Consider the following 69,110-nt stretch of genomic DNA (forward strand, 5'->3'; position numbering starts at 1 on the left):
TTGCAGTGCTAAATTCACAATCCGAACATTTTCAATCAGAATTCGGCTAAAGAAGTGTTTGTGTTATAATCCAGCTAAGTTTAATGATAAATACAGGTACATTGTTCTGTGTTCTCATGTGAATTTTATAGTTAGTACTGTTCTCATTCAGCCTCACAGTGTCGCTGTTGACTAATCATACGAGGAAAATGAAGCTTGCATTTATTTTTACCGAGAACAAAAACAAGGATAGCTGTATTAAAATTCTGTCGATTTTGCTTCTCTGGAAGGATATTCAGCTGTAAGATCTGTCGTACTTGATATTTTACAGACTTTCTTGAGATGCTGAGGTTAGTGAATCTTTTCTTAATATTCTGTAAAATGGGAATAATTTTTTGCTTGAAACTCCGCTATTCTGTTCCCGAAGAAATGAAGGAAGGAACAGTAATAGGAAATATAGCTTCCGATATTAATGTAGATACAAGGAATCTTTCGAAACGTGATCTTCAGATTGCTTTGGGGAGTGGAAAGCATTATCTGGATGTTAACAAAATAAACGGAAATTTATTTATTAAGAAAATAATCGACCGAGAAAAAATTTGCGAATTTAAAGATGAATGTGTTCTTAATCTGGAGGCTTTAGTTGAAAATCCGCTGCAGATGTTTAGCGTTGAGGTACAAATCTTGGATGTGAATGACAATGCTCCGAGATTTCCTTTCTCCATCAGCCGCATAAACATTTCAGAATCGAAGCTAAAAGACGAAAGGTTTTTGTTGGTGAAGGCCTTGGACCCTGATGATGGCAATAACTCAGTATGCAATTATAAACTGAGCGAAAATATGTATTTTGATATCTCCGTTCAGACTTGGAATGACGGCTCAGTGTCCGCTGATTTACTAATAAAGGAGGCGCTGGACAGAGAACAGCAAGCGGTGCACAATTTAATTCTGACGGCAGTGGATTGTGGAAAACCAGCATTGTCTGGATCAATTAATATCACAGTTACCATACTTGATGAAAACGATAATGCTCCAAAATTTGAAAGACAGATTTACCAAGTAGAGGTTTCAGAAAATACATTAATAGGAACCACTTTTATTACACTAAACGCTACTGATGCTGATCAAGGCACAAATGCTGAATTATTGTATTCGTTTAATCCTCACACCTCCGAGAAGGCCCAAATGAAGTTCCATTTGAATTCGCGGACCGGTGACCTCAGTGTTAATGAACTCCTCGATTTCGAACAGTCTCGTCAATATGAATTATTTGTGCAAGCAAAGGATAACGGGCCAAATCCTATGACTGGACACTGTAAAGTAATAATAAAAGTACTTGACAGCAACGACAATCAGCCTGAAATTATTGTTGCCTCATTAAAAAGTTCATTACTGGAAGATGTGCCAATAGGAACAGTCATCGCACTGTTTAGTGTCACAGATATGGACTCTGGAAAAAATGGTAGGGTGAACTGCCGTATATCACACAATGGTGAGTTTAAACTTCAGCAAACTATGGATAATGTTTATGCGTTGGTGACTGCAACACTTTTGGATCGAGAAAGACGATCTAGCTTTAATGTCACTATCGTCGTGAAGGATGAAGGATCTCCTCCCCTCACAAACAATAGAACAATTCCTTTAAATCTTTTGGATGTGAATGATAACGCACCATCGTTTTCGCGTGCTTCGTACGAAATTCCCATTCCAGAGAATAATATCCCTGGAAGTCTGCTGTGTTCCATTACTGCAAATGATCCTGATGCAGCTCTTAACGGCGCTTTAAAATATTCCATAGAAGAAAAAAATGACTTGAATAAAACCTTCACGAAATATTTTTCCATTAATTCGGAAAATGGAAACATTTACTCAATGCAGTCCTTCGACTATGAAAAACAGACATTATATACGTTTGAGGTGGTAGCTAAAGACTCTGGCACTCCTCAGCTAAGCAGTAGTGTGACTATCAAAATAACTGTTCTTGATGAAAACGATAACACACCGGTTATTGTGTCACCCTGGCGCCCTCATGGATCAATAGTTAGTGATACAATTCCGAGTTCAGCTGAAGAAGGATATTTAGTGACAAAAGTTATAGCAATTGATGAAGACTCTGTTCAAAATTCACGAATTACTTATCAGTTGCTTCAAGTTACTGACCAGACATTATTTACATTAAACCAGTACAGTGGGGAACTTCGAACCAGAAGACGCTTCAGCCTCAGAGACGCTTCCAAACAAAGACTTGTGATTCAAGCCCGGGACAATGGCAATCCTTCGCTGTCATCGACAGTTACGATTCTCATATCAAGATTTGACCCAGAAGTCGAAGGTCTTCTGACAATAAATGATGAGGTAGAGACAGAGTATGTATCATCTTTAAACATGTATTTGATGATCGGTCTTGCCTCCGCTTCACTGTTGCTTATTTTAACAATAGTGATCTGTGCTTCACTGAAATGTCACCATAATCCAGCTGAAGACGAAAAATCAGCACATCGGATAAGCTGCTACAGCCAAAGGGATTCAATGATTTCTGAGTTACCGGCACACTCGACTTTATATTCAAGCGACGCCTACTGGCACAGTGTGCTTTTGGCGGAATCACGAAAAGGAAAAATGCTGGTGAGGCAGTCAATGCCCAATGGAACTGGCTTTATTGTGTCAAGTTTGGAGAGGAATTCAGAGCAAGGAACAATAAGCGAATTAGCCGACACACCGATTCAGGTAAGATTGTAACAGAATTTTTAAGATTTTTCTTTTTTTAAATAAATGTAATAATTTATATTCTACAGAAAATACACTCAAGTCTATGCACCAGTAAAGAGAAACATGTGATGTGGAAATGGCTTTATGGTAATAATGTGGTATGATGTTCATTTTCGAAATGAAGACTTCTAGAATGGTGTAGCAAAGTATTAAATACGCATTTAAAGTTCACTACCAAGACTGAAGACTTGTCGGCATATCGCCTTAAAATGCTCAATCACTTTTCATTTGTATATTTAATGATCATTTAAGTTCTCACTTTAATTCATAGGTCATACACTTCAGTCCATTATTTGTCCTAAAACATTAAGACAATTAAAGTGAATATAGGATAGAACAGTATAAGTAATCTTGAAGATTAAATATAACTAAACACACAGAAATTACACAATGATTAAATGTACATTTTAGAAAATACATTCGTCTTTTTTGGCACTGGTAGGTGGTATGCTAAGTATGCGCTGCATAGGTGATGCCGACCACTAGGGGGCCCCAGAAACGTCCGTACATATAGGTCACGTCTCTGGACAGCTAAAGAGACAACTGCTTTCTCAATTCATGAGTAATAAACATGAGTTGAAAATCCATATTTACTGCGTTTGACTGTATGTGTTGCTATTCTATTATGGCTATATTCAGGATGTAGTTAATAGAGACTCAGTTCCGATTTGTCTCATATATCCAATTTTTTCTTTGGCTCTTCATATTAATTTTGCAAGTGACACAGATCCTGTAGTATCCATATCTACCATGAATAATAAAAATGAATTCCTCCGACAGAAGCAATCTAGAAATCAGCTATGACCTTAAACTGTTTCCAGGATAGCACGTCTGTGAATTCTTCAGCTTTCAAAAAATGCCTTGAGTGGAATCATCACAGTTACATATATACAAATAAACCTGAGGACATGAGGCAGGAGCCAGAACTGGTGTAAACAAGATGTTGAATAGTACAAAATATTGGCTTGACAATAGGAGAAAGTTGAGGGGCACAATTGATTAAGGCAATTGTCTACTGCAAAACGCCTGAGGTGTGACATTTCAGAAAGTATGTAACAATTGTGATCTATTAACAGGCCTTCTTTTAATTGTTTTGTTTTGCAATTCATGCTTCTCTAAAAGAATCAAGTCTATGTCACATGATTAAAAAAAAAATACCACTTATCAGTTGTAAAGAAAAGCAGAAAATGGATGGTTCTCAAATTTAACTACAGTTAGAGTCTGAAAGGTAGTCTATGGTGATGGTGATAGCATAATCATAACCTTATACTACCTTTTACATCATGAAGAAATAAGTTAGATTAAGGTCTCTGAAGTAAACTGACCGTCCTGCTATAATCTCAACATTCCATGAATTCATAATTATTTATTAACATTTTACCATCATTTTTGTTTGCCTGTCCTAACCATCGTATTCAAATAATGCAATATCACCATCCCACCAGTGCTCATGAATGGTGAAAAAAGAATGGAGGATAATATTGTGTGCAGTTATAATGCAATTTTTACTGTAGGGCCATTAAATAGATGCATATGCTTTAAATTAAATCAGCATTTAGCAATGCATGTAAAGAGAGTTACAGTCATTTTGAATTTGTTGACCATTTAAGTATATTTTGCAGCGTCTGCGTTTGCACACCATTTTGATATACTTTTTTGTCCCCCCCACCCTCCCCATATGTATGAAAACTCAGTGCACATGTCTGTTTTAGACATCTATGAATATTATGCTTTACATGCAGAATGGATACACACACACACACACACACACAATCTTGAAAACCCTTTTGAAACTGTTTGTTGGAGAATGTTGTTGTTGACAGTTTAATTGTGGTTTTTAAACAATGGTCCTAAGGTGGTAAGTTCCTTTTGTAGATTTACTAAGCTAACAGTATGTATAATGAACAACAGATAAACTTTATTGATAGCATGGCAAATGTACCCATAGTCTGCAAAATGATGAAAAATTAAACCTGAAGGTGTGTTTTCTTAGTTTCACTCAAACTGTTAAGGATGGTGCAGTGATCTTGTCTTCTCACCCTTTTTTACTCTCTTAAAATGCATAATCAAAGAATTAGTCTGTCTGTTCTGAATACTCGACATGGCATTTTGTGCTCTCATAGATATTAAGTGTAATTTGTCAAAAGTACCTACTGTCACGATATATATTGTATGTATTTCTGTGTAACTGTGACAGCAAAGTCAGAACATTTCTTTCTTTTAATTTTCTCACTTTATACTCATTCTAATGTGTGTTCAGAAAAGGGTGTTTGTATACTTATTTACATATCTATCTATTTATGTGTATATTTATTTTATAAAATTCTGTTAAAAGTCACATATCCCTCAGGGAAGCATTTATTCAAGTTTAGCCAACTCCTATCCTTTTACATTACTTATTAGAGTTTCCGTAGTTCATTCAAAACAGCTAGGTGGTACCTGAACAATGGTTAAAGCTGAGGACCTTGCCCACCTTAAATCCATCCTTGTAACTTATATGATCATTGAGAACTGCCCCTATCCTGGTGGCTGAGGCCAGATAAGCAGCCCCACTGGGCCCTGGGTGCCAAAGTTCAAAAGTGCCCCTCACTTTACCTCAATATGCCACTTGGCACATGCATGTACTCACATCTTAAGAACATCATATATGTAAGAAATCAGGTATTGGTAATGAAGAAACAAAAATTCCAAACTTGATATTAGGTCAACTACACTTTCCTGTTTTTTTCATTAGTATATGTCTAATAATTTAATAAGTTAGATGATGTGTGTATTCTTAAAAATGATAGATAGAAATGAAAGGCACTATATAACAGATAGATAGATAGATAGATAGATAGATAGATAGATAGATAGATAGATAGATAGATAGATAGATAATGTTCTTTTATTGCACTTTACTGGATTGTGTGGTTTCTCATAGAACAATTGCAAGAACCATTTTTTTCTTGAAAATGTTCTTTGGAAATGAAATTAGTCCTTTGGGCTTTGAAAAGATCCAAATAGGTGAACAATGCAGAAATCTTTCATTTATAGAAGGCTACCTTTAAGACAAAGAGACCAAGAAAGCCTGAACTTAGCCTGCATTATTGTACGCAGGTAATTCCTTTTACACTCAATGCTATTTCATAAATGTGTGTCATGTTTTCATGGCTAATTACAAAACCTGTTGCAAGTCAAAACAAAAAAGGTACTTTTTTGAATCTGCATGTAGAGGATTGTTTTGGGATCCAAACACAATTCCCCTAGGGCACTGCTCTGAAGAAACACTTTGGCACTTTTATTTTCAAATGTGTGCAATGTCACATTTATGGGATATCTGGTAACTTCTGATAGAGCAAGTAAAGAACATCTATTAAACATTTTCAAAAAGCTTAAATGCCGCCACAAAAAGGTGATGTATAACTGAATGTTTTTGAGTTGTATATTTGAAATAAATGAAAGGGGATCCTTTGCTTGGATTTGGAGTTGTTTGCTGCATCTTATCTCCTACATTGTTTTCCCTGCCTTCCACATTATTGTTCACCTCTGTGACAGTACAGTGATGCTAGAACTGTAGTGAAGCCCCCCTAACGATCTGTAAGATCTGACTCATTAGTCTCGAATGCAGTATTTATAGTTTGTGGAAATCATCATTTTGCTTATTTTGTTAAAGTGACATAGTGTTTTGCTTCTTTGTTTAATAATATTTCCTTTTGCAACACCACAGGGTTCTCATTTAGAAATACCACTCTTGTTCTCTTTTTCCAGTGCATTATGTATGAGCTCATAAAAGTGACCCATTAGACATCTGCTCTAATAATGCCCCACCCATATCATCCAAACAGGATACATTTTCTTTAAGAAGACGTAATTTTAGATCTGGTTGGATAGGATTATAATAATGAGGATCCAAGTGGAGTAGGGCTCTGTGTTGAAGAGCAGAGTGCTTTAAATGCCTGTGCTTCCTTGAAAAAAGCTGGACTTTTTCTGTTATTACACATTCATCGCTTTCCTATACTAAGCCCCCTTTCCAAGCAGGGCCCTATGGTAACCCTAATGGTAGATTTAGTCATGCTGGAGGACCTGAGACAAATGTAAAAACCAACCTCAAATGAAATATTAGTCAATGACAGGTGAATCTTCAAAACCTTGACACTTGTGTAAAGTGGATCAATTTAAAATCCTTCATTTTTTTTCAGCAATACAGGTAAAAATAAATCATGACCTGTGGGCTTTTCTGCTATTTGAAGCCTTAAAATGTTTTTTTTTTTCTACATATGCAATTTAAAAAAAAAAATGTCCAGTTTTTCTCTTTTAACATTTCTGGTAGATTTTATAGTCCAGATTGCAGTTTCTGGTATACCTCTTTTTAATTTTCTGATTAATTAAGTCTTTTTAAAAATCATTATCTTTAGACATTTACTAAGGCCATTGTGCAGTTTGGTTAGGCCAGTTTCCTAAAGAGACAGAATCCATTACTGATTCTGAAAATAATTTTGTTATCGCTTTCTACATTTTCCTTGATTTTTTTTTCACCTGAAAATTAAATAAATTAAAAACATATAAGAGGAAGCATTTAAAAATGCCATACTGAAAAATAAAGGTTCCCATTCAAGACTGCCATCAGCTATAACAATCGCTACACTGTCAATTAGATATTATGAGGATTGGGAAAGTTCAGCATACAGAAGAGGTCAACCAAACAGAGATATTCCCCCCAATTAGTTTAAGAAATTGATGGAAAAAAGTAAAAATCAACAAAATGAGACCAGCATTTAACCTCATTGTTTGGCATCTTTGGTTGGTAGTGGAGAACACCATAATAGATTTACAGGAGTCAAATTATGATTACTTCCTTCATCCATCTATTCCTGAAACTGCTTCTGTATTGTGTGTAAGGCAAAAAAGTCAGTGATGGGCATGGTGCCAGTCTGGCTAATGTCCACACTAATATTCACTCACTCTGGGGCATTAATTACTAATTAACCAAAAATTCATATTTTTGGAGTATTCTCAAAACTGTAGGAACTGGAGTATATCCACATCAAAGAATAAGGTAGTGCACAGACTTTTTTTTAAACAGGGAGTCCATTAAAGAATGGTTCCCACTACATTTTATAGTGACATATTATAAATTTGAGTCATATTTTCCATTTTAATTAATCCACAGTAGATCTTTTGACAATAATTTTCCAAAATCATCACTGTTTTGTCTTCAGCTTAGGTATCTGTTAATCGTGTCATGGCTCTGAGGCTAGGGATCTGCACTGGCAATCGGAAGGTTGCCGGTTCAAATCCTGTAAATGCCAAAAGGGACTCTGCTCTGTTGGACCCTTGAGCAAGGCCCTTAACCTGCAATTGCTGAGCGCTTTGAGTAGTGGGAAAAGTGCTATATAAATGCAAAGATTTTTTTTTTTTTATGTTACTCAGAGTCAGTGTTGATGATATGTGACTTGTATTTCATGGCTACCTATGTCAATTACACTCAAATCCCAAGAGATGAAATGTAGAATATCTCTGACAGGAAATCTCTTATTAAGAAATACAAAGCAAAATCACAACACCACAGTGAGAAAACATTTCAATCATGTATTCATTATTCAACTAAAACACCGCTATCAGGTATTTTTAGTAAATCTGCACATTATTTCTGGAACCACAAGAATCTTCTCTAATGTTATATAGCAATCATACACATCAACAAACGCTGATATACAGCACTTGCATAATCGCTGAGTAAAGACTGGCCTAGTTTGTAAGAATTAGCCCTGTGGTGGTGTGATGCACAGTACTATCTAGGAATATGTTCTTCCTTGCATTCAGTTCTTCCTGGAGAGGCTTCAGATTCCTGTAATCCTGTAAATAAAAAAGCAGTTTGAAAAAAAAAAAAAAATGGATGAAGAAATAAAAATTCTTGCACAAGACCCGATGATTCTAATGAGATGTTAACTGCTGATGAGTAATGTATGCCGTCCATGAAAGCCTCAAATAAAAAGAAATAGAAAGAAGACATTGCTTTTATCTTAGTTTGCTTTTACTTTTTGTTACATGCTCCAAATATATCACAAGGCTGATTAAATTGCTACATTTTTAGTAAGGGAAAATAATTAAGTTTATCATACAAATAAATTCTGCCTCCAACTTCCTACTGTTAATTTTCTTTTCAAATTTTGTCGAAATAAAGCAAATGTACAGTATATTGTTCAAAGGTAAGAGCATAAGATCAAAATTAGGTTGTGTGCTTTGAAGCGAATAGTTTACAGTCATATAATTCTGATCAGATTTAAAATAAAACATGGAAATTGCCGTCTTGCTTTGTTGTTATTCCTTATTAAAGTTCATCCACATTTAATCCTCAGCTTTAAATTTAAACTTAACACAAATATACAGCATATTTTTGCATTTACAAAATATTTATAGCATTACGTACTTAACAATAATCTTCTAAGGTGTTAAGACATGACACAAAAACGTAACAAAGATAAGTTGTGAGAAATTTAAACCATAAATAAATTAAAATATATGAAACGTTATACACTAAATTTCCATTTTGCTTAAAGCCACATTAAAAAAGTAACAAAATAAACTGAGAAGAGGGCAAAAACTATTTTCATGTTATTACATTATTTCAAAAATGTTTTTAAATTGTGAAAATATGTCAATTCAGATTTAACCATTTCATTTTAATTTGTTTATAAGTGTCTATCGTGTTATCTTAACTAATACTATCATATACAATTGATATTTTTCCAGTGTGACTGTAGTATTAAGTCCGCAATTCAAAAACATTTTAAAGCAGAAATAGGTTAAAAACGTTTTGTGTTATATTTTAATCATATGAAATGAAATGACACTGCAAGGTACGATGTGACTTTAACAGGGAAGTACCCTTTTCAGCCTCAAAGTGTCGCTGTTGACTAACCTTACAGGGAAAACAAGGCTTGAATTTATCTGAAGCAGACGGAGAACAAAGAAAAGCACAGATACTAGTATTCTGTCTAAATTGCTACCCTGAAAAGATATTCAGCTGAAAGATCATTCATATTTGATATTTTATAGATGTATGTTATTTCGGTCCAGGAGATGCTGAGGTTAGTGAATCTTTTTTTAATAATCACTAAAATTGGAATTATTTTTTGCTTAAAAACCCGTTATTCTATTCCGGAGGAATTGCAAGAAGGAACAGTAATTGGAAACATAGCGTCTGATATCGGTCTAGATACCAGCAATCTCTCTAAACGAGGGCTACGGATTGCTTTGGGTAGTGGGAAGCATTATTTGGATGTCAACAAAATAAACGGACATTTATTTATAAAGAAAAAAATCGACAGAGAAAACATTTGTGAATTTAAAGATGAATGCGTACTTAATCTTGAGGCCTTACTTGAAAATCCACTGCAGATGTTTAGCGTTGAGGTTGAAATCTTGGATGTGAATGACAATGCTCCGAGATTTCCTTTCACCGTAAGTCAAATCAACATTTCAGAGTCGAAACAAAAAGACGAAAGGTTCTTGTTGGTGAAGGCAGTGGACATCGATGTTGGAAATAACACAGTGTGTAATTATAAACTGAGCGAAAATGTACATTTTGAGATCGCTGTACAGACTTGGAAAGATGGGTCAGTGTATGCTGATTTAGTAATTAAGGAGGCACTGGACAGAGAAGAGCAAGCGGTGTACAATTTAATACTGACTGCACTGGATTGTGGAAAACCTGCACTGTCTGGCTCAATTAATATTACGGTTAACATAATTGATGAAAATGACAATGCTCCAAAATTTGAAAGAGAGATGTACCAAGTAGAGGTTTCAGAAACTACCTTAATAGGAACCACTTTTATCACACTAAATGCGACAGATGCTGACGAAGGCTCCAACGGCGAGCTATTATACTCATTTATTCCTCACACCTCTGAGAAGGCCCAAATGAAATTCAGTTTGAATTCCAGGACAGGTGAACTTAGCGTTAAAGAACTATTGGATTTCGAACAATCACCTCTATATGAGTTATTTGTGCAAGCAAAAGATAAAGGATTTAATCCTATGACAGGTCACTGCAAAGTAATGATAAAAATAACTGACAGCAATGACAACAAACCAGAAATTATTGTTGCGTCATCACAGAGTTCAGTATCAGAAGATGTACCAATAGGCACAGTAATCGCACTGTTCAGTGTCACAGATCTGGACTCTGGAAACAACGGCAGGGTAAACTGTCATATATCAGACAATGATGAGTTTGAACTTAAGCAAAGTATGGATAATGTTTATGCTCTGGTAACTGCAGAGCTTTTGGATAGAGAAAGAAAATCTATCTTTAATATTACTATCATCGTCAAGGATAAAGGCACTCCTCCCCTCACAAACAATAAAACAATTTCTTTAAATATTTTGGATGTAAATGACAACGCGCCAACGTTTTCTCGTGTCTTATATGAAATTCCAGTTCCAGAAAACAACATCCCTGGCACACTGCTGTGTTCCATTACGGCAATGGATCCTGATGCAAATCTGAACGGCGCTATGAAATACTCCATTAAAGAAACAAATTACTCCAATAACACTTTCACAAAATATTTTTCCATCAATCGGGACAATGGAAACATTTACTCACTGCAGTCTTTCGACTATGAGAAACAGACATTTTATACGTTTGATGTGGTAGCTAAAGACTCTGGCACTCCTCAGCTAAGCAGTAGTGTGACTGTGAAGATAAATGTTCTTGATGAAAACGATAACACACCGGTTATTGTGTCACCCTGGCGCCCTCATGGATCCATAGTAAGCGATGCAATTCCAAGTTCGGCTGAAGAAGGATATTTAGTGACCAAAGTTATAGCAATTGATGACGACTCGGTTCAAAATTCACGAATTACTTACCATTTACTTCAAGTTACTGACCAGACATTGTTTACATTAAACCAGTACAATGGAGAGCTTCGAACAAGAAGACGTCTTGGTGTTAGGGACTCTTCGAAACAAAGACTTGTGATTCAAGCCCGGGACAATGGCAATCCTTCACTGTCCTCGACAGTTACAATCCTCATATCAAGATCTAACCCAGAAGTTGAAGGTCTTCTGACACTAAACGATGAGGTGGAGACGAAGTATTTATCTTCTTTAAACATTTATTTGATGATCGGTCTCGCAATTGCTTCATTTCTTTTCCTTTTAACTATAGTGATCTGTACCGCACTTAAATGTAATCGTAATCCACCTGAGGACAGCACAAAATCGAGCCATCGGATTAGCTGCTATAGCCAAAGGGATTCAATGATTTCTGACCTGCCGGCACACTCGACTTTATATTCAAGCGACGCTTACTGGCACAGCGTGCTTTTAGCGGAGTCACGAAAAGGAAAAATGCTGGTGAGGCAGTCAATGCCCAATGGAACTGGCTTCATCGTGTCAAGTTTGGAGAGGAATCCGGAGCAGGGAACGATAAGCGAATTAGCCGACACTCCAATTCAGGTAAGGGTGTAACAGAATATTTATTGAGGATTAAAAAAAAAAAAAAAAAAAGTATTTATTTACTTGCCATATACAATAGCGTCGAGTTTGTTCATCAGTTATTTCTTTTGGAAAGTGTTTTTGGTAGTTGCTTTCATTTCCGTAATGAAGACTTAGCAAAGAATTAAAATGAGTATGTTGAATTCTTTATAAAGACTGCTTATTTGTATAAAATTGCATTAAAAACACAGTTAAATTTCATTCGCCTTATAATGGAGAATTTTTGTTATGTATAGTCACATCACTTTCATTACGGGGCAGGTCATACTGCACTTCAGTAAGTTATTTAACTAAAATAAGTTAAGACTATTAAAATGAAAAAGTATCGAACAATAAAGAGTTTTTAAGATCAAATATAACCAAACACACAGATATTACACGAAGATTATATGTACAGTACATTTTTGAAACGCAATCCTCCCTTTGAGTCACTGATAGATTCTGTATATCCATGAGCAGGGGCACAAATAGGGCATGTAGAGTTTGTGTTGTATAATGGACCGTACCACTAGGACCACTTATGTTTGTCACATGACTAAAAAAGAAATATTACCATTTAAGAGCTGTGTATAGGCAAACACACACTGAATGTGTCGTGGAGAATGCTGTGCTCTCACACATATCAAGTGTAATGTGTCAAAAGTACCTAGTGTCTGCAAACTGGGAAAAAAATTTAACCTGCTGATGTATTTGTACTCTAACGTTAGCTTTTTTAATTAAATTGAGTTATTTATTATTATTATTATTATTATTATTATTATTATTATTATTATAAGCTGAGTATCCCTAATCCACAATTCCAAAATCGAAAATGCTCTAAAATCCAAAATTTGTTGTGCACTGACATAAATTTCACACCAGGAAAAATTTTATACAACTTTATTTAGATTCAAGTGTGAACATATGCATATGCTGAAAAGTGGATATGTGCAGATTCAAAACAAATTGAATCATTCAGAGTGGGATGGGGTGAGGTGTGCCGTCCTACAAAGCATCAAGTGTTGTGAGGAAATAATAAGCAATTGGTTAGTGATGGTTTGAGCACCCCCATGAAACATAGTGTCTAAACAATGAAACACAAGAAGCTTTTTCCCCGAGTGATAAGATAATACCTTGATAGAAGGTCAAAAATGCTGCACGACACCTTTAAAACTGAGGATGACATGTGTGTTAATAAAATGTCATTGATTATGGTAACAAAAGCTGCTTCACTCTCATTAGGTGCCCTTATTTCAATATGAATGTAGTGAAGTTCTTCCATAACGTTAGGAAATCCATATGCTGCTAAAAATTGCCTTTAATGTTGGCAGTAGCTTAGTGTTTTATGTGTATACAACCACACCATTTAGAAACTGAATGTATTGCCTCATCAGATTGGTAATGACTTCCAGAGCAGCTGGCAGGACAGGATGAAATACTCCTAACCTGTCGACCAGTTCTCTGATAAGTGACTACAGGTAGACTGTCCAATATATGCTGACAAACAAAATGAAAAACGTTTTAAAGTGTTAATGCACAGCACTGGCCTTCTTAAAAAGGTTTGTACATCATTTTCAGCACTTTGAGCTTTAATATGTTTGTCATGTCAATGAACATCATAATAATGGCTCAGTGATAAGAACCTCTTTACATGTGAGTCGTCATTTAGCTAACTGGCAGAATTTCCCTATAGGGCATCCCAGAGATCTCTAATTTTGTAAATGCATATATTTGAAAATACATCCATCCATCCATTTTCTAACCCGCTGAATCTGAATACAGGGTCACGGGGGTCTGCTGGAGCCAAACCCAGCCAACACAGGGCATAAGGCAGGAACCAATCCTGGGCAGGGTGCCAACCCACCGCAGGACACACACAAACACACCCACACACCAAGCACACACTAGGGCCAATTTAGAATCTGAAATGAAAATACAAAAATATCCAAAATCTAAAATGTTTCTGGTCCTGGACATTTTGTATTAGGGATACCTGACATGGATTATCTTAACAACTAAATATATCTAATGTTGGGAAAATAATCTGGTGCCACAAAAATATTTTTAGAATATTTTACACTACATCTCTTCTTTTCTCTCTCTTTCAGAAAACTGATAATTAAAGGGTTAGACTCTCTATTTTAATGCTTCACATGGCATATTGTACTGTGATGGCTAACTAGTATCATTTTAAGCTTTGACTTTGCATACTCAATGTATGTGAATGTATATATCATAGACTTAGATGCTGTGTTTATTTTTTGTGTGCATTTCCATATACAAATTGCATACTCTTGCAATATATTCTGTTCCTGTGTAGTGTGTTTTTAAGTTTAGCCAACTCTTAAGCTTTAACATTATTTATTAGATCTTTGGTTCCCTCAAAACACTAAGTTAGTTACTAAATAATGTTTCCATCCCCATGGCTATTATTTGATTCATGGAAAGTGTGCTATCCTCATAATGAAAGCCATATTATTGTAAGACCCACATGTCCAGGGTGTCAAAGTTCAAAAGGCCGCCCCTTTCCTTACCTCACCTCACTACCCCACTACGCACACGCATATTCTCACATATTATGAACATCACATATATCAATGAAAAAATCAAGTACTTGGATTGAAAAAAAAAAAAAAATCCCTAAGTTGATATTGAGTTGGATTCGTCTTTCTGTTAAGTTTGTAAGAATGTAACAAGCTAATTAAAAAGCATTTTCTTAAAACTAATGGTTCTTTAGTTATACTTGACTTAATTTTGTTATTTTTGTACAACCATTATTTAACAAAGAATTTTTTTAATTATGAGATCTGTTCTTGGCATATGATTTTTTAAAAACTGGGCTTTCAAAAGATTCCTAATATGTGGACAAAGGATAAACCTTTACTCACTTTAGGTTGAAGGTACAGTAAATTTATTGATGCTACTCACAGTCCGGGTTGATGAAGAGTGGATTCAAAAAATGTTTCTATCATGAAAAACACTGAAAATGTAACATCCTAGAGCAGTGATTATCATAGCTTACTCACAATGTAAAACTACATGAATTTTTGTGGAACATTTTCACATTACTCTTGGCTTCATGCAGATTTTCACTACAGGCAGGTGCTTAAGTGATCTCCCACATTCACAAACTCTGAGAAGTATGTATGGGTAATTGATAAATAAAGACCTTTTCTTGTTTTTGAGAGTAAGTATGCCAGGAGATTGTATGGAATACCATCTAGGAATGTTTTCTTCCCTGAACTCAGTGCTGCCAGGAGAGGATTTGAGTTCCTGAAATTCTAATAGGAAGATTTGTATGCAAGACCTGACTATCATGAGATGTTCATTGCTGATTCCATAACATTAATAACTTACTGCAGTTTCCTAGTTATTTATACAGTCAATGAACACCTCAAATAAAAGGAAATAGAATATGGAAACATGTTATTCTAATTTTGCTTTTATATATTACTTGTTCAAAATATATTTCATTAAGTATTGAAGTATGAATTACTAACTTTTGGTGAAAAAAAAAAATCAATTAATCAATCAAATAAATTCTGCTTTCAACTCCCAACTGTTAGTTTCCTGTTGTTAATTGTGCTTAAGTTATGCAGGTGTTTATTGAACAAAGGGAAGAGCATGTGAAAATCAAAATTAGTTGGTGTAATTTTTGGTAATCACTTCCATTTTGAATAATTCAGCTGAGAATATGCATGGAAAAAGTTTTTCTTTGTTTTTTGTCCTTAGTAAGCTCCCAAGTTTTAATTTCCAAAAATGCAATCATGTCACACATTTTTGCACAAACTTCTAGAATTCTTGTTAAAAGCACATAACAATTCAACTTCTAAGGATTGAAAACATGACACAATAAACAAATCATAGAATCCGAACACAGGGGTCTTCTGGAGCCAATCCCAGCCAATAAAGCAGGAACCAATCCCGGGCAAGGTGCCAACTCACCGCAGGACACACACAAACACACACTAGGGCCAATTTAGAATCACCAATCCATCATGTCTTTGGACTGTGGGAGGAAAGCAGAGCGCCCGGAGGAAACCCACGCAGACACGGGGAGAACATGCAAAATCCACGCACGGAGGACCCGGGAAACGAACCTGGGTCTCCTAACTGCGAGACAGCAGCGCTACCACTGCGCCACCATGCCACCCTAGATAAAATATGAGAATTTCAAATCATAAAAAATTTAAATGTATTAAATATAATAGTCAATTTTCTTATGGGAACATAAAATATAAACTAACGTAAGGCCCAAAGTACGTTAATTTTAGTACATGTGTTCAATAAAGTTTTAAAATTGTGAAAATACATGAATTCAGATTTAAAATTGTTATTGCAGTTTGTTAACAGATGCCTGTCATATGGCATAAAATTGTACAATCAGATTTAATATTGTTTCTTTGTATCAGTATACTGCTGCTGGATTATGTGAATTTCCCCTTGGGATTAATAAAGTATCTATCTATCTATCTATCTATCTATCTATCTATCTATCTATCTATCTATCTATCTATCTATCTAATTCTCACACTAGCGTATATTTACACTCCAATCAATTTTAAAGAGAAATTGGGCAAAGAAGTCCTTGTTTCAAATTGTAGCCAAATCCAATCAAATTCGACTGAAAGTCAAATGAATTTCTCAGGGAAGTACCCCTTTTAGCCTCACAGTGTCGCTGTTGACTAATCATAGAGGGGAAATAAGGTTTGAATTCATTAGAAGCAAGCGGAGAACAAAGACAGCCATACATATTAATATTTTGTCGAAACTGCTTCTCTGAAAGGATTTTAATCTGAAAGATCAGCCATATATGATATTTTATAGGTATATTTCACTGTGCTTCTGGAGATGATGAGGTTAGTGAATCACTTTTTGATGTTGTGTAATATAGCAAATATTTTTTGCCTGAAAATCCGTTATTCTATTCCCGAGGAAATGCAGGAAGGAACAGTAATTGGAAATGTGGCGTCCGATATCGGTCTAGATACTGGCAATATTTATAAACGGGAGCTGCAGATTGCTTTGGGAAGTGGGAAGCATTATCTGGATGTTAGCAAAATTAACGGACATTTATTTATTAAGAAAAATATTGACCGAGAAATTATCTGCGAATTCAAAGGTGAATGCGTACTTATTCTGGAGGCCTTGCTTCAAAATCCACTACAAATGTTTACCATCGAGGTAGAAATATTGGACGTGAATGACAATGCTCCGAGATTCCCCGTCAGTGTACATTTAATAAATATTTCCGAAGCAAAGGTAAAAGGTGAAAGTTTTGTGTTGGTGATGGCCATCGACCCCGATGTTGGTAATAACTCAGTGTGTAATTATAAATTGAGCGAAAATTTGTACTTCCAGATCAACGTGCATACTTGGAAAGATGGCTTCGTGTCCGCAGAATTGTTAGTCCTGCGGACATTGGACAGAGAGAAACAAGCAGTGCACAACTTAATTCTAACGGCACTGGATTGTGGAAAACCTGCATTGTCTGGCTCGATTAATATCACGGTTAATATACTTGATGACAACGACAATGCTCCAACATTTGAAAGACAGATTTACGAAGTAGAGGTTCTTGAAAACATATTAATAGGGACGACATTTATTACACTAAACGCGACAGATGCTGACGAAGGCTCCAACGCCGAGTTACTATATTCATTTTGCCCCCCCACCTTTGAGAAGGCAAAAATGAAATTCCGTTTAAATTCGTGGACTGGTGAGCTCAGTGTAAGTGAATTACTGGACTTCGAAAAGTCTCATCAATTTGAATTATTTGTGCAAGCAAAAGATAACGGGCCAAATCCATTGACTGGACGCTGTAAAGTAGTAATAAAAATCATTGACTGCAATGACAACCAGCCAGAAATTATTGTTGCCTCTCTGCAGAGTTCTGTGTCTGAAGATGTACCCATAGGCACAGTCATCGCACTCTTTAGTGTTTCAGATCAGGACTCTGGAAACAATGGAAAGATAAAATGTCACATATCAGACAATGATGCGTTTGAACTTCAGAAAACTGCGGATAATGTTTATGCTCTGGTGAATGCAGAGCTTTTGGATCGAGAAAGACAATCTAGCTTTAATATCACTGTCGTTGTAAAGGATGAAGGAACACCTCCTCTGTCAAACAATAAAACAATTTCTTTAAATCTTTTGGATGTAAATGACAACGCGCCATCATTTTCGCGTGCTTCATACGAAATTCCAATTCCAGAAAACAACATTTCTGGGACTCTGCTGTGTTCCATCACTGCAATAGATTCTGATGCAAATTTGAACGGCGCTCTGAAATACTTCATTAAAGAAACAAATTACTCCAATAACACATTCACAAAATATTTCTCCATCAATCGGGACAATGGAAACATTTACACACTACAGTCTTTCGACTATGAGAAACAGACATTTTATACGTTTAATGTGGTAGCTAAAGACTCTGGCACTCCTCAGCTAAGCAGTAGTGTGACTGTGAAGATAAATGTTCTTGATGAAAACGATAACACACCGGTTATTGTGTCACCCTGGCGCCCTCATGGATCAATAGTTAGCGATACAATTCCTAGTTCGGCTGAAGAAGGATATTTAGTGACTAAAGTTATAGCAATTGATGAGGACTCGGTTCAGAATTCACGAATTACTTACCATTTACTTCAAGTTACTGACCAGACTTTGTTTACATTAAACCAGTACAATGGAGAGCTTCGAACAAGAAGACGTCTTGGTGTTAGGGACTCTTCGAAACAAAGACTTGTGATTCAAGCCCGGGACAATGGCAATCCTTCACTGTCATCAACAGTTACAATCCTCATATCAAGATCTAACCCAGAAGTTGAAGGTCTTCTTACACCAAATGATGAGGTAGAGACGGAGTATTTATCATCTTTAAATATTTATTTGATGATCGGTCTCGCAACTGCTTCATTTCTTTTTCTTTTAACTATAGTGATCTGTACCGCACTTAAATGTAATCATAATCCACCTGAGGACAGCACAAAATCGAGCCATCGGATTAGCTGCTATAGCCAAAGGGATTCAATGATTTCGGATCTGCCGGCTCACTCGACTTTATATTCGAGTGACGCTTATTGGCACAGCGTGCTTTTAGCGGAGTCACGAAAAGGAAAAATGCTGGTGAGGCAGTCAATGCCCAATGGAACTGGCTTCATCGTGTCAAGTTTGGAGAGGAATCCGGAGCAGGGAACGATAAGCGAATTAGCCGACACTCCAATTCAGGTAAGGGTGTAACAGAATATTTATTGAGGATTTTTTGTTAGTTTGTTTAATATATGTACTTATTTATTTACGAGTTTGTTCACCAGTTATGTCTTATGGAAATGGTTTCGTGTAGTTGCTTTCATTTCCGTAGTGAAGACTTTAAAATGAGCATATTGAATTCTTTATAAGCACTGATTATTTGTGTAAAATTGCATTAAAAACACAGTTAAATTTCATTCGCCTTATAATGGAGAATTTTTGTTGTGTATAGTCACATCACTTTCATTACGGGGCAGGTCATACTGCACTTCAGTAAGTTATTTAACTAAAATAAGTTAAGACTATTAAAATGAAAAGGTATCGAACAATAATGAGTTTTTAAGATCAAATATAACCAAACACACAGATATTACACGAAGATTATATGTACAGTACATTTTTGAAACGCAATCCTCCCTTTGAGTCACTGATAGATTCTGTATATCCATGAGCAGGGGCACAAATAGGGCATGTAGAGTTTGTGTTGTATAATGGACCGTACCACTAGGACCACTTATGTTTGTCACATGACTAAAAAAGAAATATTACCATTTAAGAGCTGTGTATAGGCAAACACACACTGAATGTGTCGTGGAGAATGGACTCGCTGTGTTTTCAAAGTAAACAGTTGGTGTCTCAAGACTGGCAAGCAGAATAGACTTTACTGCAAACGTGCACACAGCCACCTCGGTTCAAAGAGGTTTGCGCCCTTACTTGGACGAATCTTTACTCCAATTCTTACCAGTATGTCTGTTGATCAGTTCTCTGATAAGTGACTACAGGTAGACTGTCCAATATATGCTGACAAACAAAATGAAAAAAGTTTTAAAGTGTTAATGCACAGCACTGGCCTTCTTAAAAAGGTTTGTGCATCATATTCAGCACTTTGAGCTTTAATATGTTTGTCATGTCAATGAACATCATAATAATGGCTCAGTGATAAAAACCTCTATACATGTGAGTCATCATTTAGCTAACTGGCAGAATTTCCCTAAAAGGCATCCCACAGATCTCTCATTTTGTAAATGCATATATTTGAAAATACAAAAATTTTCAAAATGCAAAATGCTTCTGGTTCTAGGCATTTTGTATTAGGGATACTCGACATGGATTATCTTAACAACTAAATATATCTAATGTTGGGAAAATAATCTGGTGCCACAATATATATTTTTTAGAATATTTTACACTACATCTCCTCTTCTCTCTCTCTTTCTGAAAACTGATAATTAAAGGATTAGACTCTTATTTTTTAATGCTTCACATGGCACATTGTACTGTGATGGCTATCTTGTATCATTTTAAGCTTTGACTTTGCATGCTCTGTGCGTGTGCATGTATATATCATAATCTTAGATGCTGTTTTTATTTTTTTTTTGTGGCTATCCATATACAAATTGCATACTCTTGCAATATTTGCTGTTCCTGTGTAGTGTATTTTTAAGTTTAGCTAACTCTTAAGCTTTAACATTATTTATTAGATCTTTGGTTCCCTCAAAACACAAAGTTAGTTACTAAATAATGTCTCCATCCCCATGGCTATTATTTGATCCATGGAAAGTGTGCTTATCCTCATAATGAAAGCCATATTATTGTAAGACCCACATGTCCTGGGTGTCAAAGATCAGAAGGCCACCCCTTACTTTACCTCACCTCACTACAACAACAACAACAACAACATTTATTTATATAGCACATTTTCACACTAAAAAATGTAGCTCAAAGTGCTTTAAATAATGAAGAATAGAAAAATAAGAGACACAGTAAGAAAATAAAATAAGTCAACATTAATTAACTGCGGTAGGTTGGCACCCTGCCCAGGATTGGTTCCTGCTTTGTGCCCTGTGTTGGCTGGGATTGGCTCTGGCAGATCCCCGTGACCCTGTATTCGGATTCAGCGGGTTAGAAAATGGATGGATGGACATTAATTAACATAGAATAAGAGTAAGGTCCAATGGCCAGGGGGGACAGAAAAAAAAAAAAACAAAAACTTCCAGACGGCCGGAGAAAAAAAAATAAAATCTGCAGGGATTCCAGGCCATGAGACCACCCAGTCCCCTCTGGGCAATCTACCTAACATAAATGAAACAGTCCTCTTTGTATTTATGGTTTTCACGGAAGGACTAGATGATGATGATGATGATCACGTGGACTTCTGGCTTTTAGTCCATCAATGCTGGGGCATCATGGTGCTTTGAGTAGGTTGGTGGTGGTGCACTACTCCACTATGCACACGCATATCCTCACATATTATGAACATCACATATATCAATAAAAAAAAAAATCAAATACTTGGATTGAAAAAAAAGTCCCTAAGTTGATTTTGAGTTGGATTTGTCTTCCTTTAAAGTTCAATAGTATATTGCAATGATTGTATCAAGCTAAATAAAGAGCATATTCTTAAAACTAATGGTTCTTGAATGATACTTTATTTGATTTTGTTGCTTTTGTACAACCATTACTTGACAAAGAACTATTTAATTATGAGATTATGAGTTCTTTGTATATGATTTTTTAAAAACTGGGCTTTGAAAAGATACCTAATATGTGGAGAAGGGAAAAACTTTTACTCTCTTTAGGTTGCAGGTACAGTAAATCTTTTTATACTATACTCACAATCCTGGTTGATGAAGTGTGGCTTTTATTTCATGGCTAATCATACATATTATGGTCAAAACTGAAGAGTTATCATGTAGAACTTTTGTAAATGTCTAAAAGGTGATGTATTGTTAAGAAATAAAGTGCAAAATCAAACCAAAATGTAAAACAAAAAATGTTTCTATCACGAAAAACACTGCAAATGTGACATCCTAGAGCAGTGGTTATCATAGCCTTCTCACAATTTAAAACAACATGAATGTTTGTGGAACATTTTTACAATTATCTTGGCTTCATGAATATTTTCACTACAGGCAGGTGCTTTAGTGATCTCCCGCATTCACAAACTCTGAGAAGTACAATGTATGGGTAATTGATGAGTAAAGACCGTTTCTTGTTTTTGAGAGTAAGTATGCCAGGTGATGGTATGGCACAACATTTAGGAATGTTTCATTCTCTGTACTCAGTGCTGCCAGGAGAGGCTTTGAGTTCCTGAAATTCTAAAAGAAAGATTTGTATGCAAGATCTGAGAATCATGAGATTTTTATTGATGATTCCCTAACATTAATAACTTACTGCAGTTTATTAGTTATTTATACAGTCAATGAACACATCAAATAAAAGGAAATAGAAAATGGAAACATGTTATTCAAATTTTGCTTTTATATATTACATGTTCTAAATATATTTTATTAAGTATTATTTAGTATGAAGTATAAATTACTAACTGTTGGTGAGAAAAAAAAATATAATTCTATTGATCAATCAAATAAATTCTGATTTCATCTCCCAAGTGCTAGTTTCCTGTTGTTAATTGTGCTGAAGTTATGCAAGTGTTTATTGGGCCAATGAAAGAGCATATAAAAATCTAAATTAGTTGGTGTGATTTTTGGTAATTACTTCACATAAGAATAATTCAGATCAGAAAATGCATGGAAAAAGTTTTGCTTTGTTGTTTGTCCTTAATCTCCAAGTTTTAATTTCCAATAAAAGCAATCATGTCATACATTTTTTCACAAACCTCTACAGTTATTGTTAAAAGTTCATAACAATTCAACTTCTTAGGATTCAAAACATGACACAAAACACAAATCATAGATAAAATGTGAGAATTTCAAATCATAAAAAAATAAAATGTATTTAATTCATATTTTAGCCAAATCCAATCAAATTCGACTGCAAGTTCTATCAAATAAATTTCTCAGGGAAGTACCCCTTTTAGCCTCACAGTGTCGCTGTTGACTAATCATAGAGGGGAAATAAGGTTTGAATTCATTAGAAGCAAGCGGAGAACAAAGACAGCCATACATATTGAAATTTTGTCGAAACTGCTTCTCCGAAAGGATTTTCATCTGAAAGATCAGCCATATATGATATTTTATAGGTATATTTCACTGTGCTTCTGGAGATGATGAGGTTAGTGAATCACTTTTTGATGTTGTGTAATATAGCAAATGTTTTTTGCCTGAAAATCCGTTATTCTATTCCCGAGGAAATGCAGGAAGGAACAGTAATTGGAAATGTGGCGTCCGATATCGGTCTAGATACTGGCAATATTTATAAACGGGAGCTGCAGATTGCTTTGGGAAGTGGGAAGCATTATCTGGATGTTAGCAAAATTAACGGACATTTATTTATTAAGGAAAAAATTGACCGAGAAATTATCTGCGAATTCAAAGGTGAATGCGTACTTAATCTGGAGGCCTTGCTTCAAAATCCACTACAAATGTTTACCATCGAGGTAGAAATATTGGACGTGAATGACAATGCTCCGAGATTCCCTGTCAGTGTACATTTAATAAATATTTCCGAAGCAAAGGTAAAAGGTGAAAGTTTTGTGTTGGTGATGGCCATCGATCCCGATGTTGGTAATAACTCAGTGTGTAATTATAAACTGAGCGAAAATTTGTACTTTGAGATTAACGTGCATACTTGGAAAGATGGCTCAGTGTCCGCAGATTTATTAATAATGCGGACATTGGACAGAGAGAAACAAGCAGTGCACAATTTAATTCTAACGGCACTGGATTGTGGAAAACCTGCATTGTCTGGCTCGATTAATATCACGGTTAATATACTTGATGACAACGACAATGCTCCAACATTTGAAAGACAGATTTACGAAGTCGAGGTACCAGAAAATACATTAATAGGGACGACATTTATTACACTAAACGCGACAGATGCTGACGAAGGCTCCAACGCCGAGTTATTATATTCATTTAGCCCCCCCACCTCTGAGAAGGCAAAAATAAAATTCCGTTTAAATTCGAGGACTGGTGAGCTCAGTGTTAGTGAATTACTGGACTTCGAAAAATCTCATGAATTTGAATTATTTGTGCAAGCAAAAGATAACGGGCCAAATCCTTTGACTGGACGCTGCAAAGTAATAATACAAATCATTGACAAGAATGACAACCATCCGGAAATTATTGTTGCCTCCCTGCAGAGTTCGGTGTCTGAAGATGTACCCATAGGCACAGTCATCGCACTCTTTAGTGTTTCAGATCAGGACTCTGGAAACAATGGAAAGATAAACTGTCACATATCAGACAATGATGCATTTGATCTTCAGAAAACTGCGGATAATGTTTATGCTCTGGTGACTGCACAGTCTTTGGATCGAGAAAGACAATCTAGCTTTAATATTATTGTCGTCGTAAAGGATGAAGGAACACCTCCTCTGTCAAACAATAAAACAATTTCTTTAAATCTTTTGGATGTAAATGATAACGCGCCATCATTTTCGCGTGCTTCATACGAAATTCCAGTTTCAGAAAACAACATCCCTGGCACTCTGCTGTGTTCTATCACGGCAATGGATCCTGATGCAAATCTGAACGGCGCTATAAAATATTCCATAAAAGAAACAAATGATTCCAATAACACATTCATGAAATATTTTTCCATCAATCGGGACAATGGAAACATTTTCTCGCTACAGTCTTTCGACTATGAAGAACAGACATTTTATACTTTTTATGTTGTAGCTAAAGACTCTGGCACTCCTCAGCTAAGCAGTAGCGTGGCTATCAAGATAACTGTTCTTGATGAAAACGATAACACCCCGGTTATTGTGTCACCCTGGCGCCTTCATGGATCAATAGTTAGCGATTCAATTCCGATTTCGGCTGAAGAAGGATATTTAGTGACTAAAGTTATAGCAATTGATGACGACTCGGTTCAGAACTCACGAATTACTTATCACTTGCTTCAAGTAACTGACCAGACATTATTTACATTAAACCAGTACAGTGGGGAACTTCGAACCAGAAGACGATTCAGCCTCAGAGATTCTTCCAAACAAAGACTCGTGATTCAAGCCCGGGACAATGGAAATCCATCACTGTCCTCTACAGTTACAATCCTCATATCAAGATCTAACCCAGAAGTTGAAGGTCTTCTGACACAAAATAATGACCTAGAGACGGAGTATTTATCTTCATTGAACTTGTATTTGTTGATCGGCCTAGCGTCGGTTTCATTTCTCTTTCTTTTAACTATTGTGATCTGTGCTGCAGTCAAATGTCAACACAATCCATCTAAAGACAATGAAAAATCAGCACATCGTATTAGCTGCTACAGCCAAAGAGATTCAATGATTTCTGACCTTCCGGCACATTCGACTTTGTATTCGAGCGACGCTTACTGGCACAGCGTGCTTTTAGCGGAATCACGAAAAGGAAAAATGCTGGTGAGGCAATCGATGCCCAATGGAACTGGTTTCATTGTGTCAAGTTTGGATAGGAATTCGGAGCAGGGAACGATAAGCGAATTAACCGACACACCAATTCAGGTAAGGCAATAGTGGACGGGTTTATTTATTTAGTATTATTGTTTTTTGTGAATGTCACTAAGAAAATTGCAATCGAATAGTTATATTTTTAATTAAGACTTCTAAAATGGTGAATGACACCTATATATTTTATTTTATTTTTAAAGTCTGCTTCTTTATCACATTGTATTAAACTTCATACCCAATTTTCATTTGTAGTATAACGCAGCATTGTGTTACTCATTTCAGTTACTTTTATTATGGAAAAAGTTGCACACTTTAACCTATTAGTTTTGCACACCACAATAATAAAATAACAAGAAACCTCTAAGATTAAAATAACCAAAAGTACTCACTTTGACTTTGCTTCCAGGGCCATCTTCACATGTCCTTGAATAGAATGACAATAATTAGGTATTGAATAATGCAACTGTGACCTTTAATCACAGTTTACCTTCACATATTCTCATTCATCATTTCCCCAAAATTTATTGTCTTTAGTTTGTTTTGTTGAACAGCAGCCTTTCCTGTCAGTTGTGTCTTATGATTTATTATTTTCAGAAAATTCTAAACCGGTACAGGGTCTTTGGGAATTGTCTTTACCTGATGTCAAAAAATGTAGCATAGGAACCATCTGTGTGAGACAGAAGCCAATGGGATCTCACACAATCCCACCCTCACTCATATTTGGTCAAAGTATTATGTCTTTTCAAACCAGTCTCATTGCAAACGACCAATAAACTATATAAGAGTTTTCTTTTTATCCATACTTTTAATCAAGTTTATGGAACATCGTTTAATGACAGGTTTGGAGAACTTTGCTTGAAAGGGGAGTGGGTGTATCAATGCCAAAGCGATAAATTACTTTTTAGCAGTCATAGGGAAGTAGCTGGGTATAGCTACAGCATTCTTTCATATTTTCAGTTTTAGTTAATTTTTTTACCATTTCCCCATAGCTTATTTTCTGAATTTTTTTAATGCATTATTTATTGCCAAAGATTATGTGTATTAAAAATGTATTCAGTGTCAAAGTCAAATTTCAATATGTATACGCTGTTTATTCAAATGTACTAACAAAGCACCATTTTAAAATGCATTAATCCATAAGCAACACTTACTTACCCACCATGACCAGGTTTGGAATACTGGGCCAATAAAAGACTAATTGAAAATGTAATTCTTACATACATAAAAAAATCTAAAAAGAAACTATCTATCTATCTATCTATCTATCTATCTATCTATCTATCTATCTATCTATCTATCTATCTATCATATCTATATCTATCTGCTATTTCATCTATCTATCTATCTATCTATCTATCTATCTATCTATCTATCTATCTATCTATCTATCTATCTATCTATCTATCTATCTATCTATCTATCTATCTATCTAATATATAGTGCCTTTCACATCTATATGTCTAAATTCTTGGTAAATTATTTTGATAACAGTATAACACATTTCTATCCCTTTCAATCGTATAGGGTTTATAGGATTGCTCTATTTAAACAAATTAAGTGAAAATGCAAGTAATACAGTATTGGAAATGACCAATAATTTAACTTAACTAATTTTGTCCAGAGGGTGGCGCAGTGGGTAGCGCTGCTGCCTCGCAGTTAGGAGACCCGGGTTCGCTTCCCGGGTCCTCCGTGCGTGGAGTTTGCATGTTCTCCCCGTGTCTGCGTGGGTTTCCTCCCACAGTCCAAAGACATGCAGTTAGGTGGATTGGTGATTCTAAATTGCCCCTAGTGTCTGTGTGTCCTGCGGGGGGTTGGCACCCTGCCTGGGATTGGTTCCTGCCCTGTGTTGGCTGGGATTGGCTCCAGCAGACCCCCGTGACCCTGTGTTTGGATTCAGCAGATTGGAAGATGGATGGATGGATAATTTTGTCCGGTGTTACTGACCATAGGTGTAATTCTGAATGTCTAGTAATACATTGTGCAAATTGAACCCATTCAGTTAGTGCTCTAAAGAGAAGGTTGTTATGTTATTTGTTCCAGTATATTGTCAATTTTACATTCTGCATCTTGAAAATGTTTATGGGAGGTTATGATTCTAAATGTACAAAGACATGGCTCTTATTAGTATATACATATCACAGTTTGAAATTAGAAAAATAGAAAAATTAACAGTGTTGTGTGTTTTTCCAAAGATTTACTCTTTGTAAATATGTAATAATTTAAAGAAGAACTGTCAGCAGTTTGCTTAAGTGGTAAATTATATAATCTGCCCTTAATGGATTCAAGAAGAGCTTGGCACAAATGTTCAACATGAATGTGATGAAAATAATACACAAGTAATTATAAAATAAATATTTTAATATAAAAGATCTCTCTCTCTGTCTCTGTGAGATGTGAAGTGGCTGGAGCGTAGCGTGCCCAATGGGAGATGGGAGGGGGTTTGGTGTCAACTGGGTGACAATCAACTCGGCGAAAGACAACATGACAAAAAAACAACTTGCTGAAAGACAATTCGACAAAGAAACAACTCGGAAAAATTCAACTCGGCTACATCCTTTACCAGTTTGGTAATAGTTAGGTTCAAAGAGATTTTTTAATTATATTTAAATGACAACATGATTTAAAATGTTGAAAATAAATTTATAATTGATGAACAAACTTTATTCTGGAGATGGAACAAACTCTATCTTACATTATCTTCTGAAACCAAAATTGCTAATCCTGTCTATAAATTGTATTGATTGTAATCGTATGATAATGTTATTTAGAATACAAAAGGTGACTTGTGAGTACGGCTTAAGGAATATCTTTACTCTCAATGTATTGGGACTCTCATAAATGGGGCAGAGTGGTTACTCTGAGGCTAAGGATCTGCGCTGGTATCCCAAAGGTTGTCAGTCTGAATCCCTGTCACTGCCAAAAAAGATCTTACTCAGTTTCTCCAGGGGTGCTGTACAATGGCTGACCCTGTGCTCTGACCCCAAGGGGTATGCGAAAAACCAAGTAACTTCCTTCGGTATTAACAAAATAAATAAATAAATAAATAAATAAATAAATAAATAAATAAAAAAATAAATAAAGCAGGTGATTCTGTAGATGTTACGGTGCCCTACATTGTTATTTAAATATCATTAAAAAATCTCTTTGAACCTAACTATTACCTAACTGGTAAAGAACGTCACTGTGTTGTCTTTTCGCCGAATTGTCTTTCGCCGAGTTGTCTGTCGCCAAGTTGTATTTTTGCCGAGTTGTCTGTCGCCCAGTTTCCCCTGAACGAGGGGGTTGGGGGGATTGCAAGCAAAGCAGCAGGGGGCATATATATAGTAGGGGGCGCTAGTGCTCCCTTGAACCCTCAGGTACCACGCAAGACACTGGATAAAAGTCCAATATTCTTTATTATTCTTTAGCACAGTGCACCAAGCACCCTCCACACTACTCATATATTTAATTAACAACCAAATAAACACAACATAATAATCTCTCCTCCTCGCCCAGACACTTCGCCCTCCTACCTCCCAGCTCAGCTCACTGTCTGGGCCTTCCCACAATCCTTTTATACACCCTGACCCGGAGGTGTTCCTGTCCAATCAGTCCACAATTCCTTATTCCTTCCGGGTCATATATATATACCATTCAGGTGCATTTAACAGTCCTGATTGCAATTTCTATTTAACTTTCCTGCATTGTAATTAAATAAGTCTTTTTTCAGTAACATCTTCTAATATTATTTGGCCATTGTGCATTTTGGTTAGGCTAGTGTTAAAATCAGTTAATTATAGTCTAAATCTTTTTGATTTCCCTTTCTACATGTTCCAGATGCTTTCTCATCCCAAAATGAAATGCATTGAAACAATTACATTAAATATTAAAATGATACTCATAGAAATAAAGGTTAGGGTCATCTACTGTAACAAATCAATAAAAATAACATCATTACAGCCTAAATTAGATGTTATCAGAGCACCACAAGTTCCACATACTGCAAGAGTCAACCATGCAGAGATGTTGCAAAATTAAGTTCAAAAATCTATGAAAATATAACTAAAATGGAGACCAGTATTAACCTCATTAAATCACTTCCTGGTTTCTGGTGGAGAGTACCATAATAGATCTAAGGGAATCAGAATGTGATCGATTCTATGATCCATCTATTTTCTAAACCTACTTCTGTATTAGGTGTAAGACCGAAGCCAATTGTGGATGTGTTGACAGTGTGACACACTCTATATATAGTTTTTATCATGAACAAAATTGAACGTGAGAAATACTGGAGCTGTGATTAAAACAGCTTCCTCACAGTTAAAAACAACTTGAGTTAATGTTGGGGTGAAATCTACACATTTTCTCTTACTCCCAACATCCACAAACTCAGGCATACAGTATTTAAGTAATTGGCGGGTAACACCTGATCTGGTTAGTGAGAGCATACCCTGTGATTGTGTGGTTTACCCTCTAGGGACGTTTCTTTCTTTGTATTCTGTACGGCCAGGTGAGGTACTGGATTCCTGTAATCATGTAATGAAAAAAGCACTTTGAAAAAATCAATGAAGGTCCTCATGGAAGACGTGACCACCCTGAGATGTTTATTGTTGATCCCGTAGCATTATTAGCTCACTGCAGTGTATATTATTTAAACAGTCCATGAAATCCTTGTGTAAACATAATAGAGTTGAAAAAGGACAGGTATAAATCTAAAGTCTAGTTTTGCTTTAATTTATTGTTACATGTTCCTAAAATATTTTAAGGATTATGATTGAATTACTAAATTGTTAGAGATAGAAATTAATTTAGTTCATCAGTCAGATCAAATTAAACCTAAACTTCCAAATGTTAGTTTCCTGCTGTTAATTTTGCTGAAGTAATGCAAGAAGGGAAGAGCATATACAGTACATATCAAAAGTATCTTTCCAGAAAATAGTTTACACTTCAAATAATCCAGCTCAGGTACTACAAAAACACATAAATTAAACATGTTGTTTTTAGGATAGTTTTTATTAAAGTTATGTACCCTCTACCATTACATTTGTAATAAAGGAAATTTTGTAGTACAGTTTGCCTACAGATCTAGAAATTATTGTTTAAGGTAAATAATAATACATCTACTAAGGTTTCAAAACATGGCACAAAAAGTTATCAAAGATAAGATGTAAAACTTTCAAATCATATCAAAGAGAAATTTATTACATTTAATGAAGTCATTCATTTTGCTTAAGGAAACATGGAAAACGGAGGAATATAAATTAAACTGAGGGCAAAAAATGTTGATTGTAGTTATTTTATTTAATAATTTTGTAACAATGTGAAAATGTGTAAATTCAGATTGAAACTTTTCATTGCGATTTGTTCACAGATGACTGCAGTATGCCCTAAATAATAAAACAGAAAAAGATTAATATTTTAAAACTGCAGTTGCTAGAATATGTCCACACTCCGAACCCTTTTGAAAAAAAAATCCGCTAAAACGTCATTGTGTAATTTAGCAAAGTATAACTTGGCAAAGTACAATTTTAACTGCCACAGCAGGTGAATTTCTCAAAGAAATATCGCATTCAGCCTCATAGTGTCGCTGTTGACTAACGAAACAGGGAAAATAAGGCTTGAATACATGCCATGCAGGCGGAGAACAAAGAAGACAATAGATATTAATATTTTGTCCAAATTGCTTCTCTGAAAGGATATTCGGCCGAAAGAGCATTTTAACTTGATATTTTACTGACATATTTATCGTGCTCCTGGATATGTTGAGGTTAGTGAATATTCTTTTAATATTAAGTAAGATAGCAAATATTTTCTGTCTGAAAATCCGGTATTCTGTTCCCGAGGAAATGCAAGAAGGAACAGTAGTTGGAAATATGGCTTCCGATATCGGTTTAGATACTGGCAGTCTTTATAAACGGAGTTTGCAGGTTGCGTTGGGGAGTGGGAAGAATTATCTGGATGTTAATAAAATAAACGGGAATTTATTTATTAAGAAAAAAATCGACCGAGAAAATATTTGCGAATTCAAAGATGAATGCATAGTTAATCTGGAGGCCTTGCTTCAAAACCCACTACAAATGTTTAGCATCGAGGTAGAAATCTTGGATGTGAATGACAATGCTCCGAGATTTCCTGTCAGTGTAAGTTTCATGAACATTTCCGAATCCAAGGTAAAAGATGAAAGTTTTTTGTTGGTGAAGGCCCTGGACCCTGATGTCGGTAATAACACAATATGTGATTATAAACTGAGCAAAAATGTATATTTCGATATCAACGTGCAGACTTGGAAAGATGGCTCAGTGTCCGCAGATTTATTAATTATGCAGACACTGGACAGAGAGAAACAAGCAGTACATAATTTAATTCTGACGGCACTGGATTGTGGAAAACCTGCATTGTCTGGCTCGATCAATATCACGGTTACCATACTGGATGAAAACGACAATGCTCCAAAATTCGAAAGACAGATTTACCAAATAGATGTTTCAGAAAATACATTAATAGGAACCACGTTTATTACATTAAACGCGACCGATGCTGATGAAGGTACCAACGCTGAATTATTATATTCATTTAATCCACTCACCTCTGAGAAGGCCCAAATGAAGTTCCGTTTGAATTCGAGAACTGGTGAGCTCAGTGTTAATGAAGAACTGGACTTCGAAGCGACCCGTCAATTTGAATTATTTGTTCAAGCAAAAGATAACGGGCCAAATCCCTTGAGTGGACGTTGCAAAGTAATAATAAAAATCATTGACTGCAATGATAATCACCCAGAAATCATTGTTGCCTCATCCCAGAGTTCAGTGTCTGAAGATGTAACCATAGGAACAGTTATCGCACTGTTCAGAGTCACAGATCTGGACTCTGGAAATAATGGCAGGGTAAACTGTCACATCTCAGGAAATGATGAGTTTCATCTTCAGCAAACTATGGAAAACGTTTATGCTCTGGTGACTGCACAGCCTTTGGACCGAGAAAGAAAATCTAGCTTTAATATTACTGTCGTCGTGAAAGATGAAGGAACGCCTCCTCTGTCAAACAATAAAAGCATTTATTTAATTCTTTCGGATGTAAATGATAACTCGCCATCGTTTTCCCGTGATTTATACGAAATTCCTATTCCAGAAAATAACATCCCTGGCACACTGCTGTGGTCCATCACGGCAAAGGATCCTGATGCAGATCTGAACGGCGCTATGAAATATTATATGAAAGAAACAGATGACTCCAATAACACATTTACGAAATATTTTTCCATCAATCGGGACAATGGAAACATTTACTCGCTACAGTCTTTCGACTATGAAACACAGACATTTTATACGTTTGCTGTGGTTGCTAAAGACTCTGGCACTCCTCAGCTAAGCAGTAGTGTGACTGTCAAGATAACTGTCCTTGATGAAAACGATAACACACCGGTTATTGTGTCACCCTGGCGCCCTCATGGATCAATTGTTAGCGACACAATTCCGAGTTCGGCTGAAGAAGGATATTTTGTGACCAAAGTTATAGCAATTGATGACGACTCTGTTCAGAATTCACGAATTACTTACCATTTACTTCAAGTTACTGACCAGACGTTATTTACATTAAACCAGTACAGTGGTGAGCTTCGAACCAGAAGACGTTTTGGCCTCAGAGATTCTTCCAAACAAAGACTTGTGATTCAAGCCCGAGACAATGGGAATCCTTCACTGTCATCCACGGTTACAATCCTCATATCAAGATCTGACCCAGAAGTTGATGGTCTTCTAAAAATAAATGATGAGCTAGAGCCGGAGTATTTATCTTCATTGAACATATATTTGATGATCGGAATGGCGACGATTTCATTTCTCTTTCTTTTAGTTATAGTAACCTGTTGTGCACTTAAATGTCATCACACTCCATCTGAAAACAGTGAAAAGTCAGCAAACCGAATCAGTTGCTACAGCCAAAGGGATTCAATGATTTCGGACCTGCCGGCAAACTCAACTTTATATTCAAGCGACGCTTACTGGCACAGCGTGCTTTTAGCGGAATCAAGAAAAGGCAAAATGCTGGTGAGACAGTCAATGCCCAATGGAACTGGCTTCATCGTGTCAAGTTTGGAGAGGCACCCAGAGCAGGGAACGATAAGCGAATTAGCTGACACGCCTATTCAGGTAAGGCAGTAACGGAGCATTTATTTTTTTATAAAAATAATACTTTTTGTGAATAACACTAAGTAGAACATAGTAATTGTAATGATTTTAATAGTGAAGTTTTTAACGGTTATATGTTTAATAAAGAGTTTCAAAATGGTGAAGGACTCAGTTTAAATAAATATTTTAATGTATTTTTAAAGACTGCATGTTTTTCGATATTGCATTAATAGTATTAAACAGCATTGTAATTTCAGTCAGTTTGACCATGGAAATAATTGCACACGCTAATCTATTATTTACTTAAAGTAATGATAATATCACTATGAAGATAATGAAATTAAAACACATCTCAAAGATGAAAATAATCAAAAGTACAGTTACAATTAAGTAACTTTGGTTACAGAGCCACTTCCACTTTTCCTTGAGAAAAAGGACAATAATTATATATTAAATAATATATCTGCATTTCACCTTTAATCACAGTTTGTCTTAATGTCTTCTCATTTATCAATTTTCCAAATTTTATTTCCATTTGCATGTTTTGTGGAGCAACAGCTTTTCCCGACAGTTTGGTTGAATGATGTATACTTTTCGGAAAACTATATGAACCATTACAGGATCTTTGAGAAATGCCCCTTTCCTGATGACACAGGAGCCAACTCTGTGAGACAGCCACCAAAGGAATCTCACAAAATCCCACACTCACTCATATCTTATCAATTAGAAATTCACATCAGACTAGTATGCCTTTTGAAATCATACTCACTGAAAACAACCCATAAACTTAGAAGAGCTTTCTTCTTCTCCATGCTTTCAGCCCAGTGTATGCAATGTTATTAAATGACTGGCTTGAATGGGGAATAGGTGTATCAATGCCAAAGCAATTAAACTGCATTTTTAGCAGTGACAAGGAGGTAGCTGGGTATATATCTACACACTTCTTTCATATTTTCAGTTTTAATCAATTTTTCATCTTTAGCTGTAAATTATTTTCTGAAGCTTCTTTTAATGCCAACAATTATACGTCTGCATAATGCCTCACAAATAAAGTTATCTATCTATCTATCTATCTATCTATCTATCTATCTATCTATCTATCTATCTATCTATCTATCTATCTATCTATCTATCTATCTATCTATCTATCTATCTATCTATCTATCTATCTATCTATCTATCTATCTATCTATCTATCTATCTATCTATCTATCTATCTAAATACTTGCCAAAACCTTTTTTGTTTGTTTTTCTTTTACTAGTTGAAGATAGTGTACATTTTTATTTGTTTGAATTGTATAGGGTATGATAGGACTGTTCTATTTAAACAAATTAAGTCAAAGTACAAGTAATATAGTGCTGGAAATGACTGATCCTTTAATTTCCCTATTCTTCTACTATCTCATGTTACTGACCAGGTGTAATTCTGAATATCTAGTAATATATTCTACAAAAAGAACCAATTAAGTTAACACTCTAAACATAATGTTATGTTATTTGCTCTAGTATACGTTCAGTTTTACATTTTGCTTCTTGCTAATGTTTATGTAAGGATATAATTCTCGAAGGAGAAAGGCATGGCTCTTATCAATTTATGCAGACCACAGTTTGAAATTACAAAAGGAAATAGTGTGGTGTGTTTAGGTTAGGTGTGTTTTTGGTAAGCTTTAATTTCTGTAAAAGTGTAATTTTAGCAATTTGTGTTAGTGGGGAATTATGTCATCTATCCTTATTGGATATATGAAGAGTATTGCGCAAATTACTTATATGAATGTGTTAAAAATAACACACAAGTAATCATGAAATAAATATTCTAATGTTAAACATCACTCATCTCTCTCATCTCTATCTTTCTCTTTATCTGACCCGGAGGTATTTCTGTCCCATCAGTCCATAGTTCCTAATTCCTTCCGGGTCAGGGCAATCAGTCCTTTACTTCAACTAGGGAGCACGACATTTCTTCCCGTCACGTGATCGTGACGTACTCCCGGGTCATACGGCATCACAGAGCCCATAAGTCCCCCCACAGCGACTCCTGGTGGTCCCCAAGGTATCCAGCAGGGCTGTGTATGAACACTACAAAGTCCATAAGGCCCTGCTGGACCTCGGGACACGATCCTGCTGTCGGGAGAGCTCCTCCTGGCAGCCTGGGGGTGAGGACCGGCATGGGAAGCCATCAATCCTCCACTATATATATATATATATATATATATATATATATATATATATATATATATATATATATATATATATATATATATATATATATTTAAATAATTTTGGATGCTGTTTTTTGTTATTTGTGGCTATTCATTCACCAGCTATATACTCTTACAATACTTGTTGGTCTTCTATAGAACCAATTCAAGTTTAAAGAACTCCTAAGCTTTAACGTTACTTACTAGTTTTTCTGTGGTTTCCTTACTTCATCCAAAAGGTTCCTGATAGTTTAAGCTGAGGCCCATCAGATCTATTCCTGTAGCCTGAATAAGATCATTGGGAGCTGTGCCTAAACCTGGTGACACTGGGTACACTGCAGGAACCAACCTCAAATGAAACATTAGTCAATGATAGGTGAATCTCCAACACGTTGGCACTTATGCATATTGGATCCATTTAAAATGTTTCATATTTCTCAGCACTACAGGTAAAATTTCATTCTGACTTATAGTTTAGTTAGTCTTCATCACTCTGGGTGCCTCAACCAGCTCTTAAACGGGGTGCTCAGTTTTGCTTTTTTGTAATGCATTCTACTAAATTTTCTTTGTTTTCATTCATTTGCTATTGGCAAAGATAAATTCACAAAGCCATTTAAGAATGGGTGAGAAGACTTTTTTAAAATGTATGGAGACAAGCAGAACAGAGGAGGCAGTGAATGAATTACAGCTATTGAATACACTTCTTAAATACACAGTTAAAATTGAAATATATGGAAAGCAAACAGGTCTCATGTCCTTGTAAGTTACTGATAACTAGAATCCTGGAGTTTGGATGCTTTCTGCTATTAGTAAACCAGTCAGTAAGCAGTCCTGATGTCCAATCAGGTGTAAAATCTGGAACAACTGCACTTTCAACTGAGTATTTTATAGGCCAGTTAGGAAAAATTATGATACGTATCCTATCTGGAATGTAGGAGGAATATTTCTGTTCTGCCACTTTGCAGGTACCATGCTGGGCTGTCAAGAGCATATCTGGGGCCATATATTTTGAAAAATCACAGTTGTATTTGCAAGTGCCAGACCTGAAAGTTCTTGAATGGTTTTAGAGGTGAGAGTAGCCACAGAGTTCATTGTGTCCCACAGTTTAATTATACTACTCAATCTGTAGGCCCAAACATGTATAGCAAAACGTTTGCTCCATACTGCAGGCTATCACTGATAGGAGTCATCTGAAGAACTGGAATGAAGTCACCTCTTCCAATTTCTATCTATCAGCAGCTCTTTTACAAGTGACTCTGCCCCCCTCGTTCTTTGATCGAATGAGTATAATGCGTTTGATTTGCTTCCATTGAAACCACTGGTCATGTCTCACCCTAGCATGTGGTGAAGCAGGGCCTGAATGATCAGTCACCTCAGGTAGAACATTGGCTAAGTAAAACACAGACCAGTCTGAAGTCGCCACATATAAGCACAGTATCCACAGGGAAAGTTATTGGGCGGAATCCTTTGACTGGACAAGGCAAAGTAAACATATAAGGAATTGACAGCAATGGCAACCACCCAGAAATCTGAAGATGTATTCATTGGCACAGTTATCACAGTCTTTAGTGTCACAGATCTGGACTCTGGAAACAATGGCTCGGTAAAATGTTATACATCAGACAATGATGAGATTGAATTCAGCAAACTGTGAATAATGTTTATGCTCTGGTGGCTGCAGAGCTTTTGGATTGAGAAAAATAGTTCTACCTTCAATATTACTATAGCCATAAAGGATTGAAACAACAACAACAAGAACAACAACATTTATTTATATAGCACACTTACATACAAAAAATGTAGCTCAAAGTGCTTTACATAATGAAGAATAGAAGAATAAAAGACACAGTAAGAAAAGAAAATAAGTCAACATTAATTAACATAGAATAACAGTAAGGTCCGATGGCCAGGGAAGACAGAAAAAAAAAAAAAAAAACTCCAGAAAAAAATAAAATCTGTAGGGATTGCAGACCATGAGACCTCCCAGTCCTCTGCTCATGAACAAAAAAAAAAAAAACACAAAACACTTTCTTTAAATCTTTAGGATGACTTAGAAATGAATTGCAGTTAACCTACATGTTTTTGCTTGTTTGCTATTTTTTCATTGAATTAATTATATAATAGGTCTCGATTTATAATAACTGATTAATATTTTTCTCTACTGTGTATGTATTTGTTGATTCTATGTACGTATGTATGTGTATATCATAATATTAGATGATGGCTCTTTGATTTTTGTGACTATCCATACACTGATTGTATACTCTTGTAATATTTGCTCTCCTTGTGTAGTGCCTATTCACTTCTAATCTTTAACATCACTTATTACATTTTCTGTGGTGTCCTCAGATATGATTGGTATGGCTGAAACAATGGTCTAAGCTGAGGTCCTTGCCCAACCAGGTCCATCCCTTTTCTTAGTATATGATCAATGGGAACAGTGCCTATCCCAGTGTCCAAAGTCAAATTAAGACCCCTAACAGCCCCTGGGTGTCAAATGTCTAAAGGATCCACTCACTTTAACTTGTCACCCCACTAGACACACTCATATACTCATACATTATGAGCATCACAAAATCGAGTATTTGGATTGAAGAAAAGAAATCCCAACTTAATACTGGACCAATTTCATCTTTCTTTTTTGGTCATTCAGCTGTTTCAATGCAGGCAATACAGTAATTAATGAATGCATGTTTGAAAATATTGGTTCCTTAATAGTAGTTTACTTGATTGTATGATTTCTAATAGAATCATTTAATTCATAGAAGGATTCTTTGCATATAAAAATGTTTTTCTGGGGTTTGAAAAACTTCCTAATATGTGGAGAAAATAGAAATCTTTAATTCATATTAGGCTATGTAGAAGAATACCAACAGATCAAGAAATCCTGAACATGGTCTTGGTTATGGAATGCAGCAGGAGTCGCTTTAAATTCACTGGCAACATATCAGATGCATGATTTAATAAAAGTGACTTATTAGACATTTGCTCTGATTGTGCCCCATGAATATGCCAAACAGGACTTGTTTTCTTTTAAATGCTTTTTATTTAGACCTGATTAAATAGGTTTATAATCATGAGGATCTAAGTAGGACTGAAGGATGTGTTGGATAGCAGATTGCAGTAATTGTCTATACTGTTGATAAAAACCCGGGACTTTTTCTACAATTAAGAATTTGTGTCTCATTTAAAGTGCCCCCTTTGTGAGCTGAGCACCAAGGTGTCCACTCCAGTGACTTTGGTGCTGTTTCCAGCCATGCTTGTGGCAGTAGGTATAATGTATGAACTAACCCTAAGTGAGACCTTAGTTAATGAGAGGTGAAGCCTCAAACACTTTCACAAATGCACAAAGTGGATCAATTTAATATGTCTCATATTGTTCAGTTGTACAGGTTAGATTGTACCATGAACCTGTGCTTTAGTTAGTCTTCCATATACATGTGGTGCTCAAATCAGTTTTTAAACATGGAGCTTAGCATTCCTGCAAAGTGAAACATTTTATTATTTTCTCTTTCTTTTCATTCATTTACCTTTTTTTTTTGCTCTCTGTGGCTTTGAAATTATTACTGTTTTTTTTAATGAAATAGTACCTAAAGAATTTTCTGCTTTGTGGTTTAGCTTTGTCTATCCTTTCTCCTGCCTTTCTCTCTTAATGTTCCAGATGTATTTCTTAATTGCAATTTTTGGTGTATCTCCTTTTAATTTTCCTGCGGAGTGACTCATTAAAACTCTTTAAAAGTAATATTTAACACAGCTATCAAGGCAATTATGTATTTTTGTTAGGATATAAAGACAGAATCTGTTATGTTTTGTACAGATTTTGTGTTATTCCCTTCTACATGTTCCTGATGTTTTCTCATCCCAAAATTAAACACTTTAAAACAATTAAATGAATGGTTTAAAAATGGCATTCTCAGAAATAAAGGTTTGCATACATAATCGTTATGTACTCTTTCAACATTACTACAGCCTTAATTGACGTTGTCAGGCCAGCATAAGTTCCATATACAGCAAGAGTCAACCACAGAGAGATATGCCACAATTAGGTCCTGAAATGTATGGAAACAGAACCAGTATTTACCTCTTTAAGTAACTTCATTTTTGCTGTGGAAAGCACCATAATAGATCCACTAGAGTCAAAATGAGGTTGCTTCCTTGACTGATCAATTTTCTGAAGCTGTTTCTATATTGGGTAAGGTGCTATTTAAATACAATATATCATTAGTATTATTATTATTGGGCAGAATCCAAGCATAGATGTGGTGCGAATCTGACTTATTACCCTCCAATATCTAAGTCTGTATTCACTCACCCTGGGGCAATTAAGAAACACTAACACAAAATTATTTAAAAAGTATCATTTGGATGAAATAATCAAAGATAATACTTGAGTATTAAATTCTTGACTGAAAGCTGCTTAGTGAGGAGGTTGAAGTCTTTGAAGCTGATCTTGACACAAAAGTCACCATACTTCATAAGTTTCAGATCGTGAACAGATCTTGAGAGAAAGATTGAAAATAAAACCCTTTTAGTTAAAACGTTCAGATCTTTCAGCTGATCTTGATAAGAATAATAATTTCAAAATTATTTTTTTCCCTCATGTTTACTGCTTCATTTTCAAATGTTCCAAGCTAACAGATATATTTTCACAAGCAGATTTGAATATGGGTGGCATGGTGGCGCAGTGGTAGCGCTGCTGCCTTGCAGTTAGGAGACCAGGGTTCACTTCCCGGGTCTTCCCTGCGTGGAGTTTGCATGTTCTCCCCGTGTCTGTGTGGGTTTCCTCCAGGTGCTCCAGTTTCCTTCCACAGTCCAAAGACATGAAGGTTAGGTGGATTGGCAATTCTTAATTGGCCCAGGTGTGTTTGTGTGTGTCCTGCGGTGGGTTGGCACCCTGCCTGGGATTGGTTCCTGCCTTGTGTGCTGGGATTGGCTTCAGCAGACCCCTGTGTTTGGTTTCAGCAGGTTGGAAAATGGATGGGTTTGAATATTTTCCTCTGCAGTCTCTCCAGTCCATATATGTCCCAATTCAGTTTTTTAGGCTTAAATTTCACTAGTGGGCCAGGGTTGTCTATTTTCTTGACAGGTCTAAGGGAGTCACAATGTAATTGCTTCTTTGATTTATTTCTTTTATGAATCTGCTTTTCGGGTAAAAGGCAAAATCCATTTGAGGCAGTGGTGTCAGTGTTACTTATGACACATCAATATCCAAACCCTTGTTCACTCACCCTGGGGCAATCAGAATTATTGTTTAACACAAAATGTACATTTTTTGGGATGTTTGTCAGAAATTGCCAGACATGGACAAACCCCACAGCAACAAAGGTAGTGCACATAGCCAAGGTTTTGTAATAAGGAGTCTGGAGATTCAGAGCAGTCGCCATGAGCTTACAAAAGTACAAATTATATATATGACCTATATTTTCCATATAAATAAATCAACAGTTGATCATTTCAAAGTGATGCAAAAATCTTTATTTCCTGATCTCACATTAGGTAAATCAATCTTTTGAATGTTATTGACAGTGTTGATGAAGTGTCACTTGTATTTACTGGTTACTCATACCCATTATACTCAAAACCCAAGACATGTAATGTAGAATATCTCTAACTGAAAATCTGTTGTTAAGAAATATAGAGCAAAACCAAACCAAGTGTGACACACCAGAACAGTAATTCTCACAGCTTCCTCGCAGATAAAAACAAGATGATTTGATGTTAGCATGACATTTTCATATAATGCCTGGCTTCATGAGAATTTTGAATAGGTGTTCCAGTGATCTCCCACATCCACAAAATCAGAAATATGGTTTTTGAGTAATTGGTGAGTGAGAAGGATGAAATACCATCTAGGAATGTTTTTTTCTTTGCATTCAATGTTGCAAGGAGAGCAAATGGATTCCTGTGATCCTGCAATGAAAATAGGATGTTTGGATAACAAAAAAAAACAACAAAAAAAAAAAAAACAAAAACGAGTGAAATACTTACACAGGACCTGACTTTAATGATCAGGTTTTCAATGATGATCCCTTAAAATTATTAGGTTACTGCAGTGTATTAGTTATTCATGCAGCCCACGTAAGCCTCAAATAAATATAATACAAAATAACATGTATTCGTCTAACTTTGGTTTATTGCTATATGTTCCTAATATATTTTATTAAGGTTCATGATTAAATTACTACATTTCTGGTGAAAGAAATTAATTCAGTTTTAATAGTCAAGTACGTTCTGCCTTCAACACCCAGTCCTGTTGTTAATTTTACTTAAGAAATGCAAATGTATATTGACAAAAGAGAAGAGCATACCACATTCAAAATTAATGTGTTTACTTTTAGATGATTATTTCACAGATACTTCATCTTAAATTCTGCAAAATCATGTAACGTAACGTTCTTGCCTTGTTGTTAGTTTAATACTAAAGTTCATCTTAATGTAATTTCCACCTTAAAATTTGCAATAAATATAAACATGGTACAACATTTTGCAAAGACGTCAACATAACTCCATAAGAATACAACTTTTAAGATTTCCAAAAATGTCACTAAAACCTATCAAAGATAAACTTTTTGATAAGGAAATTTGTTCACAAATGCTTTTGTATGCCCTAAAATTATCCAGTTAAATACAACTGATATTTTCACGTTATTATTGCATTGCTAAGTTCACATTTCCAATATTTTAAACCAGAAATCGGCAAAAAGACGCCGCTGTATTCCAAATCAGGCAGATACAATCAAATTACATTATTTGGTATAGCAGGTGAATTTATGAAGGAAGTACCTCTTTTAGGCTCATAGTGTCGCTGTTGACTAATCATAAAGGGAAAATAAGGCTTGCATTAATTTGAAGCAGACGGAGAACAAAGACAACCACAGATACAAATATTGTGTCGAAATTTCTCCTCTGAAAGGATATTCAGCTGAAAGGCAGACATACTTGATATTTCACGGATATATTTAATTGTGCACCTGAAGATGCTGAGGTTAGTGAATCTTTTTTTAATTTTCTGCAAGATGCCAAATATTTTTTGTTTGAAAATCCGTTATTCTATTCCAGAGGAAATGCAGAAAGGAACAGTAATTGGAAATATAGCTTCCGATATCGGTATTGATGCTGGCAATCTCTTTCAAAGGGGTCTACAGATTGCATTGGGGAGTGGAAAACAGTATCTGGATGTTAACAAAATTAACGGACATTTGTTCATTAAGGAAAAAATCGACCGAGAAAATATTTGCGAATATAAAGATGAATGCGTACTTAATCTAGAGGCCATGATTCAAAACCCACTACAAATTTTTAGTGTCGAGGTAGAAATATTGGACGTGAATGACAATGCACCGAGATTTCCTGTCAGTGTAAGTTACATTAATATTTCCGAATCCAAGGTAAAAGATGAAAGCTTTTTATTGGTGAAGGCAGTCGACCCCGATGTTGGTAATAATTCAGTATGTAATTATAAGCTAAGCAAAAATGTGCCTTTCGAGATCAACGTCCAAAATTGGAAAGATGGCTCAGTGTCCGCAGATTTATTAATTATGGAGACATTGGACAGAGAAGAACAAGCAGTGCACAATTTAATTCTGACGGCACTGGATTGTGGAAAACCTGCATTGTCTGGCTCGATTAATATCACGGTTAATATACTTGATGAAAACGACAATGCTCCAAAATTTGAAAGACAGATTTACGAAGTAGAGGTTTCAGAAAATACATTAAAAGGAACCACATTTATTACACTAAACGCGACAGACGCTGATGAAGGCCCCAATGCAGACTTATTATATTCCTTTAATCCTCACACTTCTGAGAAGGCCCAGATAAAATTCCATTTGAATTCGAGGACAGGTGAACTCAGCGTTAATGACCTACTGGACTTTGAACAATCTCAGCAATATGAATTATTTGTGCAAGCAAGAGATAAAGGGCCAAATCCTTTGACTGGACGCTGCAAAGTAATAATAAAAATCATTGACAACAATGACAATCATCCTGAAATCATTGTTGGCTCAGTGGAGAGTTCAGTGTCTGAAGATGTACCCATAGGCAAAGTCATCGCACTCTTTAGTGTCACGGACTTGGACTCTGGAAATAATGGCAGGGTAAACTGTCGCATATCAAACAATGATGAGTTTGAACTTCAGCAAACTGCGGACAATGTTTATGCTCTAGTCACCTCAGAGCTTTTGGATAGAGAAAAAAAGTCTAATTTCAATATTACTATCGTCGTCCAGGATGAAGGAACTCCTTCGCTCACCAACAAAAAAACGATTTCTTTAAATCTTTTGGATGTTAATGACAACGCGCCCTCGTTTTCGCGTGCTTCATATGAAATTCCCGTTCCAGAAAACAACATCCCTGGGTCTCTGCTGTGTTCCATTACTGCAAGGGATCCTGATGCAAATCTGAACGGCACTGTGAAATATTCCATAAAGGAAAAACACGACTTCAATAGCACCTTCACAAAATACTTTTCCATTAATCGGGACAACGGAAACATTTACTCTCTGCAGTCTTTTGATTATGAAAAACAGACAGTTTATACGTTTGATATTATAGCTAAAGACTCTGGCATTCCTCAACTAAGCAGTAGCGTGACTGTCAACATAACTGTTCTTGATGAAAACGATAACACTCCAGTTATTGTGTCACCCTGGCGCCCCCATGGGTCAATAGTTAGCGACATGATTCCTAGTTCGGCTGAAGAGGGATATTTAGTAACTAAAGTTATAGCAATTGATGATGACTCGGTTCAGAATTCACGAATTACATACCATTTACTTCAAGTTACTGACCAGACGTTATTTACATTAAACCAATACAGTGGTGAACTTCGAACCAGAAGACGGTTTAGCCAGAGAGATTCTTCCAAACAAAGACTTGTGATTCAAGCCAGGGACAATGGCAATCCGTCACTATCATCCACAGTTACGATCCTGATATCAAGATCTGACCCAGAAGTTGAAGGTCTTATGACGTTTAATGATGAGCTGGAAACGGAGTTTTCTTCGTCTTTAAACATATATTTGATGATCGGCCTAGCGTCACTTTCATTTCTCTTTCTTTTAACTATAGCGATCTGTTGTGCACTTAAATGTCAACACAAAAAACCTGAAGAAAGTGAAAAAACAGCACATCGGATTAGCTGCTACAGCCAAAGAGATTCAATGATTTCGGATCTGCCGGCTCATTCGACTTTATATTCGAGTGACGCTTATTGGCACAGCGTGCTTTTAGCGGAATCACGAAAAGGCAAAATGCTGGTGAGGCAGTCAATGCCCAATGGAACTGGCTTTATTGTGTCAAGTTTGGAGAGGAATCCGGAGCAGGGAACGATAAGCGAATTAGCTGACACACCAATCCAGGTAAGGTTTCAACGTGATATATATCATTTATTTATTTGTTTGTTTCTTTGTTTTTGAGCGACGCTATGGGGGGATATTGTAACGGATTTGTCAAGTTTATAATACTAGGGTGTGGTACCGTGTTAGCCATTATGAATGTAGTGAAAAGTCAAGCAAAATGACACCTTTTATTGGCTAACTAAAATGATTACGATTACATTTTGCCTGAAGAAGGGGCCTTAGTTGCTTGGAAAGCTTGCATATTGTAATCTTTTTAGTTAGCCAATAAAAGGTGTCATTTTGCTCAAGTTTATAATAAAGACACAATTTTAAATGTGTATAAAACTGATTATATTATTATGCAGCGCAGCAGTCTTTCCCTTTAATTTGACTTTATGATAAATAACAAAAATCTAAGCTTGGTTAGGACCAATGTGCCATTTAGCAGGAACAGGAAGACAGCTGGATATGTCTATGCCGTTATCTGAAATTGTCATTTTTAATTATACAACCTAATTTATTCTGTTAATCTTTCATTGGTGAAATTGTTTTTCAACGTTTATTTTAATGCCTTATCTAAAATCAAAGATTATGAGTATATATATTACATTTTATTGAGCTTAAAAATCAAATTACAATATCTGAAACACCATCCGTTCAACTTTACATTTAATAAAATACTTAAAGATACAGTAAACCATCATCAACACTTATAGCCCCACCATTTTGGATTGTAGATGAATAAAAGGCTAATAGTAAAATGCTTTTCAAAAAAAAAAATGAAAGAAAGAAAACGGCAACAGAACAGAAACAGAACTCCATTCTTGTGAAATTCTAAAATACTTAGGAAAGGATTGTTCTGTTTTAACAAGATAAGTAAAAATTCAGTGGTGTATAGGAAATAACAATGTATTGTACATGTTCCTGTATGATCAGGTGTTAATGATTAAGTGTAGTACTGCATTTCTGGCAAAGAATTCCTGAAAAAGACTGTGCTGAGTTAGGACTCTACAGATGAGCTTGTTATGTTCTTTTAGGCAGCATATCTTCAATTTTGAGGTTTGCATGCTGCAAATGTTTAGTAGATATGATTCTAAAAGTGCAAAGATATGGCTCTTAACCAAATATAATCAATGATTTAAAGTTAGATAAATAAATAATGCTGTGTGTTCCGGTATGTTTTTGGTAAGCTTTAATTTCTAAAAATGTATGTTCATATAATAAAGAACTTTCAGCAATTTATTTCAGTGGTAAATTACATAACCTGTCCTTAATAGAAAAGTAGGCTGTGGCACAAATGGTCAATTTCATAGATAGATAGATAGATAGATAGATAGATAGATAGATAGATAGATAGATAGATAGATAGATAGATAGATAGATAGATAGATAGATAGATAGATAGATAGATAGATAGATAGATAGATAGATAGATAGATAGATACTTTATTAATCCCAAGGGGGGAATTCACATACCCCGGCAGCAGCATACTGTTAAAAAACAATATTAAATTAAAGAGTGATAAAAATGCAGGTAAAACAGACAATAACTTTGTATAATGTTAACTTTTACCCGACCCCCCCCGGATAGAATTGAAGAGTCGCATAGTGTGAGGGAGGAACGATCTCCTCAGTCTGTCGGTGGAGCAGGACGGTGACAGCAGTCTGTCACTGAAGCTGCTCCTCTGTCTGGAGATGATCCTGTTCAGTGGATGCAGTGGATTCTCCATGATTGACAGAAGCCTGCTCAGCGCCCGTTGCTCTGCCACGGATGTCAAACTGTCCAGCTTCATTCCTACAATAGAGCCTGCCTTCCTCACAAGTTTGTCCAGGCGTGAGGTGTCCTTTTTCTTTATGCTTCCTCCCCAGCCCACCACAGCGTAGAAGAGGGCGCTAGCCACAACTGTCTGGTAGAACATCTGCAGCATCTTATTGTTATTCTAAGGAAGTATAGTCGGCTCTGTCCTCTCTTGCATATATTGTGCAGTTTGTAGTGTATGGAATTCCAATTATGCAAAATTTAAACCCAAATGGCAATTATGAAAGAGATAATCTAATGAAAACTACAGGAATATATAGCATGTATATACAGTATATTGCTCGTAGTCTTAGATGCTGTGTCTAGTTTTATACAGTCATTTTCTTGTGACTTTTCATACAACAATTCCATACTAGAATGTTAGAACATTAGAACAATCTAGATGTGAAGAGTCCATTCAGCCGAACAAAACTCGCCAGTCCCATCCAATTAATTCCTTTAAAAAAACATAAAGTTAAATTTTGAAAGTCCCTGAAGTCCTACTGTCTACTGCACTACTTGATAGCTACTTTCTAATACTTTCTAATATCTGTGCTAAATTTACCCTCAACAAGTTTCCAACTGTGTCCCTCGTGTTCTTCATGAACTCATTTTAAAGTCACAGTCTTGATCCACTGGACTAATTCCTTTCATAATTTTAAACACTTCAATCAGGTCTCCTCTTAATCATCCTTTGCTTAAACTGAAAAGGCTCATCTCTTTTAATCTTTCTTCATAACTCATCCCCTGTAGCCCTGGAATCAGCCTAATTGCTCTTCTCTGGATGTTTTTTAGTCTTGTTGTCCAGAGACCAAAACTTCACACAGAACTCCCAATGAGGTCTCACCAGTGCATTATAAAGCTTTAACACAGCGTTTCTCAACCTTTAAGTATTTGCGACCTGAGTTTTCATAACAGTTTTAATCGTGCCCCCCGTAACATTTTTTTTAAATGTAGATGCATATTTTATTATACCTACTTAACTTTTATCGACATTTATCTAACTCTATATTTATTGTTCTAGTATCAGAATGTAGTTTAAGTTAATTTGTTTGGGTTTCAACAGATGTTTTTTTTCATATTTTTGATTCTTGTTTTCTTTTTTTCACATCTTCGCACCGCCCTAGGGGGGCCCGCCCCACAGGTTGAGAACCACTGCTTTAACACAGCCATGTACTACTCATCAGTGTGCTATATAATGTAACATTATATTAACCTTAATGGCTTCTGAACACTGTCTTGCAGTTGATAGTATTGAGTCCACTATGATTCCTAAATCTTTCTCTTAAAGTGAACCTTCAATTTGCAGACCTCCCATTATGTATTCAAACCTATTCTTGCAATATTTGGTATTCTACTTTAGTATACATTGAAATTTAGCCAACTCTTGGCTTTATTATTACTTGCCAGTTTTTCTATGGTTCCCTTTGTTGATCCAGATGGGACCTGATGGGGCAAGCTGAGGCCTCCAAGGCTATTCTTCTAACTTGTAAAGGATAATTGGCATCTCTGTCTATCTTGGTGATACTGGGTACAATGTAAGAACCAACTTCATGGGAGACTAGTCAATGACAGGTAAATGTCCCAATACCATGACACGTATGCAAAGTGGATCATTTTAAAATGTTTTCTATCTTTCAACACTGCAGGTATAAAAAGAAAAAAAAAACACAAAGAAAACAAAAACAAAACAAGAGTTTAACTCTTCACGTGATATAAAAACAAGAGAGACCAGCCAAAAACAGAAAACAAAAATAAATACAATTAAAATTAAAATGTTCCCCCTGTGTAAGTGCTTAATTCAGCGGTTCTAAACCTGTGTGTATGTGTGTGTGTGTGTGTGTGTGTTGGGGTGTCGGGGGCACACGAAGTAACAAAAAAGGGGGCGCGAAGATGTGAAAAAAGAAAACACTAATCGAAAATATGAAAAATACATCTATTGAAACCAAAACAAATTAACTTAAACTACATTCTGATACTCGAAAAATAAATATAGAGTTAGATAAATGTCGATAAAAGTTAAGTAGATATAATAAAACTTGTAGCGGTGTAATGGCAGCAAAAATATATGAATACATTTTATTAGGGTATCAAATAAACGTTAGGGGGGTGTGATTAAAACTGCTATGGAAACTCGAGTCGCAAATACTTAAAAGTTGAGAAATGCTGGCTTAATCTATTTTGTTTTAGTTGAATTGCCATGCTTAAAAAAAAAAAAAATTTGGACAGATCACCTATTTGGAAATTTGACATTTTCTCATTTAAAGTAATATAGAACATCTGTTACAAACTGAGTTGCAAAAGGTGGATTAGGATTCATCCTCTTAAGCAAAATGAGTCTGAGTGCTAGTAGTGTAGTGTAGGCTATTATAACCAGCTTGTCTCTATCCACTTTAAGACCATCCAAGTGCACACCTAATAGAGCTTTTAGGATTCGGTGTGATTGTGACACCAAGGCTGCCTGTGATATTTGCTGAAGATGATGTGAATCTGGAGCATTCCCAAAACAAATGGCCTAGTGATGCTGTGCTCGATGGTAATGCTCACAAGTTGAATCTTGCCTTGGATACATTTTTGACCATTTTAACCAAGAAACGTGTGACTGACTAAATAATTTAGTGCTTTGCACATATAGAGCAAGAGTGTATCCTATGTATAGTTGACTTTCACTGCTTTTCTGAAATATGAATTGAAAAGTCCTTTTCTCACCATGCAGGATAGTTGAAAGGACGATTCTTGGAAATGTTTTTATGTATTTTTGAGATGCTGTCTGAGTATTCAAAACTGACCAGTATTGCCTCAGTAATAAAAACGTTTGGAAGGTGTGTTAAATTGTGGTTTAAAAAAAAATCTAATTTGGAAATAGTGGAAAAAATATTTTCCTAGAAAAGGAACGTAAAATTTAACATAAGATGATCTATATGTAAATCAGGGTACAGAACCAATACAACATCAATTGTCTAAAATGAAAAAGTTAGTGCTTCTCAGATTCTTTTAAGAAAGGTAATGCAGCGTTTCTCAACCTTTAAGTATTTGCGACCCGAGTTTTCATAACAATTTTAATTGCGCCCCCCAAAGGTTTTTTTGAAAGGAGCCCACTAATACAAATTTGTTCTTTTTTAATTAATGATATATCATAGATGCATTTTACCTACTTAACTTTTATCAACATTTATCTAACTCTATATTTATTTTTCTAGTATCAGAATGTAGTTTAAGTTATTTTGTTTTGGTTTTAATAGATGTATTTTTTATATTTTCGATTCTTGCTTTCTTTTTTCACATCTTCGCGCGCCGCTTTTTGTTACTTGCCAAGACCCCAGGGAGGCCCACCCGACAGTTTGAGAACCACTGAGGTAATGCACATGTTCCACATATGGCATAAGTCAGGCATTAAGAAATATTTTTTAATTAGTTTCTAATTGAATTGAAAGCCAGCATACCCCATTTAAAAATACAGTAAATATAAAACAACAAATTCTGCTTTTAGCCAAACCTGGTAAAAAGAAACACGATTAGGAAACCAGTCTGCCTTTAATTCTGATGTCCAAACAGGAATTAAAAACTGTATCAACTACATGGAGTATTTCAAAGGTCAGGTCAGATATAATTTTAGAAGTATCTGGAATATAGAAGCAACATTTTTGCCCAATCATCTTGCAGGTACCTCCCTGGCCTGCAAGGGCCTATCTAGGGCCATACAATTCTGAAAAGTCAAAGTCTTCATATTAAGAGCTTTATAACTTTTTTTGTCTCAGGGGTTTGGCATTTTTATAGAAGCTCTTCAACAAACATACAAATAAACAAATATATGTATATAAATTTACACACACGCACACTATAATCTGAATGCACACTAGTATGGCGAAAAAGAAAGAACATTAAAAAGAAAAACTTCTGACTTGCCAGTCCCATTCTCATTGAGGCATTATGCAAACATATTGCTGTTGATATAAAGGAGCACCAAGTGCTGAATAATTCATTGGCTGAAAGTCCTCAGTGTAAGTGTGTTAGAAAGAGGATGTGCAGCATTGCTCATAATGGCACTCTAGTTTGCTTTAATTCTCACCATTGCTACTACATCCAGTGGGTTCAGAGTGTCTTCCATAAATGAGCTTTCCTTTTTTAATTAGTTTGTTAATTCAGATGGCCCCTCTTGGCTTGATGTTACTAGCCCAGAACACCACAGCTTAGAAAATCACAATGGCCATCATAGAGTTGTAGGAGCCATGAGGGAGGTCATTACCCACATTAGAGGAATACAGTTTCCTAAGAGAAAAGATCATACTCTACCCTTTCTTATATACAGTAGATCCTCCGTATTCGGAGACCCATCTAACCTGTCACTGTTGTGCACCCCTAAGTACTTGTGCACCAACTCTATTTCCTTTCCTTGAATAGTGAGCAAGCGTAGAGGCCCTTTGGTGCGGCTCCTTGGTTTTGCTGATGTTTAGTTGCAGACAATTCTTTGTACACCAAGAGACAAAGTTCTCCACCAGACTCCTATGTATCACCCCCTGTATCAGCACACCCCATAAATGCAAAGTAATCTGAGAATTTCAAACATTCAAACATCACAGGTGGCTGCAGAGGACTTGGATTGGGTGGTGGTGGTGGGGCAGAACACCACCACAAAAGAACCAAAAACAGTAATGATTAATTAAGACTGCTGAATGGTTCATTGAAGAGTTTGATAATTCTATGCATAGTCCGTTTATTAAGGGTAGAAATATGATGTAGTTACAAAACGGCCAAATTTAAAAAGTGGATGTTTAGAAGATTTTTCAAATGTTCTACAGTGTTAGCCTGGTGTAACTCTATTGGTAAAGTAATCCAGATTTTTGGTACATGACAGCAAAAGGCTTCCTCACCACTTCTTTTATACTTGGCTCTTTGAATAAAAAGCAGATGGGTGTTAGAAGAGCTAAGGTTATGACTTGGAATATAGTGAGATAGGCACTGCAAAATATCGGAAAGGGCAAGATTATTTAAAGCTTTATATATCATTAAGAATATTTTAAAATAAATTTTTAATGACAATGCAACAATGCTGAGAAGATGTGCTCTAACTGGTAGACACTTTTCAGTGACTTTAAGTTCCTCTTTTTCGTCTACTGCTCCTCTTAAATGTGGTGTTCCTCAGGGATCCATTTTGGGTCCTATCTTATTCTCTATATACCTTCACCCTATTGGAGCTATTTTTAGGAAATTTAACATTTCTTTTCACTGCTATGCTAATGATATACAGGGTTATATTCCCGTCTGCAATAAATCAACTCCACAACTGTCTGTCTGAACTAAGATCCTGGATGGCTAATAATTTTCTTGATCTAAATCAAAATAAAACGGAGGTGCTTATAGTGGGTCCATCAGCTAAAGCCCAAATTGGTCTTGGACTTCTTGGCTGTTTCTCTGTCTTTTGCAAACCTCAAATCCACAACCTAGGTGTTATCGTTGACAGTAACCTCTCTTTTGAGAAACAAGTAAATTCTGTAGTCAACAGTTGCATTTTACAGCTTCATCTATTAGGTAAGATCGAGCCTTTTTTTATCTTCTAAGGATCTTGAGAAAACTAGATAGATAGATAGATAGATAGATAGATAGATAGATAGATAGATAGATAGATAGATAGATAGATAGATAGATAGATAGATAGATACTTTATTAATCCCAAGGGGAAATTCACATAATCCAACAGCAGTATACTGATACAAAGAAACAATATTAAATTAAATAGTAATAAAAATGAAAAAAAATGAAAAAAGTAAAAAAGCAGACAAAAACTGAGTAATGTTAGCATTTACTCCCCAGGGTGGAACTGAAGAGTCGCATAGTGTGGGGGAGGAACGATCTCCTCAGTCTGTCAGTGGAGCAGGACAGTGACAAAAGTCTGTCACTGAAGCTACTCCTCTGTCTGGAGATGACACTGTTCAGTGGATGCAGTGGATTATTCATGATTGACAGGAGTTTGCTTAGTGCCCGTTGCTCTACCACAGATGTTAAACTGTCCAACTTTACTCCTACAATAGACTACTCATGTTTTTATCTTTTCCTGCCTTGATTACTGCAACTCGCTGTATTCTGGGATTAGCAGATCTCTGATACACAGGTTACAGTTGGTCCAGAATGCTGCCGCTCGCTTTCTGGTTGAGGCAAGATAGTCTGACTCTGTTTCTCCAATATTAGCTCCTTTACACTGGATGCCTGTCAGTTTTCAAATTGATTTTAAAATCTTGTTGCTAGTTTTTAAATCTTTACATGGGCTTGCTCCTGCCTATTTATCCGAATTGTGTGCTTTACACCAGCCATCCAGAGTGTTTAGATCTTCTGGTCAGTTATATCTTGTTGTCCCTCGTACTGAGTGTCAAACTAAGGGGGACAGACAGGACTGTTACAGCTGCTGCTCCTCGTCTATGGAACTCTTTACCTCATCATATAAAGGAGTCGTCTACAACTGAACTGTTCAAAACGAGATTAAAGACTCATTTGTATTCACTTGCATTCCGTGACCTTCAGTAATACTGATAGTTTCCTCATTGGGATTATGTAACATTACTTCTAGTTATTATTTATTTTATTTATATTCATTTATTTTATTTCTATTTATGTCATTCGTATTACAGTTTTTCTCAGTTGCTTTGGTGCATTTCTCACAGCAGACTTAACATTTGCATAACAGCGAGTGCATTTCTCAAAACACTTAGTGCAAATGGCAAAACATCATGGATGACCAGCAAAAGCAGGTAACCTCTTCAAAATCCTTAATCCATGCCTCAAAAGCAAGTATTTACATCACTGAATATGTCAGTGCCATCAAAATGCCAAGTCCATGAATCATCGTCCACGGACATGACAGCCAAAATGTAAAGTCATGTTATCAATATAAAATTGGCACAATCTAAACATTTTCTGATGTACAAAACATCTGAATGACAAGGGCAGGAAACATAAAAATACAAAACACCAATTGCGGGAGATTGATTCAGGAAGAATATTTTATTGATTGCACAGGTATATCGTGACATACCATGCACTGCACTTGGAGTCTAGCAAAAAAATGCATTTCAATACTTTATGCATAACATATGAAATGAAGGAAAAAAAATGACAGCATCGAAAACAATATATACATACAGAAATGTGTTTTGTATTTTGATGTTGTTTGCCATTGATGATGTTTTGCCATTTGCACTAAGTGTTTTGAGAAATGCACTCGCATATGCAAATGTTAAGTCTGTTGTAAGAAATGCACCAAAGCAACTGAGAAGATCTCACACCTGCCCCGAATAATGTGTCAACTGAGAGCAATTTAAGGTGGTGCAGGAATCATTAGTATTGTGAATAAAAACCAAAAAAAGTAGAAACCTATAAAATACACTTGACAGCCAATAATATGTTGTTGAACACTTTTGCTGGCAATGACTTACACAATGAAAAAATGACAAGTTTGTCTGGAGTGTAAGACTATGCAAAAGAGGGCTACACAATGCATTTTGATCATCATGACATAAGCAACCGCTGATGTATGATATAGCTGAGAATTGCACAAAAGCATCTGCCTGAGTGAACTAAAGCAATTGCAAAATGACGAAAACACCCAGAAATTTCTGTTATGATGTGCACAACTGACTAAAGGTTGTGGGAATTGAACAAGCAGTTTTGAGAACTGCAATTTTGTTGTGAGAAATGCACCAAAGCAACTGAGAAAAACTGTAATTGTATGTTTTTCTTTAATTGTATCTATTATTGTAATGCACTTTGGCCACAGCATTCCTATGTTGTTTTAAATGTGATATATAAATAAAGTTGACATTGAAATTGCTCAAATTTTCATTTTCTGGCAAAGATGCTGCTGCATTCTGGACTAACTAACCGATTGATGTCTTTCTTAAATAGAGTAGTTAGGAGTGGGCTGCAGTAATCTAGCCAAATAAAAACAAAAGCATGTATTAACTTCCAAGCATCTTGTTCTACAATGAGTAGTGTACCTGGCTGTAAAAGTATTGCCCAAAGAGTAATGCCCTGCTTCAAGAAATGTGGCAATGCTGAGCAGACATCATAACGAGAGGTCTTTCTTATAGGTCCACTCATGGAGAAGACATGATAGGCTACAAAGGCAAGTATAAATGCTATCTGTAGTTTAATAGGCATCACCCACATCCTTGAATGGCTCTGTGACTTTATCTGTGACAATATTTCCTGTTCTTTGAGAGTTTTAAATAATTTTGTCTGCTTTTAAATGAAATAGTACTTCACTGTTTGGCTTAAATTTGATAATAATTTTATGTCTTTCTCTCTTAATCGTTCAGGTGTATTTCATAGTCCTAATTTTCCTACAGAGTGATTAATTAAGTCGTTGTGTAAAATAACTTTTAAACAGCCGGTTGGGCTATTGTGCACTTTAGCCGTGCTAGTGCCAAAATCTGTTATATGAAGGTCAAATCTCTTTGTCAAACCTTTCTACTTGTTCCAGATGTTTTCTCTTCCAAATATTAAATATCTTAAAACAATTATAGAAAGTCTTTAAATATGCCATTCACAGAAAAATGGTTTCAGCACAAGATTGTTATCTACTGTAATCCACCAGTAATCATAACAGTTTACAATACAATACAATACAGTTTATTTTTGTATAGCCCAAAATCACACAGGAAGTGCCGCAATGGACTTTAACAGGCCCTGCCTTTTGACAGCCCCCCAGCCTTGACTCTCTGAGAAGACAAAGAAAAACTCCCAATAAAAACCTTGTAGGGAAAAATGGAAGAAACCTCGGGAAAGGCAGTTCAAAGAGAGACACCTTTCCAGGTAGGTTGGGCGTGCAGTGGGTATCAAAAGTAGGGGGTCAATACAATACAATACAATACACAGAACAGAACAATTCCTTAAGACAGCATAATAATAAAGATTTTAGAAGTACGGTTTAACAGTAGATGATATGACATAATTAGGTTTGGATAGTTTTAGAGTCCTGGAGACCTCATCCATCTAGCTGCCTCCCCATTTGGGCATGCCACGGCTGAAACGTTGCTCCGATGAAAGGGAGCCATCTTTCCCATGATTCCTGTGATCCTCCATCAGGGATGACTTTACCTTAGGCAGGCAAACAACTTGGCAGGTGGGCCATGGCACCATTTGCCACATTTGGGTACCGAGAAAAGAAACGGAATAGGTGAGGGTTAGTATTCAAATATAATTATCATGTTACTTATGTTTTAGTGCTAATGACTAACAACAGAGATGCAGTCTGTACAGCTAATCAGCAGCTCTAGTCAGGATATGCTAAACTGAAGTAGTGAGTCTTTAGCTGGGATTTAAAGGCTGAGACTGAAGGGGCATCTCTTATGGAAGCAGGAAGACCATTCCACAGTTTAGGGGCCCTGTAACTAAAAGCTCGACCTCCCACTGTTATTTTATTAATCCTTGGAATCCTAAGCAGACCGGCATCTTAAGATCTTAATGTGTGCTCAGGTTTGTAAGTCATGATAAGTTCAGACAAGTAAGCCGGACCTTGGCCATTTAATGCTTTATATGTTAAAAGGAGGATTTTGAAATCTGCCCTAAACTTAACCGGGAGCCAGTATAAAGATTTAAGAACTGGAGTTATGTGTTCATATTTTCTTGTTCTTGTAATAATTCTTGCAGCCGCATTTTGGATTAACTGGAGGCTGAATAAAGAACAGTTTGAACAGCCAGTGAACACCGCATTGCAGTAGTCAATATACTAGAAATAAATACATGAATTAATTTCTCACAATCCTGTTTATTTAGAAAGCGCCTTAATTTCCTAACATTTTTAAGATGAGAGAAACATGTTTTGGACAACTTTGTAATATGTGCTTTAAATGACATGCTAGAATCAAAGATAACTCCGAGATTGCGGGCTGATTCAGTAAAATTAATTGGGATTCAAACTGAGTTAAATGACGACAAAATATTGCTGTGATCAGCGTCATTCCCTCCAACAATTAACATCTCTGTTTTATCTGTATTTAAAGACAAGTAGTTCTCATTCATCCATTCCTTTAATTCACTAACACAACTAATTAAATAACACAACTATAGCCTTCATTAAACGTTATCAGACCAGCCCAAGTTCCACATAAAACAATCACACAGAGATTAGATTCAGTAATCTAAGAAACAGAATTAAATGGAGGCCTGCAGCCTTAACATCATTCTATAGCTTCTTGGTTGCCAGTGGAAAGCACTACAATAGATCTATGGGAGTCAGAATGTGATTGCCCCTTTGGTCCATCTTTTTTCTGAGCCTGTTGTTGTTGTATCAGGAATAAGAGCTATGGATGAGGTACCAATCTGACTTATGATACTCACACTGATATTCATATCTGTTTTAACTTTCCCTGGGGCAATTAAGTATTACTTATTAATGCAACCATTACATTTCAGGTATGTTATCAGAAAACTGTAGACACTCCAGACGATCCACACCAAAAAAAAAAAAAGAAAAAAAAGTGCATATTGAAGGAAGGATTTTTGCAGATTCAGGACAGGACACATAATTGTACAGTTTCCCTTTAGGTTTTATGAAAATGTAACATTGTGTATTTGATCCATATTTTCCATTTGGATTTATCCACAGTTTATCTTCTGGCAGTGATTGTCCCTCAGATGATATCATTGTTAATATTTTGGTGTTATTCATAACCAGCGTTAATGAAGAAAGTCAAAGCCCATGAGATATAATATTAACTATCTCATATTGAAAATACCATTATGCAAAACAGTGCAAAATCAAATGGAAATTAATATTTAAGTTTTCTTCATGAGAATTTTTATGGAGTGCTTCAGCCATCCCCCACAACCTTAAATCAAGACATACGACATTTAGTTTTTTATTGGTCTGGTTAGTAAGAGTAAGCATGCCTTTTGATGGTGTGGCATACCCTGTAACCATGTTCCTTGTGTTCAGTGCTGCACAAAGAGACACCCAGTTCCTCTAATTATGTAATGACATACAGCAGTATGACAAAAAAATAAAAGGATAAAGATTCTAGTTGACTATCTGATGTGATGTTTATTGCTAATCCTCTAACATTAATAGCTTACTGCAGTTTATTAGTTATTTATACAGTCCAGGAAAGCCTCAACGAAACAGAATAGAAAAAGAATATTTATTTATCTAATTTTGGTTCTTAACATATTTTTTATTAAGGATTATAATCAAATTATGAAATTTCTGTGCTGGAAAAGTTTATCAATTAAATAAATCCTGTCTTCAACTCACAAATTCTACTTTTATGTTCTTAATGTTGATGAAGTAATACAAATGTATACTGAACTAAAGGAAGAGCAACAGATCAAAATTAGTTGGTGCCCTTTCAAGTGATTAATTTACAGTAAAAATAATTTATCTCAAATTCTACACAAACATGGAAATGAAATGTTTTTTTTTTTTTGTTAGTCTTTATTTAAGTTTATCGACATATAGTCTCTAAACATTTAATAAAGGCTATCATGTAGAAAACGTTTGAATAAAGAAAAACAAGTTATTGTTTCAGGTAAATAAAAATACATCTTCTAAGGTTTCAAAACATAACACTAAAATGCATTAAAGATAAAGTGTTATCATTTACAATTAAAAATAAATTGAAATGTATTAAATTTAATAAAGTAAACTTTGATGTTGTTAATGGAAAGCGTTAAAACAGTGAATATTAACCTGAGCGTGGAAAGTACTGATTTTAGTATATTTTTTCATGAAAAAAACAGTTAAAAAAAGGATAAAGATTCTAGTTCAATAATGTATTTAAAATGGGAAACTGTGTGAATTCAGATTAAATATTGACATTGTATCTCTGTGGTAACCCCTAGCAGTCTAAAGAAGAAGAAGATGGTAATTTGTTGACAGATGACTCTTGTACGCCCTTAAATTGTATATTTAAATACAGCTGACATTTTCACTCCGTTATTGATGGGCTATTCACACTCCGAACATCGTTAAGTATTAAACTAAAACGTTATTGTGTTATAATTTATACAAAAACAACCAAATTAGACTTCTAGGTGCATAAGGTGTACTGTATTTGAAATTTTCAGGGAGGTATCTCTTTCGGCCTCACAGTGTCGCTATTCGCTAATCAAACAGAGAAAATTAAACGAATTCATTTGAAGCAGGCGGAGAACAAAGGCAACCATAGATATTAATATGTCGAAACTGCCTCTCTGAAAGGATATGCAGCTGAGAGATTGTTCGTATTTGATATTTCACTGGTGTATTTAACTGTGTTCTTGGAGATGCTGAGGTTAGTGAATCTTTTATTAATACTCTGTAAGATAGCAAATATTATTTGCTTGAAAATCCGTTATTCTGTTCCAGAAGAAATGCAGGAAGGAACGGTAATTGGAAATATAGCTTCCGATATTGATGTTGATACAAGCAATCTTTCTAATCGTGGGCTGCAAATTGCTTTGGGGACTGGGAAGCATTATCTGGATGTTAACAAAATAAACGGAAATTTATTTATTAAGAAAAAAATCGACCGGGAAAATATTTGCGCATTTAAAGATGAATGCATACTTAATCTGGAGGCTTTACTTGAAAACCCACTACAAATGTTTAGTGTCGAGGTAGAAATCCTGGATGTGAATGACAATGCTCCAAGATTCCCTGTCACAGTAAGTTTCATGAACATTTCGGAATCCAAGGTAAAAGATGAGAGCTTTTTGTTGGTAAAGGCCGTGGACCCAGATGTTGGTAATAACTCAGTATGTGATTATAAATTGAGCAAAAATGTGTATTTCGAGATAGCTGTGCAGACTTGGATAGATGGCTCTGTGTCCGCAGATTTATTAATAATGCAGACATTGGACAGAGAAGAACGAGCGGTGCACAATTTAAGTCTGACGGCACTGGATTGTGGAAAACCTGCACTGTCTGCCTCTATTAATATCACGGTTACCATACTTGATGAAAATGACAATGCTCCAAAATTTGAAAGACAGATTTACCAAGTAGAGGTTTCGGAGAAGACATCAATTGGAACCACTTTTATTATAATTAACGCGACAGACGCTGATGAAGGCTCCAACGCTGAGTTATTATATTTATTTAATCCTCTCACCTCAGAGGAGGCACAAATGAAATTCAGTTTGAATCCTAGAACTGGTGAGCTCAGTGTTAATGAACTATTGGACTTCGAGGAATCTCATCAATATGAATTATTTGTGCAAGCAAAAGATAACGGGCCAAATCCTTTGACTGGACGCTGTAAAGTAATAATAAAAATCATTGACAGCAATGACAATCAGCCTGAAATCATCGTTGCGTCACTGAAGAGCTCAGTACTGGAAGATGTACCCATAGGAACAGTTATCGCACTGTTTAGTGTCACAGATCTGGACTCTGGAAACAATGGCAGGGTAAACTGTTATATGTCTGACTTTAATGAGTTTGAAATTCAGCAAACTATGCATAATGTTTATGCTCTGGTGACCTCAGAGTCTTTGGATCGAGAAAGAAAATCTAGCTTTAATATTACTATCGTCGTGAAAGATAATGGAAAGCCTCCTCTATCAAACAATAAAACGATTTCTTTAAATCTTTTAGATGTAAATGACAACGCGCCATCGTTTTCTCGTGCTTCATACGATATTCCCGTACCAGAAAATAACATTCCTGGCTCTCTGCTCTGTTCCATTACCGCAAAAGATCCTGATGCAAATCTAAACGGCGCTCTGAAATATTACATACAAGAAAGAACTGAATCTAATAACAGCTTCACGAAATACTTTTCCATCAATCGTGACAATGGAAACATTTACACATTGCAGTCTTTCGACTATGAAAAACGGACATTTTATACTTTTGATGTAGTAGCTATAGACTCTGGCACTCCTCAGTTAAGCAGCACTGTTACTGTTAAGATAACTGTTCTTGATGAAAATGATAACACCCCGGTTATTGTGTCACCCTGGCGCCCTCATGGATCAATAGTTAGCGATGTAATTCCTAGTTCGGTTGAAGAAGGATATTTAGTGACCAAAATTATTGCAATTGATGACGACTCAGTTCAGAATTCACGAATTACTTACCATTTACTTCAAGTTACTGACCAGACGTTATTTACGTTAAACCAGCACAGTGGTGAGCTTCGAACCAGAAGACGCTTTGGTCTCAGAGACTCTTCCAAACAAAGACTTGTGATTCAAGCCCGGGACAACGGCAATCCCTCACTGTCATCCACAGTTACAATTCTCATATCGAGATCTGACCCAGAAATTGGAGGTCTTATAACATTTAATGATGAGCTGGAACTGGAGTTTTCATCGTCTTTAAACATATATTTGATGATCGGCCTCGCATCTGTTACATTTCTGTTACTTTTAACTATAGTGATCTGTGCTGCACTTAAATGTCATCACAATCCACCTGAAGACAGTGATAAAACAGCACATCGGATTAGCTGCTACAGCCAAAGGGATTCAATGATTTCTGAACTTCCGGCACACTCGACTTTATATTCGAGCGACGCTTACTGGCACAGCGTGCTTTTGGCAGAATCAAGAAAAGGAAAAATGCTGGTGCGGCAGTCAATGCCGAATGGAACTGGCTTCATCGTGTCAAGTTTGGAGAGGAATCAGGAGCAGGGAGCGATAAGCGAATTAGCTGACACACCAATTCAGGTAAGCGTTTAACGTTATTGTTATACTTATTCGCATTAATTAATTAATTAATTAATTTGTATTTTCGACGTGGGAAAATTGTATATATAATATTGATAATTTTTTTACGAATACAATTTTTTAGGATTTTGTATTTTTAATGAAGTTTTCTTAAAGTTGAAGGGCATTATACAATATATATTTTAACTTTTCAAAGACTGCATGTTTATGGACACATCGCACTGAAATACACGCCAGTTTTCATTAGGATTATTTAGCATTCTATTCCACATTTTAGTCCGTTTGATAATGGAATAGACACTAGACACTATAGACTTTTATTTGTGGCGAAAGAATAATAATATTCATAAATCCATCCACTATCCAACCCGCTATATCCTAACACAGGATCACGGGGCTGTGCTGGAGCCAATCCCATCCAGCACAGGGCGCAAGGCAGGAACAAACCCCCGGGTAGGGCGCCAGCCCACCGCAGGGCACACACACACACCAAGCACACAGGGACAATTTAGGATCGCCAATGTACCTAACCTGCATGTCTTTGGACTGTGGGAGGAAACCCACGCAAACACGGGGAGAACATGCAAACTGCCTCGTTTCATTAATTAGCAGTGAAAACTTGTCACTGATTAGGAAAAGGGTGGGAATGAAAACCTGAAGCCACCAGCCCCACCAAGCCCGGAGTTCGACACCATTCAGGTTAGCAAACTCATAGGCTTTAAAATTACTTAATAATTTTTCTGTGGCTCACTCGCTTCATCCTGTTGGGAAAGCCAAGACATCCTAAATCCATGCCTGTACCTTGTATGGGATCATCAGGAACTGTGCCTATCCTTCTGACTCATGGTAAAATTTAGAAACCAACCTCATGTTAGACATTAGTCAATGACAGATGAATCTCCAAGACTTTGACACACAAACTGGACCAATATAAAATATTTAATATTTTTCAGTACTAGAGGTAAAATGTCATGATGACCTGCCATCACATGAAGCAACCACTAAAAAGGATTTAGGGATTTATGTTTACACAACATTTTCATCATCTAAGCAATATCCATCCAGTATCCAACCCACTATATCCTAACTACAGGGTCACGGAAGTCTGCTGGAGCCAATCCCAGCCAACACATGGCGCAAGGCAGAAAACAAACCCTGGGAAGAGCGCAGCCCACCGCAGTCTAAGCAACATGCTAAAGTGATTAAAAAAGCAAATAAAATGTTAGGCTGCATTGTAAAAATGGTTAAATTTAAATCGTGGAACGTTATGCTCAAACTATTTAAAGCACTAGTGACAGTACATCTGGAGTGTTGTGTGCAGGTCTGGTCACCACAGTACAAAAAAGACATTGCATCACTTGAAGCTTTGGAGAAGAAAGCAACTAATCTTTGAATGCCTATCAGACAGCCTTGGTGTCACAATCACTCCAAACCCATTAACATCTGTGTGTAGTTACTCCCAGGGGGGCTTAAAGTGGAGAAGGACAAATTGATTGTAATAGCCTATTAGCATGTGGGCTTATCCTACTTAACTGGATAAAACCTAACTCACCTTTCCAAATCAGTGGGTAACTAATGTTCTAAATTATTCAAAACTGGAAAAAAATCAAACTCTTGCTTAGAGGATCTATTATAAACTTTTTAAAACATGGCAAGAGCTAATTAATGCAATTTTAGAATAAGCATTTAAATGGGGGCAAATGGCAGTCTCCCTTCTTTGGTGTATCTATTTATTTATTTTTGCCCATGCTTTTGGCTCTCCTTTTTTTCTCTCAGGTTTTGTAACTTTCTAAGTAACTTGATTCTATGGAATGTTATTTGCTTCATTGTATAAGTTTAACTTGATTAAATGAATGTTATTTTCTTCCAATAAAATAAAGAAAGAAAGCACCAAAACTTAAGGACATGTCATACACTGACAGACTCTGAAAATGATGCCTCTTTTGTTTAAAGCAGAGGAGGCTGTGTGGTGACCTAACCCTGGTTTTCAAAATTCTTAAAGACACTGATAAAGAAGATGCAGCAGAATTCCTTCATCTTAAGAGCTTCTTTAGGCAAAGAGTTGTGGGAATCTGGAACAAACTACCAAGTCACATAGCTGAAGCAGAAACCTTGGTAACCTTTGTAATGTATCTGGATGAGATATTGGAGCAATATGGCTATTATTATTATTAATAATAATAATGATAATAAGTTCTATTTATTTAGCACCTTTCATATACTCAAGGACACTTTACAATTCAACAAAATCTCATTAATAAGAGTAGAAATTACATACAAGAAAACAAATAATACTCATTGAACAGATGTGTTTTAACAGGACTTTGAAATGAATAATAGATTTTTCCTCATGAAGACTGAGAGGAAGAGCATTCCATATTTTAGGGGCCATCACACTGAAAGCTAACCTGTATTTAGATACAGTGAGTAAGTTAGTGTCCAATGATCTTAATTCAGGGTACAGTATGTAAGGAAGGAGTGTAAGGAAGCAGTAGCTCACACAGAAAATGAGGGGCTAAACCATGAAGGGCTTTAAAGGTGATGGGAGTCATTTTATATTTGATTCTTGAAAAAACTGGTATTAGCTAAAGAAATAAGATTGATGGACTGAATGGATTCTTCTCATTTTTCAGATTTCATATGTTTTTATGTTGTTATGTTCATGCTTTTCAACACATTTGTAGCTTGAACCAGTTCTTGAACATAGAGATCATTTTTACCTCTTTGTGAGTCAACCAATTAGTTTTTCTTTCTCGCCATTCATTTTCTATTTTCTGTTCTCTGAGGCTTTTAAATGATTTTTGTCTGCTTTTTAAATTAGATAGTGCATAAAGTATTTTCTGCTGTTTGGATTCGATTTGACAATACATCTTCCCGTCTTTCTTTACTGCTCTTGTGCATTTAGTCCAGAATGCAATTTCATTTTAATTTTCCTACAGAGTGATTAATTAAATCTTTCTAATAACGTTTGTAAACACCTATTATGGAGTGGCACAGTTGTAGCAGGTCACGTCCAGGGTCCTCCCTGCATGGACAATGCATGTTCTCTCCGTGTCTGCATTGGTTTTCTCCAACTGTCCAAAGACATGCAGATTAGGTGAACTGGCAGTGCTAATATGGGCCTAGTGTGTGTTTGATGTGTGGGTGAGTGAATGTGTTCATCCTTCAATGGACTGATGCTCTGTCCAGGGTTTATTCAGTCTTGCACTCCACACAAACTGGGACTGGCACCAACCCCACCACAACCGTGGTCTAGATTAAGTCAGCTACAAAATGACATCTATTTAGGCCACTGCGAATTTTGATAAGAGTAGTGACAGAATCTTTCATTTATAGTACTTTTTTTGTTATCCCTTTCTACATGTTGCAGTTGTTATCTAATCCCAAAATTAAATACATTAAAACATAGAAGGTGTTTCAAAATGTCATTTAAAGAAATACAAATTAGCGTGCAAGCAGTAGTGTCATTTGGGTGGTGCATCCAGAGTTTTAGCCCCTGATCTCTAAACAAATCCAACTCATATTATGTGATATCATCTACTGTTAAATTCTGCTCCGTACTTCTACAATTTTCATTTTTATACTAATTTGAGGATTTGTTCTGTTCTGTGTATTGCATTGTATTGATCCCCTTCTTTTGACACCCACTGCACGCCCAACCTACCTGGAAAGGGGTCTCTCTTTGAACTGCCTTTCCTGAGGTTTCTTCCATTTTTTGTCCCTACAAGGGTTTTTTTTGGGAGTTTTTTCTTGTCTTCTTAGAGAGTCAATGCTGGGGGCTGTCAAGAGGCAGGGCCTGTTAAATCCCATTGCGGCCCTCCTTGTATGATTTTGGGCTATACAAAAAATAAATTGTATTGTATTGTATCTCAAGCATCTAGGCCCTGATCAATTTTAATCCTCTCTTCTATGTGTCCAACGAAGTTAATCTTCTAGCCTGTAATCTTGGAGAGGCCCAGGCAATGCTACACCCATTCAGCATTCTGACAATTCTCATTGACAGTATGAAAACTACATGGGGGATTGTATTGTCCCCATAAGGCCTTATTGGGAATGGGGCTTGGGTGTTGGGAATAGGGGATGGGGTTGAAGATCTTGGGTACAAGTTTGTCATCTATACCGTAACAAGTCAGTTATAACATCACCACAGTCTAAGGCAGACATTTTCAGTCTGTTAACCATAGTTAACCATACGGAGGTATTTCATAGTCAGCTTCAGAAGTTTTTGCAAAAAATGTAAGGCGGTGGTTCTCGACCTGTGGGGTGCACCCCCCTAGGGGGCGTAAAGTAACATAAAAGGGGGCGAGAAATTGTGAAAAAAAGAAAGCAAGAATCGAAAATATGAAAAATACATCTATTGAAACCAAAACAAATGAACTTAAACTACATTCTGAAACTAGAAAAATAATTATAGAGTTAGATAAATGTTGATAAAAGTTAAGTAGGTATAATAAAACTTGTAGCGGTGTATCGGCAGCAAAAAATATAGGAATAAATTTTATTAGGGTTTCAAAAAAACATTAGGGTGGCACGATTAAAACTGTTATGAAAACTCGGGTCACGAATACTTAAAGGTTGAGAAACGTTGATGTAAGGAGATAAAGTAGAACCAGCCTTACCCTCATTCTGTGGCTTCCTGGTTGGTAGTGGAAAGCACCATAATAGGTCTAAGGGTATCAAAATGTGATCATTTATTTGACCCGTGTGTTTCCTGATTTTGCTTCTGTACTTGACACAAGGTAGAGGCCAGTCAACGGTGTGATTCCAGTCTGGTTTATGGCAAACAAAAACCTACACCCATTTATTCACCATAGGAGTGTTAAAAATCACTAATTAACCCAACTTTCATATTTCTTTTGTCAGAAACTGTAAAACTTGGTGAAAAACACCACCAAAGAATACGGCAGTGCACAGAGTGGGTTTTAAAACAAGGAGTCTACATTTTTATAGCAACAGCTGTAGCCATTAGTGGCTTCAACATTTCATATTTTAACATATTATTTGACCAATATTTTCCATTTCAACAATTCCATAAGTGACTTTCTGTCAGTAAGTGGCCAAAATTATTTCTGCCTGGTCTTCACCTTTGGAATTTGTTAATATTCTGATGTACAGTAACTCATAGTGTTGATGAAGTATGGGTTTTATTTCAGGGCTACCCATGACCATTCTGTTCTAATCAACCATGTCATGTAAAATACCTCAATCAGTGAAATTAGGTAAAATCAAATTGAAAAGAAAAATAATAAATAAATAAATATTTTTTTATCATTAACAAAACTGAAAGTGTGACATACTGGAGCAGTAATTACTACAGCCTCCTCACAGCTAAAAACACCAGTTTGATATTTGTGTGAATTTTGCACATTATCCTTGACTCAGCAAGAGAATTTTTCTAACTCTTTCAGTGATTTCCCATATTCATAAACTCTGACATACAGTACTTGAGTAATTGGAGAGTAAAGATTGGTCTGGTTTGTGAGACTAAGCATGCTCTGTGATGTTAATGTTATCTGCCTTTTATTCACTGCTGCCAGGAAAGGCTATGGATTCCTATAATCATGTCATGAAAAAAGCAGTTAAAAAAAATAAATGTACAAACAGATGAAGGTTCTCATGAAAGACGTGACTATTGTAATGGGATTTTAATCTCTAAGCCCCAAACTTGAATAGCTTACTGAAGTTTATTAGTTGTTTATGCAGTACACGAAAGACTAAAATGTAAGTGGACATTTTTCATCTAATTTGTTTATTGTTCATATTTCTAATATGTTTTAATAGGAATTTTTAGTTCAAAATACATTTATATCACTTCTGAAAACATATGAAAGTTTATACATCAGTTTTCATTTTGTTTACTGACCAATTAAAAATATGAAAAAAATAAACTGAAAAGAGGGTTAAACAGTATCATAATATAAAAATGTTAAAACGTGCCATTTATTCTAGTAATTTGTTCACAGATGCCTCTCATATGCCCTACTGTCTGACACCGACATTTTCACACTCTTATGTAGTACTACGTTCACACTCTGAATATATTTTAACAGTAATAGGCTAAACACATCATTGTGGTATAATTTATCCAAAGACAATAAAATAGACTGCTAGGAGCATCATGCGAATTTAACAGGGAATTTTCTCGTTTAGCCTCACAGTGTCGCTGTTGACTAAAGAAACAGGGAAAATAAAACGAATTCATTTGAAGCAGGCTGGGAACAAAGAAAACTACAGATATTTATATTTTGTCGAAATCGTTTTTCCGAAAGGATATTCATTTGAAGGACGAGTCAAATTTGATATTCTACAGGCGTATTTAACTGTGTTCCCTGACATGCCGAGGTTAGTGATGTTTTTAATGCTTTATAAAACAGCAGATATTTTTTGCTTGAAAATCAGATATTCTGTTCCTGAGGAAATGGAGGAAGGGACCGTAATTGGAAATATAGCTACCGATATCGGTCTAGATACTGGCAATCTTTCAAAACGGGGGTTAGGGATTGCATTGGGCAATGGAAAGCATTATCTGGATGTAAATAAAATAACCGGACATTTATTTATTAAGGAAAAAATCGATCGAGAAAACATTTGTGCATATAAAGATGAATGCGTACTTACTCTGGAGGCTTTACTTGAAAACCCACTGCAGATGTTTACTGTTGAGGTAGAAATCTTGGACGTGAATGACAATGCCCCGAGATTTCCTTTCAGGGTGAGTTTCATAAACATTTCCGAAGCCAAGTTAAAAGATGAAAGTTTTTTGTTGGAGAAGGCCCTGGACCCTGACGTTGGTAATAACACAATATGTGATTATAAACTGAGCAAAAATTTGTATTTCGATATCAATGTGCAGGCTTGGAAAGATGGCTCTGTGTCGGCAGATTTATTAATTATGCAGATATTGGACCGAGAAGAACAAGCGGTGCACAATTTAATTCTGACGGCACTGGACTGTGGAAAACCTGCATTGTCTGGCTCTATTAATATAACAGTTAACATACTTGATGACAATGACAATGCTCCAAAATTTGAAAGACAGATTTACCAAGTAGAGGTTTCAGAAAATGCAATAATAGGAACCACCTTCATTACACTAAACGCTACAGATTCTGATGAAGGCACCAACGCTGAGTTATTATATTCATTTAATCCTCACACCTCTGCGGAGGCACAAATGAAATTCCGTTTGAATTCGAAAACTGG

The 69,110-nt window shown here is 35.9% G+C and overlaps 4 protein-coding genes across 4 annotated transcripts; all 4 read left to right on the forward strand.

Moving 5' to 3' along the window:
* The first annotated feature begins 408 nt into the window (after nt 1-408).
* LOC120543281 (protocadherin-10-like) lies at nt 409-2,718 on the forward strand. Its single transcript, XM_039776315.1, has one exon. It carries the CDS (start codon nt 409-411, stop codon nt 2,716-2,718), a length of 2,310 nt encoding a protein of 769 aa, XP_039632249.1.
* A 6,955-nt stretch (nt 2,719-9,673) lies between these two features.
* Nucleotides 9,674-12,223, forward strand: LOC120542152 (protocadherin-10-like). The gene has a single exon (XM_039774387.1). It carries the CDS (start codon nt 9,790-9,792, stop codon nt 12,211-12,213), a length of 2,424 nt encoding a protein of 807 aa, XP_039630321.1. The 5' UTR covers nt 9,674-9,789; the 3' UTR covers nt 12,214-12,223.
* Nucleotides 12,224-16,752: 4,529 nt separating this feature from the next.
* LOC120542154 (protocadherin gamma-A9-like) lies at nt 16,753-19,189 on the forward strand. The gene is made up of 2 exons (XM_039774389.1): nt 16,753-19,083; nt 19,169-19,189. The coding sequence occupies exons 1-2, from the start codon at nt 17,071-17,073 to the stop codon at nt 19,169-19,171; spliced, it is 2,016 nt and encodes a 671-aa protein (XP_039630323.1). The 5' UTR covers nt 16,753-17,070; the 3' UTR covers nt 19,172-19,189.
* A 4,383-nt stretch (nt 19,190-23,572) lies between these two features.
* LOC120543282 (protocadherin-10-like) lies at nt 23,573-25,885 on the forward strand. Its single transcript, XM_039776316.1, has one exon. It carries the CDS (start codon nt 23,573-23,575, stop codon nt 25,883-25,885), a length of 2,313 nt encoding a protein of 770 aa, XP_039632250.1.
* Nucleotides 25,886-69,110: the final 43,225 nt, after the last annotated feature.

This window comes from Polypterus senegalus, chromosome 13, assembly GCF_016835505.1.
Source record: "Polypterus senegalus isolate Bchr_013 chromosome 13, ASM1683550v1, whole genome shotgun sequence".
NCBI classification, from domain to species: Eukaryota; Metazoa; Chordata; class Cladistia; order Polypteriformes; family Polypteridae; genus Polypterus; species Polypterus senegalus.

Excerpts from the sequence above, each read along its gene's own strand:
- LOC120543281 (XM_039776315.1), top strand. The coding sequence starts at position 409 with ATGAAGGAAGGAACAGTAATAGGAAATATAGCTTCCGATATTAATGTA.
- LOC120542152 (XM_039774387.1), top strand. The coding sequence starts at position 9,790 with ATGTATGTTATTTCGGTCCAGGAGATGCTGAGGTTAGTGAATCTTTTT.
- LOC120542154 (XM_039774389.1), top strand. The coding sequence starts at position 17,071 with ATGATGAGGTTAGTGAATCACTTTTTGATGTTGTGTAATATAGCAAAT.
- LOC120543282 (XM_039776316.1), top strand. The coding sequence starts at position 23,573 with ATGCAGGAAGGAACAGTAATTGGAAATGTGGCGTCCGATATCGGTCTA.